Below are 72,089 nucleotides of genomic sequence, written 5' to 3'. Positions count from 1 at the left end.
TGTCTCTGTGTGGCCCATCGTGGTCGTGTGGCTGATCGCGGCCTTGTCTCTGTGTGGCCCTTTGTGGTCGTGTGGCCGATCGCGGCCTTGTCTCTGTGTGGCCCTTCGTGGTCGTGTGGCCGATCGCGGCCTTGTCTCTGTGTGGCCCTTCGTGGTCGTGTGGCCGATCGCGGCCTTGTCTCTGTGTGGCCCATCGTGGTCGTGTGGCCGATCGCGGCCTTGTCTCTGTGTGGCCCATCGTGGTAGTGTGGGCGACCGCGGCCTTGTCTCTGTGTGGCCCTTCGTGGTCGTGTGGCCGATCGCGGCCTTGTCTCTGTGTGGCCCATCGTGGTCGTGTGGGCGATCGCGGCCTTGTCTCTGTGTGGCCCTTCGTGGTCATGTGGCCGATCGCAGCGTTGTCTCTGTGTGGCCCATCGTGGTCGTGTGGCCGATCCCGGCCTTGTCTCTGTGTGGCCCATCGTGGTCATGTGGCTGATCGCGGCCTTGTCTCTATGTTGCTTGTTTTCTTGTTCTTTCTCCATCTCTTATTATGTTTTAAGTAAAATTTGCATATACTGGTGGTGGTGTTGGTGCTACGTTATCATTACTAATCTCAATGGCTCTCGTCTTTTTGTCTAATCTTCAATGACTCTTGTGGCTTCGTCTCTGTTTTTATATGGTGTCTCAAAATGTTGCTGCTTATGATTATTGCATCTGTCGGCCTTTCACGGTCATTCTACTATTCAAGGATTTAGTGTATGAGTGGCTACCATGTCCGCCATCGCCGCTCAAGGCTTCATGTCTACTGGCCTAACGTGGCCGTCGTCGCCGCTCAAGGCTCGTGTCTATGTGGCCTAACGTGGCCGTCGTCGCCGCTCAAGGCTTGTGTCTATGTGGCCGTCATCGCCGCTCAAGGCTTGTGTCTATGTGGTCTAACGTGGCCATTGTCGACGCTCAAGGCTGTCGTGTTTATGTGGCTTATGGCCTTTTTCTTTATGTGATATTCTTTCTAAATCCTTCATGCCTAATTATTATCTCTGTTTCAGGATCTGCAAGACTCATCACTGGTGCGTATATATTCCTCTCACCTCTTTTGGGGGGGTAGGCTCCGTCCAGTTGTGATATCTATTACCATCCTTTGGGGGTCAGCTTCGCCCCTGCCTTCATTCCGGGCAGGATACGCCGAGCCTACAACCATTTGGATGCGTGCTACGGACGGGGCCTACGCCAAAGAACTTTATCTCGTTGTATAACTTTCTGGTTGTTAATAAATTGTGTTTAAATCATAAGTTATTTTGCTCCTGAGTCTTTCTGGTAGAACTGATTTTGGATTAACTCATGGTTGTATTTTAACCCTGTCTTCACATTTTCAGATGCTGACAAAATCCTCTGTCTGAGATCCATGGCTCGGACTAAGAACTGTATAGGCGTTTCTTTGGGTTCTTGAACGGCGCGTGTGAGTGAATGATATAATTCTATTGCATCTTTTTCAATAAAATGGGCTCTGAGAATTTGTTTAAGGACAGGCAATGTTAGGTCTGTTCTACTCTCCAGATAACTTCTCAGACTTACACCTGGGATGATGGCTTGAATGACTGCCTCAACAATTTCTCCCTCATCATAACCTCTCTTGCATGCCCTGTGGATCTGTCTGTCCAGGCAGGTAAAGTTTAGTTTGTCTCTCTGACCAGGTTCACGGATTTGTCCAATGATTTTGAGTTCTTTTTTATACACTGGGTGCATTAGTGTGACATTTTCTCCTAAAACAGATACATTTTGCATTTTTCTGTCTGTTTTGCCACATACTGATTCTGTTCCTGTCATTTTTACAGGTTTTTTGGGGGCAATTCCCATAATTTCCACAGGTGGCGCTCCAGGTCAACTTTTCGCTGCCTCTCGTTGCTTGTTTCACGCTCTACACTGGATGAGCTATCGGTTTCCTCTTCATCATAATTTCTCAAACTGTCAATTTTCTCCTTAGTATCTAATATAGATAGTCCTTCATCTTCAAGTGAAACAATATCATCTCCCTCTAAATACTACAGAATGTGTCTTCTCAGTGTGCGAGGCGTGTGTGTTTCACCCTCCCCCACATTTAGCTTGAGCATCTCACACAAACTTCTCAGTTGCGAAGCAGATAACTTGAGTAATTTACTCTCAATTTCATCCAGCGTAGCTTCCCACACATGCAACATTATAGCCACTCACTGTACAGACTCATGTAACTCACGCGTGCAGTTATTTTTCCGCTGTTCACAGTCCTCTCTCTCCGTGACTCGCGGCTCGTTTTTCCTCTCGTGCTGCACTCGCGGCTCGTTTCACCCCTCGCTGGCCGGTCCGTTGCCGCATTTGCTGCTTTCTTCCTCCCGAAATCCGTCACAACCGGGCAGAAACACCAGTTTTATGTTGCCCCCTTGGACAATAACAACGACAAGCTTTACTTTTCTGTAGATTTATTCGCCCCGGTTGTTTTTTCTTCCTTTTGTTTTCTGTAACAGATTTGGGGCTTTCACACGAACGACAACATGCGTCAACTGCACTTATTCCCTAATCACCCACATGGAAAGAACCTATATGTGGATATATGCGCATATATGAAACCTATATGCAGTGTATATGCACATATATGCTGCATATATGCACATATATGATAATATATATGCTGCATATATGCCGTATATATACTGCATGCATGCGTATATATGCCACATATAGGCAAAATTGAGGTGCATATATGTGCATATACAGGAAATATAGGTCTCTTGTATTGCTTCTTCATATCCACATATAAGCCCTATACATACAAGATATGTCTTCTATAGGCTATAGCTAATGGCAGGATCTGGTCATTTTGTAGCTCATATCTCATTTTTGACTGTCATACATGATGCCTAGCTCATATTTTCTATTATCAAGGCAAAAACTAAGAATTAACAAAAAAAATTATGCAAGAACTTATGTATGTGCGAACACGTGAAATTGGTATCACATGTAATTGCACACATATATGTACAAATATATGTACATATAATATAGGAAAACGGCCAATTTTATATATGTCACATATATTAAAAACCTATATCAAAACCTATATTGAAACATATATGTTTATATAGGTTTTTTCCATGTGGGCATTTTACTCCAATGTCCTTCTTCCCACAGCGCCCCCAACAGTATACAAATTTCCCTTAGGTTTTCTTTATATTATCTTATTATATTACTGCAAATTATCTATAATAAACAAAAACATGAAACAAATTAAATAACTCTCTTGAGGTCATAACATTAGCATTGCCTGTATGCTAGTTTAGCTTTCTTTATTTGACTCCTAAATTCCTTCCTTTTATATCTAACCAGTTCCCTATCACTGTTTAAAAAAAGCAGCTTTTTTTCTCATTTAAACACCTTTTAAGATCTTTAGTAAACCATAACCTATTATTCAAATACATTTGAATTGTTTTAGTCTTAACACAATTGCTTTCACAAAAACATAATGGTGTCAGTGATCTCATGTACATCTTCACATGCATCATAAAACAGTTGCTTTTTAAGTTCTTCTTTGCTCTGATCTGTCCACAGTTGTATCTCTTTAGTCACTGGTTTCTCTTGTTTAAACTTAGCTCGATATTTGGGGAGCAAATGTATAATATTATGATCTGACCTCCCTAAAGGAGGACACCACACAGCCTTATATCCATCTACTATGTTGTATCAAGTTAACATCGCTCTCTGTTTATAAAAGAAACCACTGGCAGGGTGTTAAAAGTAGCACTGAAGCAGTGCTAGAGTTCATTAGATAATTAAATGATGAATTGAGTGATGATTGTTTGATTATTGAAGACAGCTGATGATAACGAGCAGAATCACTGAAGAGAAACCGTCTCAGGTTACGTATGTAACCATGGTTCCCTGAGAACAGGGAACGAGACTCTGCGCTGATTGCGCTTTGGGGAACGTCACGTGACCCAGGTGTCTGAAAGCAACTATCCAACAACTCCAATCCCTATTGGCCAATCCCTATGACGTCATATGGCGCGACCCGGAAGTATAAAGGGAGCGCCTGGAGAGACAGAAGACATCTATCGTCTTGAGGGACTGTTCTGCAGGCAGGCAGCCCGAAGCATGGCTGGAAAGCGCAGAGTCTCGTTCCCTGTTCTCAGGGAACCATGGTTACATACGTAACCTGAGACGTTCCCTTTCGAAAGGGAACTTCAACTCTGCGCTGATTGCGCTTTGGGGAACGATATACCCATGCCGCCATGCTTGAGGAGAGTGCATGCCAAATAATATGGCTGACAAACGTCAAGCAGTTTCGAAGGAAACGCTTAGCAACTCACCCTCGGGTCACACCAGGCTGTCAGTGACAGCATTCCCTATGGCCAACAGCCCAAGCTGAGCCAACAGAGGCCTTCCAGAGATAGAAGGCCTACTAAGGCCGCTAGAGGCATCTGAAACCAACTTTTCCACAGACAAAGTGGTTTCTTTAAGGGAATGAGGCCAGGGAACCGAAGGGAACCCCGTCCACTCACTAGAGGGGAACGAAGTTACCCCTAATGCCACCAGGGAGGCCGACCTGGTCTGTCATAGGACAAACTTAGTCTTGGCCAACCCTGTCTGAGTACAGAATCTCCATAACGCATTCTTTATAGAAGAGAGCAGGTAAGAGTGACTGCAGAAAGGCAGAAGCAACTCAGACCCATGCGTAGAGATGGGCATCCTGGAGAGCAGAACTCAGCTGAGTGCTATGAACCCTCTTATTGAGGGGAGATAATCCACTCATCCTAGGATCTACTCAGTGCTTAATTAACGCACTGAGGAGGCTGTGCACTAGAGAACCCTGATACAGGGGAGCACAAACCAGCCTGGGGCTGAATCTTAAGAGGAGGCCTGATAAGGCCTACTACCATGATCAGCTTAGGGAGCTAAGCACTATTACAACATAACCCCAAAGGGGAAGTACAAAGCTCACCTAACAGGTAGACCATGCAATGGGCACGTACTCATGGAGGCCAAAGAGGAGCCTACAGCATGATAGTAACTATATGTGAAACAGAAGTATATTCAAAAAGTGGCCTGAAGGGGCCACCCTGAACACCTGTCTGGCTGCAGCAGACAGGCAACTTCAACGGCAGCATGGGAGACTGCAAAGCGCCCGTATGATAATCTACCCAACACAATCCAACGAGCAGTGTACTCAGTAAAAGCACCTTTTTACTCTTTCAAGCAAGAGGAGTACAACATTCGCCGACACATAGTCGAGGAAGGCCCGTGCGGGCCTATCACCTCAACAGACACGTGGGCATCAGCTCATGGCAGTGTTCTTAGGCACCGAAGAACGATAAATAACCGACACCAAGGAGGTTGAATATCATCTGGCCACCTGGCCAACCAGAAGTGTATATAAAGGTTCTCAGAGAGAAATACACATCAACATATACCACTATGTTGAAAAAGGGCGGCCCATAGGGCCTAGCAACCTTTAGACATATGGCATAAGTCCAGTGGCCATCTCTAGGAGCATGAATAGATCCACCTTAGACCTCTAGGTGGCTATTAGCTCAACTAGCGTAAGATCAGGCTCAGGGAGACGGATGCAGTTCAAACCAAACCTCAGTAAGGTTTAACCACAGCATACATCCTGAGGGGCTAGCCACTCAAGTACTCGGAAAAGCACCATCAATTCTCACAGCGAGAAGAGTACGCAGCTGAACTCCAAATGCTACACCAGAGGCCGAGAAGAGGCCTACCTTAGTAAACATATGGCATTAGCAAGCGGCTGCCATAACCAGTCCACCCAAAAGCCATGTATTTAGCATTGAAACTTCCTCAGAAGAAATACATAGAACGCTGCCACCCAACGTGAACAGACCTGATTAGGGCCTATCTGTCGAGTTGGGGCGTGGCCTTTTAAGGTGGTCAGGTTTTTTTTTCAAAGCATCCTGCCAACAAATCAACTAAAAAGGAGGCCTAATGGGGCCTACAATCTCAGCGACAAGTGGCGTTCAGCAACTGTTGAAATGAAACACAGACTGTGCCAGCATGTGAACTAGAAAAGAGGCCTGTTGGGGCCTACCATTCTAATGACACATGGCTTCAGCCTGTGAAATGCTGTACACTATGTGAGCAAACTATGATCAGCTAACAGCACTTGTTATAAAAACAATTGCTAACTACAAGGAGGCTAATTAACCATAAGAGCCTACGATCAAAGTTATATGCAATATAGCTGTTAACAAGATCACAAAAAGGGAGCTAATACAAACCAGCTTTTCTCAAAAAGTGGTTCTATACTACCCTGAGTTTGCAATCCAACAGGTGATGCACTCACTAACACCAATAAACCTACTAATGGGGAATATAGGTCACCAGTGTCTCCCATAGCGGCTACATAAAAAAGCCTGCTATTATGGGAACAGGTGCTAACCTGTGGCAGCATAAGAAAGCTCACATACGATGTAGGGCAAAAGTCTAGAACTTCAAAGCAAATGCAGCGCTTTGATGTATATGCTGTTTTCAAAGAGGAAAATAATTCTCTCCATACAGATTCTCAAATCTGTACTGAGCCATAGAGGACGAATGCTAAACCCTAGCAACGTCAACTCAAACTTGACTAGAGAAACAAGTGGCTCAGAGGAAAAAACCCATTTTCCCCTAGCATAAAAGTTCTAGAAAGAGGGGCCTTGCACACACAGCATGACTTATCTACGCAAAGATAAGGGCCTACCACCTGAGATAACAGCATCAGGGAGTCTAAAAAACAGTCTACAACCTAACTGTTTAAACTCAACAATTGCACCTACATAGTAAGGGGATAAAGGGCATACGGCCTGACAACTCCCTCGGGAGGAGACCAGAACTAGGAACTATACAACCTGACAAGGGATAGTATACATAGGGTTATACGCAAATAACACACCTAACCTAGCTCTAGCCTGGCCGCTAAGCTACGGGCCTTCTTACAGGGCCACAAGCCTAGTGAAGCCTGGGCTTCACCTTCAAATCTCATGGAAAGAGAAAAAAAGCGAAGCTCACAAGCAAACAATGTCAGGCGGCCAATTAAGGCCGACCTAAACATGCATAATAACCGAAGTGACGAGTGCCAACTCAAACTACCCTAGAACACAGCAGATGAGAAGCTACTTCTAAACAACAGGGGGCTAAGAGACGGCCATTTTGTGGCCCGAAAAGGGAGACGCTCACAGTAAACAACAGACAAACACAGACAGCGCCCTCAAGCACTGTGTATGCTCGCTCCTCTCCAGACAAAAAAACGCCCAGAAAATGTGAATATAAGTGTCAAACCCGGGGACACGAATAAACACATCCTTTTGAACGTTAGTAAGGCATATAAAAAACCCTACCGGAGTTGGAATAGTCGTAATCAGACAGAACAGGACCGAAAGACGAAAAGATGTCTTCTGTCTCTCCAGGCGCTCCCTTCCGGGTCGCGCCATATGACGTCATAGGCTGTCGCCGGCCAATAGGGATTGGAGTTGTTGTATAGTTGCTTTCAGACACCTTGGTCACACTTCAGATTTAAGACCAAGCAAAGATCACAGTCTATAGATAACAAAGATAAAATATATAGAGATGATAATAGGATGTGAGTTTCATATGAGCTTCAATCATAATGAAGCTCATATGAGCTTCAATCATAATGCTTCTATTTTCCTCTGAATTGTGTTTACTAGTATTGCATATCCTTGAACCTTAACTGAATCTACACTACATCTTCTCCACTGACATTTCCTTCAGAAATTGTAGAAACACATACATCAGCCTAGGGGGAACGGACTTCTACAGAATGATCCCAGAATGCATCTGCGTGAACAAGAGTGGTGTGGTGCTGCAAAATGACTTGAATAGGTAGCAGCCTCAGCACAGGGAGTCACAACTCTGATTATTTATGCCTTTGCCAGAATTATTTCTTTCAAAACAGCATCACTACGACACATTATACCCAATGTGAACCAGATTCAAAGTTATAAAAAAAAAAAAAACATTCCTCCAGTAACATTAATAGAATCATTCAGAGTTAATTGGTCTTTAGAAATGTTCCCAAAATGTTAGCACAAAAACGTTATTTGTGATCCCACAACAGAACAACTTTTCTTTTTTTAGGACTCTCAATTGAGTCATGAAGGTGACTGAAGATATGATCAAAACAAGCAGTAAAATAGGGTGTGATATGATCATGAAAATCAATAAGCCAAGTTAACAATAAACAAAAGAAATCATCTACTAATCATTTACTCTAGTTATTTGTATTGCTACGTCTCAATTTATAAAGCTTGAGTTTAAGGTTTTTATATACAGTTGCAAGAAAAAGTATGTGAACCACTTACAGAATCTATGAAAATGTGAATTAATTTTAACAAAATAAGGGAGATAATACAAAATGCATGTTATTTTTTATTTAGTAATATACTAAATATTTTTTATTTAGCAATGTTCACACTGAGGACAATTGAGGGACTCAAACTCGACTATTAAAAAAGGTTCAAAGATTCACTGATGCTCAAGAAGGAAACACGACGCATTAAGAGTCGGGGTGAAAACTTTTGAATTCAAATTCAAAGGTAAATTGTTCTTAATTTGTCTTCCGGGAAACATGTAAGTATCTTCTGTTGCTTCTGAAGGGCAGTACTAAATGAAAAACAATGATATTTAAACAAAATAAGAAAAATTTGGACATCTGCATCCTGTTCAAAAGTTTTCATCCCCCGACTCTTAATGCATCATGATTCCTTCTGGAGCATCAGTGAATGTTTGAACCTTTTTAAATAGTTGAGTTTGAGTCCCTCAGTTGTCCTCACTGTGAAAAGATGGATCTCAAAATCATTCAGTCACTGTTGTAAAGGGTTCAAATATGCAAAAGATGGTGGAAAACTGAAGAATTTTTGGGACCTGGATGATTTTTCTGAAGAACAGAGCTCAGTTTAACTGTCAAGAACAAACAAGAGACTCTTGAACAACCATCACAAAACACAAAAATAGTCGTAGATCATCAGGTGACCACACATTGAGAATCAATGGTTCACATACTTATGAATGGGGTCATTTTAATAAATTCAGCTACTTTTTTGTCTTGTGAATTATATGTAAACATATTTTATGTAACATATCTTACTCAGGACAGTACTAAATAAAAAATAACATGCATTTTGTATGATAACTCTTATTTTGTTACAATTTTGCACATTTGCACAGATTCTGCTAGTGGTTCACATACTTTTTCTAGCAACTGTATAATGGTGTTGATGGAATTCAGCACTTTAATATTGCCACAAATCCATGCAATCATTATCAGAAAAATAAGTAATTTTGTTTTTTTAGAATCTTGCTTGTTGTGAAATTTCTGAGATTACTGTCAGGTTCTCAAAGATGACCCAGAGGCGAAAGTAATTGATAATTGAGCAGACACGCAGTAACTGGAGAACAAAGGAAATAACCAGCTTCCCTAGTCGCTGATCCTCGACAGTTGTCCCACTGTAGTCGACCGATGGAGAATGGTCCAGGCTGGCAGATAGATGCAGTCATGCCAGTAGAGAGACAGCACGGTGCAGTTTTACAGGACAGTAGAATATAAAGTCGAGTTCTGGACCGGAACTTGGGGCAACGACTGGAACTCAGATTCAGAACCACAGCTGCTAATGCACACATAAATCTCGTCAAGCATAAGAGTAAGGAATTTGCTACACGCAATGAACAACAATTCCGGACACAGGCTAGAACAAAGAACAGGGAGAAGTAGGCAGTGCAATCAGTGCGAAGACACAGAACAGGTGCATGCACGAGAGCGCGAACGGCAGAGGTAACAGGGAACAGCTGAAAACAATGAAAGATGAATGATAGAAGGGAAAAAAACACCCAAAAACAAGAGTAATCAAACCTGGCTCATTAACATTTTTCAAATCCGTTAACCCTTAAATGCATGACTGTTTCGCCAATCATTCTTACATATTCGGGTCTTTATCGACCCGGAGCTATATCTAACATGGAAGGATCTCTACCTGTCGCGATAATATAAAACTCCTCTGATATTAGAGTAACAATTACAGAAGAATAAAATAAATCGTATTTTGTTACCTTTTGGAGCTTGAAAGGGCTCATTCTGAGCAGATGTTTTATGCCATCACCACTGTCCTCGTCAGAGCTCATTTCCCAGTAAATTCAGCAAATAATGGGCTAGTTTTATGTTTCTGGTCACAAATATGAGCCCATTCGCGATCTCAAACGTATTCTCAAAACTATTTCATTTTCAACATCTTCAAAATCAATATTTCTATCACTAACAGCTTTACCAGATCAATCCAGTAACAGTTACAGTCATATTTCATTGCGTTCAGTACTTACTCTGCAGTAAATCACTGAGCCATTTCATGTTGTTATTATTATTTCGTTTTCTGTCTGAATGAGTCGTCACTTCAACATTGTGTATCAGACACTGCCACCTTGTGGAATAAAGGTGAATCGCACTTATTCCATCATCTAAGATTCAATTATTGTTGTGCAGAAAAATATACGTACACTCATACACACCTCGGGTCGTTTGCGACCCTATACAATTTTTACAAAAAATGAATACAAAAATAGGCATTCTTTTATAATTTTATGATTTTTTTCTTGTTATATTCTTTATAATGAATTGATTGAGGAATACCAAGAAGGTTGATGTCTAACTTTAAAAAATGAACGAGGAGGAGAGTAGTGAATGACGTCCCGGGTCACAAAAGACCCGAGGTATGCATTTAAGGGTTAAAGGATTGTTACGCTGCAATAATTAGATCGGCCGGAACCGAGAACATTTCCTATAACACTAGATATACCTGTACATCAGAATAAGAATGGCATCTACGCTAATATCAGTCTCTCTGCTTATCCTGAGGTTTGCCGGGTGTTGGATCCAGGCCGTATCCAGATCAGATGGAGAACCTGTGTCTGGACCTGACTACAACGTAGCCCAGGAGACAATGGGCCTACAGATCCAGTTCTGGCTGCATCTATAATTCAGATTTTTAATCCCTGTATCCGCTTACATATATTTATATATAATCTATTTTTAATCTCAATAATAAAAATGTATAATTCAGGTTTGATCTCCATATCCATTTACATATATTATATATATCTTCCAAGGGGTTTTTTCCCTCCTAGGACTTTTTTCCCAGTGCTAGCACGCTGGGTTTTTCTCCTAGGGGTTTTTTTCCACCCCTGGGAGTCAGCCAACATTGGCTTAATGTAGCACCATCTTGTATATGTTACACATTACCACGCTTGCTTGTACAGCTTATTTTTAACCACTTCTCTTTTTTTTCTGTGCTTCTAATATGTAAAGCTGCTTTGAAGCAATTACCAATTGTAAAAAGCGCTATATAAATAAATTTGACTTGACCTGACTTGACTCATGACAATTACAAACTCCTATTTCCGTATTGGTTATCTACAGTAAACAAATGATAATGCATCTGTGTCTGCTATAAAAACCATGCTCCCATGTTCCTCCTCAAGAGAATTCCTGAGTTTCCCTTTGGTTCACACCTTCAACATGCTGACGCTAAAGCTAAGCGGGATCCTTTGTAAGTAATGATTTAGAATCGACTCAACTGACATGATTTCAGCTGTTCAATTCAGTGTTTCAGTTTGTTTCTGTTTGACTTTGATTTTCAGTGCTGCTGATCCTGTGCCAATTTGGTAAGAAGAATGGCAATTGATTCAACATTTTCAAGTGGGTTAGGGTTACAAATTTTTATTAAGTAATTGTAATATATCATCTTGTATTTTCCCCCTCTGCAGGTATAGTTGCATCCGTGATCTGTGAACATGGATTTGGGACCCTCAGATGCAGTGAGTAATTCAGTAGTTTTAATATTTCTCTGTCTAAACAGGACAGAATGAGAGAGTCATGAGGCAGTGGAAGAGAATTTCAACCGTGTGAACTTAAACTTTACCACATTTCTCAAGAGCACAATTTTCTGTTTTTTTTTTATTTTTATTTTTTTTTTTATATATATACGTGTATCAGATTCGGGATCAATAAGGATTATTGATGCCACCTACGGACGGAGTGATCGCATAACATGTTCTTATGGGCTTCTAGCTTCCATGATCTCAAATACAAACTGCAGAGCACCAGTCACCAATATAGTTGCCTCTATGTAAGATAACGGTAAAATGTTTACATTTCATTTTATGTATTTTACAAGAGCAAGGAAAATCTAATTCTTATGTCTTTGGTACATTAAAGCTATCAAGTACTTATTATTTTCTGTCCATGAATCAGGTGCCATAGAAAAACGAGCTGTGTTCTTTTTGCATCAAACATTCATTTCTCTGATCCTTGTGTTGGAACTTATAAATACCTGGATGTGACTTATACATGTCAGTGAAGTAAGGCATTTGTTTTATTATGTACAATTTTCATCCTGAATTTTGAAGTTTAATTGACCTATTAATCATAAAATTATTTCACTTTATACAGGCTATGTTGACACTAATAAATAATAATCTTTGTTTTTACATTATAAGGTGCATTGCGAAGACTTCTTGTCAACTAAGTGCTTCAAACTCTGATCCATGTCAGCTGTCAATATCTGGAAGTGACTTACAGCTGTAAATAATATTATTTGTCCAGCCGTATTTTATGTTTTGTGTGTTATATATGAAAATGATCGCTATTATAGATGTTAGATGCTGGTATATAATATTGTTTTTGGTCTATCCATTCACTCCTCAGTAAAACAATACATTGAATTATGGGGTTCAGAATAAAATGAAAATTTCATAACAAACCTAATTTTACAACTTCCATATTTATTTTGGAAAGCTTTAATACTCATGTGTCAACAAATGTGAATAATGGGAAACATCCTGGTCCTAAAATGCTTTATTTTTGTAAATGCATGTCATGGCTCTCTTTTGATTTTGAGGTGATTTTCTCTCATAAAAATGTTAGACACTATTATATCTATGTAAATGACTATGTTTATCATATTAATGGAAAACAATAATGTGATCTGGTGAGAAAACAACTCAAATTCCAGTAGAAGAATCTACAAAATGCAAGAGTTTTTCTTTAATATGGTTTTGTAAGCATTTGTATTGTAAAAAAACACTATGTGTAAAGAATGTCGTAAAACTTTTAAATATGATAAAACTATTCTGACTTCAGTTTTATTGACAGCCACACACACACTGTGTTTTGTTTGGTAATGTTAATAATAAGTCTTCAGTGCAGTCACAACATGTCTGTCTTTTATTTCTTAGTTGAACATGTGTTAGGCTTCTTCTTTTTATATTACTTGTATGTACTCCACACATAACACTTAACAGTGCCATCTATTGGCTTTCTTATGAAACAACAATCTGATATCATCACATCCCCCTTTCTTTAAAGAAAATTGCTTGAGTTTCTGCTTCATTTTCACATGCCCTTTTTATTTTGAACAAGATGGCAGTGTAGTGCAAAGTTTCTGATTCATCAGCGTCTCAGCTGGGGCCGTACCACACTCTAATGGAGAGGTTCTGTAATTGAGCAAAGCAAGGTATGGATCAGATATGAACACCTTTCTCAGCATTGCCATTTGACTGAGCATACTCTGGACTATCTAGAAGTGACATGCTTGAAGCCATATTGCACTGAAAACTCTTGCCACTCTTGCCTGCTGAAGCATGGGCCATTGTCACTGATGACAGTCTGTGAAATGCCATGTCTTGCAAAAATTGATTTTGCATGTGTAATTAACTTTGTAGACATGCTAGATAGAAAAGGCAATTCAGGGTAATTTAAGTGGTTGTCGATCACCACTAGATAATTATTGCTTTTCAGATGGAAGAGATCCATTCAAACCTTCTCCCAGGGTGATCTTTCTGAATTTCTAACGTGTCACACTGTCTCACCAGATTTTCAATGTCTTTGTTAATTCCAGGCCAGAAGACTGTGTCTCTCGCTCTCCTCTTACATTTTTCTACATGTCTTGTCTCAACCCACATGGAAAGAACCTATATGTGGATATATGCGCATATATGAAACCTATATGCAGTGTATATGTACATATATGCTGCATATATGCACATATATGATAATATATATGCTGCATATATGTGCATATATACTGCATATATGTGCATATATACTGCATATATGCGCATATATACTGCATATATGCTATATATATGCTGCATATATGTGTATATATACTGCATATATGCGTATATATGCCACATATAGGCAAAATTGAGGTGCATATATGTGCATATACAGGAAATATAGGTCTCCTGTATTGCTTCTTCATATCCACATATAAGCCCTATACATACAAGATATGTCTTCTATATAGCTAATGGCAGGATCTGGTCATTTTGTAGCTCATATCTCATTTTTGACTGTCATACATGATGCCTAGCTCATATTTTCTATTATCAAGGCAAAAACTAAGAATTAACGAAAAAAATTATGCAAGAACTTATGTATGTGCGAATGTAGCAGTTATGTATTTAGACAATTATTTTGTGATTCCACTTGCCATGACCATATTTGGGGTTTCCTGCCGCCATGCTGACTTGGGGTGTTGACGCACTTTGCTGCTTCCCAGTCTGCATGAGACATCACAGCGGTAGGTCGCACAAAGTTTTTGCGGTGATTCAATTAAGGCCATGTTTCATGTAACAGCTGAATTCACATGATATATTTGTATGATTGTAATCCAAAACCCCTCTGTGATGTACATTCAGATGTTTCGTTGATTATTTTTCTTTACTTAAGTTACTTTTAATATCTCTCTTTCTCAGCGTTGTGCGTTGCTGCCGCATGCTGTTTGTATGCTGCACAAGTCCTCATATATTGCCATTTGTGTTATACAGAATAAAGTGAGGACCTGATGGCAAGATTTTTCGCAGTATGTCTTTGATTACGACACAATGCAGAAAACACACCGCTACACGAACACGTGAAATTGGTCCCACATGGAAAAAACCTATATAAACATATATGTTTCAATATAGGTTTGATATAGGTTTTTAATATATGTGACATATATAAAATTGGCCGTTTTCCTATATTATGTGTACATATATGTACATATATGTGTATATATATGTGTACATATATGTGTGCATATATGTGTGCATATATGTACATATATGTACATATAATATAGGAAAACGGCCAATTTTATATATGTCACATATATGTAAAACCTATATCAAAACCTATATTGAAACATATATGTTTATATAGGTTTTTTCCATGTGGGAAGCTTTCTGTTTTGTTTCAGGAATCAGGAGAATTCCATCCACAACACATAGATCACCTCTGATGTCACTGTATTTTGGAGATGAACCCGTCAGCCATCCACTATCCATGTTGTCAATCACAGCTTGCAATTGTCTTTTTTGGTTTCCTCTGCGATTTGCTTTGACTTTGCATCTGACACAGGAAATGCAGTACACACCATGTTCACATGAATCTCAACATCTCCTTCTGTTGTTCTCTCACTGCTTCATATGGGTGCTTGAGAGGGTATCTGCCAGCACTAAGAATTTGCCAGGCATATGCACCAAATCGAAATCGTACCTCTGCAATTTCATCATTAGTCTTTGAATCCTTGGTGTCATTTTATTCAGATTTTTTTTTAAATATTGCAATTAATGAACAACACTGTCTTCCAGATCTCATCATCAGCTTGCAATAAAACTGCATCAAGACCATTCTTGGAGGCATCTGTGGACACTTTGGTTTTCTTAGTTGGATCAAAGAATTGCAATAAAACAAAACTGTTATCCTCTCGCAGAAGTGATTTACTGCAAGCGCAAGCATCAGTTGTGCGCTCGGTTATTAATGGCATTATAATGCCGCCATATAAGTAGCCTATACTTCAGGTAAACCACGATCCAAACTGTAGCGCTCTTGCGTACGACGAGACCAGACTGTCTGTGAGTGTGTGGAGTGTTGGACGAACAGGTTAATTGATTGTAATATTAATCTTAATGTAGCTACATCCAGGTAATCCGATTAACGGATTTACATATTCATAATTAATCATAATTAATAATCATAATGAGTTATGAATAGTTATTAATATTTCCCCTTTGAGTTAATTTCGCTACACTTAAAATTCACACAGTTTCTTTTTGGAGCTATTCGTCATTTGAGGTACAGTGTGTAGCATTACAGTCAGCCTCCGCTGCACTGTTCTGTGCTCTCATACACTGCATTCTAAATTATTATGCAAGTGACATATCAGTAAGATTTCAGTGGAATAAATATTCAGATTTTAGTTTTTCTAAAAAAATGTTTGTTTATTTATTTATCCATGTCTTTTTAGATAACTGGTATCAATCTCAGACAAAATAATTTGCCAGGTCTATGGAAACCCTACTTAGAGGTTGTTCCACATTATTAACCCTCTACCGCATAGTGTTGCCATATGGCAACATACTCTTTGTGTTCATTTCCTTGCCACTGTCTCTTTAACAGAACATTCTAGTTTTTTTTTGTTGGTAAGAGAAGACCTTAGTTTAGCCAATGATGTGCTTTGGTTAAGTCACATCACATGCAATTTTTTTCTGTGATGCGATATCTGACAGACTGCCGTCTCTTGTCGGTAGTTGCTGAAAGCAAACCAAAACGTCAGTAACAAACAAGGACCCGCCCATGTCACATTCACAAAAAAAATGTTAACATCATCTCAGGTAAGTTATGATGACATATTCACCACTCAAAAAAGTTTTATGAAATTAGTTTTTGGTAAATCGAGAAAATGTCTGTGTTGCCATATGGCAATAATGGAATGACATTATTATAATAGGTTAGCTAGCTAGCAAAAGTTAGCTGCAGTCTGTTAAGCTATAACAATAAAAACATTAATGCTAGTGATATAATGTTGATTAGTCGTATGTTAAGGACTGCCTTGACATTTGTATTATGGATTAAATCAACATCAGAGATCTGCCATCACAGCCAGTATACTGTCCCAGACCAACCACTGGCCTACCATTGTGTCTCAAAAAGGCAGGTGCAAGTGGCTGTAAGTGTATTGTTAGGGTGAAGTGCACCAAATGTGATGTGTACATGTGTCTCACCTCTGAAAAAAAAAAATGCTTTTTGAAGTTTCATACAGAAAAAAGGTGAAGTTTCAAGGATTTTGAGGGGTTCATGTTCATAACCTTCCTCTCATTAGATTGCGTAATGTTGAATTTTCATGAACTGCAATGTTTTTGGTTTTATGTCAGTGTTTTATGATACATGATGAACAGTATTAGATTTGTTTTTAACTGTCTACATTTGCAATTTACATAATATTCATGAAAAACGTAATGAAATTCAAAGAATATATTCAGCAAAAGAGAATGGAAAAGCACAAGATGTTGGAAAATAAGTATAAGGTATTGTTTATAATTACTGCTAAAGCTCATAATAGCACCAATTGATTCAATACAAACAACATTTCTGAGGAAAAATATTAACTATATACACTTACACTTATTCTAAGTTATTTCCACTATTGTACGTTGTTGCCATATGGCAACATATCATAAAGTACCTTAAAATAATATTTTTTTCCAAAATGTTTTTTTACAGCACTTTAAGTTAAGCCATTCTAAGAAAAGAAAAAGAGTCAAATATTTTTTTTTATAAATTTATCATAATGCGTGCGGTAGAGGGTTAAGCAAGTCACAGTTCTCATGCAATATGAGGAGGAAGAAAGATCTTTATGAAGATGAAAAGCATGAAATGGTGCAATGTTGTGCAAAAGGCACGAAAACAACTAATATTGTGTGAAACTGAATGGAGATTATCAAATTATCAAATAAGAAATTACAAATAAGATTTGTGAGTGATCTAGAGCACAGCAGAACTCGGTCAGATAAAGGCTTATTAATGAAAGTTCCTGTCCAAAAAAATTAATTATATAAAAAGGGCAGCTATAAAAAAAGCCAGTGTTGAGCAGCAAACAGGTATTTGAAGCTGCTGGTATCTCTGGAGTCTCAAGAAGCTCTTCATGCAGGCTGGCAGTTGTGCTTAAAGATGCATTTCAGCCACTCCAAACCAAACCTCACAAAGAGAAACATTTACAGTGGGTTTAGAAATACATGAAGACTCATTTTTAAATAGTTTTATTCACTAATGCCATACTACAATGGATGGTCTAAATGGATGGATTTCTGGATGGTTGGTGAATGGCCACCACGTTCCAACAAGACTGCGACGTCAGCAAGGAGCTGGCGGGTGATGATTTGGGCTGGAATATTGGGAAGTGACATGGAAGGTCCCTTTAGGGTCTCTGAGGGTATTAAAATGACTTTTGCAAGACATGTGGAGTTCATAACTGGCCATTTTCAGCTATGGTTTAAAAAGAAGGATAGTACCTTCTGAAATACTATGCACTATGCACTATCCCATGCTGAAAAAAAAAAAAAAAAAACACTACAGCAATAAAACTGTTTGAAAATGTATTTCTACACCCACTGTAAATTGGTTAGTGGTGGCTAAAATGCATCTCCAGAGACACCAGCACCTTCAAATACCTGTTTGCTGCTCAACACTGGCTTTTTTTTATAGCTGCCCTTTTTATACAATTAATTTTTTTGACAGGAACTTTCATTAATAAGCCTTTATCTGACCGATATAATAGTTGTTTTCATGCCTTTTGGACAACATTGCACCATTTCATCTTTCATCATTTTCGATCTTACTGTATGTCTTATGGCACCTCTGTCGACAGTGTATGTACTGAAAATGCTTCCTTCTCTGATCATAAGCCCACTGTATTTATGATCCCTGTTGTGAGCTCTGCCATTGTGAGTAAGCCTGTAGGCTTTTATTCTCGCTTTATAAATTCACATACTGCCTCTCAGTTTAGCAAGAAATTTTTAGCTAATGCTGTTGAAATATCTATCTTGAATGCCGAGTCTTCTTTGGGGCCTGATGATTTGATTTCTTTTTTTTTTACGCAGCTTGTTCTGACATTTTAGATTCTATTGCCCCTTTTAAATTGAAACAGCCAAAGTGCAAATATTATTGGCTGGATGATAACGCTAAAGGTGTCATTTGAGTTTTTCAAAGAATGTCTGGTTAATTTTCAGAATGCTGCAAAGTCAGCTGGATCAAAATATTTTTTTAATTTAATTAATACACACTGTCATAGACCTAGGATTTTATTCTCCACAATAAATTCTGTAATTAGTCCAAGACGCCGATTCCATGCAGAACCTTCGGCTGAACTTTGTGAGAAATTTGTAATGTTTTTTTACTGATAAAATGTTAGTTCATCTTTTACTTTACAATTCTCAGATTTGTCTTTGAATTCGCCCACTAGTCCGTTTTTCTTTCATCATTTTCGGCATGTCTCTTTAATGGAACTCTCTTATCTAGTTAACAGGATGAAGACAACTTCCAACTCACTCGATGTTATTCCCACAGAGATTATAAAAGCAACTTTTCCTATAATTGACCCCAGTGTCCGAGTGTTAATTAATTAATCTCTGCACACTGGGGTGGTCCCAAATAATTTTAAGCATTCAGTTGTTCAGCCCTTGCTTAAAAAACAAGGTTTGGATGAGGGTTGTTTTAATAATTATTGGCCTGTCTCTAAGCTATCATTTTTATCTAAACTTTTAGAAAAAGTTGTGCAGCCTCAATTAATCCTGTTTTTTAAATGCAGCCAAGTTATTAGAACCTTTTCAATCTGGTTTCACTGCCCATCATAGCACAGAGTCTCCCTTGCTAAAAGTGTTCAATGACATTTTAGTCGCAGTTGATGCCGGCAAAAATGGCGTATTGATCCTACTTGATCTTACGACTGCCTTTGATACTGTAGACCATAATTTCCTGTTTTGGCTTCTAGAGCATTTATTCGGTATCAAGGGTACGCCCTTAAAGTGGTTAAATTCATATCTTAAAGACAGGTCTTTTTCTGTAGAGTTAGGTAAGTTCTCTTCATCTTCTGCTACTATTAGTGGAGTACCTCAAGGCTCTATTTTAGGTCCACTTCTTTTTAACTTGTATATGCGACCACTAGGTGATTCATTAAGAAACATGTTTAATTTCATTTTTATGCTGATGATACACAGCTGTACTTGCCTTTGAAATCTGCCGACTCTATACAACCTTTATTGGAATGTATCCAGGACATTAAGATCTGGCCATCAAATAAGATTCTCCAACTTAATGAGGACAAAACGGAATTGATTGATTTTGGAACCCCAAAAATAAGGAGTAGTATTTTAGTAGGAATAGTTGTATCTGGGTCTTCCTCAGTCATCGCTTGCACGCCTTCAGATGGTACAAAATGCTGCTGCAAGTTTGTTGACCGGGACAAAGAAATATGATCATGTGACCCCAATTTTAGCTTCGCTTCATTGGCTCCTGATCCATTTTAGAATCCAGTTTAAAATTCTGTTGTTTGTTTCTTCTTTTACCTCTGTCATCCTCTAGACTTTTAAGATCTTCAGACAGGGCTCTATTATCTATTCCTCACTCCCATCTAAAAACTAAGGGAGGTGGAGCTTTTTCCATTGCCGCCCCCCATTTATAGAACCAATTGCCTTTGGACATCCGCCTTGCACCTTCGATCCTTTAAATCAAGATTGAAAACATATCTCTACTCCCTAGCTTTTTAATATTTTAATATTATTTTGCTTTTGTTTATTGTCAGTTTTTTTTTTTTTCCTGTGTTTTATTTCTGTTTTAATTTCATTGTATGTTTCCTCACTCTGTTCAGCACTTTGGATAGCTCTGCTATGTTTAAATGCGCTTTATAAATAAAATTTACTTACGTAACGAGTTGAAGAGAGCACACGTCACATCTCTCTTCATGAGTTTGCACTGGCTGCCAATAGCTGCTCGCATCAAATTCAAGGCTCTGATGTTCTCCAGAACAACCACTGGCTCTGCACCACTATACCTAAACTCACTTCTTCAGACTTATGCGCCCTCCAGAAGCTTGAGTTCTGCAAGTGAACGGTGCCTTGTGGTACCATCCCAAAGGGGCACAAAATCCCTCTCATGGACCTGAACTGTTCCATAGTGGAATGAGTTACCCATCTCAACCTGAGCATCTGAGTCTTTAGCCATTTTCAAGAAACTGCTGAAGATGCATTTTTTACGTCAACACTTACTTTTCTATATGTCTATAAATCTTGCCACATGTACTGTGCTAGACCAACTGGGACTAGTACTTGCACTTGCACACTGTTGCCCAATTGATGGTTCAATTGATTCTATTGTTCTCTTTATTTGTAAGTCGCTTTAGATAAAAGTGTCTGCTGAATGATCAAATGTAAATGTTTGTGATGTGTGTCTAAATGTCGCACCATTTCTTAAAAAAAAACAACTATTTTTTAGCATGACATCAAAACATGCAGGAGTGCTCAATAAATAATCAGGAGTGCTCAATACTCAACAATAATATAAAGGACATAACATTTGAGGTCATAAAACACTTCAGGTTTAAGACCAAGCAAAGATCACAAACTATAGATAAAGATGATAAAACTGGAGATGATAACAGAATAATAGGAGTTTCAAAAGAGTTTCAACCATAATGCTTCTATTTTCCTCTGAATTGATTTACTGGTATTTAATATCTGGTATATGAATATATTGAATAAAGTTATAAAAAAGTTCCTCCAGTAACATTAATAGAATGTCATTCAGAGGTCCCAAAATGTTAGCACAAAAACATTATTTGAGATAAGACTGATAACACAACAGGAACAACTTTCCCAGAAATTTTCAGGACTCTCAGTAGGGTCATGAGGGTGACTGAATGTATGATCAAAACAAAGCAGTAAATTAGGGTGCAATATAATCAAGAAAAGAAAATCGTTAGTGCAATCAGCCAAGTTAACAATCGACAAAAGATGATTAGCTTATTTGTCACCATTTCCTCATTTGCTGTAGTTTTTTTTTTTTTTTTTTTTTGCTACATCTGGATTTATAAGCTTGAGTTTAAAGGGATAGTTCACCAAAAAAGGGTGAAAACGTGATCTCATGAGAGTACATTTGTATTTTTACGTAAAGTGTGGTTCTACCACACGTACATTTACTTACGTTTTCATACACAAAACAAACCTATTTATATTGACATATTTATAGCAGTAAAATGTAAAAATACTTACGTATTAACAGCAATAAAACGTAAAATCGTTTGCGTATCCAAGTGTCAATGAATTCCCATGTATTAATATTAAAATCGTGGCATTAATGTTTTAAATCTGTTGTATTCAATTGCGATATGTTTTAATCAAATTTATTGAATGCATTTTAACATTACTCATCTAATGTTACTTAATATGAAAGAACATTTCTGTTCGTGACTGGTGCTGCAGACTTTTTCGGAGGATTACACAATGTTAAACAATACACTTTGAAATCTTAAAATGAATAACATTTCTGTAATTGTTTAACCATTTCGTAATAATTAGTTTGTTTGCTGTGCGACACAGAAGACGTTTTCTCCAATGCAATGACTGACAATACAACCATATGATACACCAAAGCAAAACATAAATTCATAAATCACATCCATTTTATTTGTTCACTGTACTCCAAATCTTCAGAATCCATAAGTTTGTAAGGAACAGATCCAAATTCAGCCCTTTATCCATCAATTTTCATCTTCATTCTCAGCACGACCGTCAGTCAAAGCTTGTGCTCATTAATAATAATTCCTTACATTTATATAGCGCTTTTCTGGTTACTCAAAGCGCTTCACATACAGAAGGGGGAATCTCCTCAACCTCCACCAATGTGATTCAAATTTGAAAGTTGCGCCCTCGAGAAGCGATAAGACATAGGGTGCGTCCCAATTCGCATACGTATGCACTATTCTATGATGTATTTAAGTACAAATAGTGCGAGTAGTGCGTTCACATTGAAAATTACAAAAAGAAAAAGTGCACTTTAAATACCCGAATGATGCACTAAATGAATGGAAAAAACAAAGTGTGGAATGTTGGACACTTCGTGCAATCAACTTTCGCAGCTTTAATTACATGGCAGAGGGGGAGGGGGTATCTGACTCCATTGTTAAATGACAAAATAACCTTATACAATTCACATACATGGAAGAGTACATAGTGTATAAGTGCATAGTGAATAATTTGGGACGCAACTATAGTTTACTGCACTGATAACGAACGCTCATTGGTTCTCACCTGCTTCGTCACAGATTGCAACATGCCGTGTTTTTAGTGGATTGACATTTCAAATGAGTGTACGTCTTCATGGAGAGAAGCCGGATTCATATTTTCATGTATTAATAAATTAAATTCTGCTCTGTACCCTATAAAAAACTATTACCGCCAGAGAGGACTGCGACTGCAACTCATCATCATTTGAACTACTTTTGGTACCACTTTTGACATTTTCGCAGTGAATACATTTTTGTGATTATGCTTGTTTGTATGTTATTCTTTTATTTATAACAGTATAGTTGTAAAAAATGGTTATGTGTAGGTTTAGGGGTGGGTGTAGGATTAGTGGCTCAAAATATTGTTTCAATGTTATATTTTTACTAAATTTGTCATTTTCCTACACATTTATTTCAATTATATTTTATTCTTTTAACATTCTGTATAAAATGGGTAGGTTTAGGGTCGGAATGGGGTTTAGGAATCTTACGTCAATACTGTACGTCTCAGCACCTTTCTAAATGTACAAAAATGTGCTTTTTGTGTTTTTGAAAGTTACGTATTAACAATGAGATCAGGCTGGATTTACTCACCCTCAAGCCATCCTATGTGTATATGACTATCTTCTTTCAGACTAACACAATCAGAGATATATTCAAAAATATCTTTAGGCCTCCAAGGTTTATAATGGTTGTGAATTGAAGCCCAAATTCTGAAGACAAAAACAAAACAAAACAAAAAAAAAATGCATCCATCTATAAAAAATTAATCCATATGACTCCAGGGGGTTAATAAAGGCCTTCTGAAGTGAACTGATGCATTTGTGTAAGACAAGTATCCTTATTTAAAATTTTATAAACTAAAATAACGAGCTTCCGGCAGGACAGCCACACGTGTGTCCAAAAAGTGTTAACTTCCGTGACATAGTACACAATGACATAACATTCTACATTACGCCATGATGTACCCGGACTCAAAATGATAAAAAAAAAATGTTCCTCCAGTAACATTAATAAAATGTCATTCAGAGTTACTTGGTCTTTAGTAATGTTCCCAAAATGTTAACACAAAAACATTATTTGTGGTCCCACAACAGGAAAAACTTTTCAGGAAATTTTTAGGACTCAATTGAGTCATGAACGTGACTGAACATATGATCAAAACAAAGCAGTAAAATAAGGTGCAATATGATCATGAAAATCGTTAGTGCAATCAGTAGTTATCAATCGACAAAATAAATCATTTATTTGTCACCATTTCCTCATTTACTGTAGTTATTTGTATTGCTGCATCTGAATTTATAAAGCTGGTTTTGAAATTTCTGAGATTATAAACTCCCATTTCCGCATTGGTTATCTACAGTAAACAAATGATAAAGAGTCTGTGTCTGCTATAAAAACCATGCTCCCATGTTCCTCCTCAAGAGAATTCCTGAGTTTCCCTTTGGTTCACACCTTCAACATGCTGACGCTAAAGCTAAGCGGGATCCTTTGTAAGTAATGATTTAGAATCGACTCAACTGACATGATTTCAGCTGTTCAATTCAGTGTTTCAGTTTGTTTCTGTGTGACTTTGATTTTCAGTGCTGCTGATCCTGTGCCAACATGGTAAGAACGGCAATCGATTAAACATTTTCAAGTACAGAACTACATTATTTATTTCAAGTAATTGTAATATATAATCTTGTATGTTTCCCCTCTGCAGGCATAGATGCACTTGCGATCTGTGAAGGAGAAAATGGGAGCATCAGCTGTCGTGAGTAATTCAGTAGTTTTTAAGTTATATTTTTGTGCCTAAACAGGACAGAATTAGAGAGTCATGAAGCAGTGGAAGAGAATTTCTTAAACTTTACCACAATTCTCAAGACCACAATTTTCTTTGTCTTTATATCAGGTTGGGGATCAATAAGGGTTATTAGAGCCACCTACGGACGGACCGATCGCACAACATGTGCTCATGGGAAACCAACTTCTCAGATCACAAATACGAACTGCAGAGCACCAGTCACCCAAACAATTTCCTCACAGTAAGTTTGACAGATAAAATGTTTACATTTCATTTTATGTATTTTACAAGAGCAAGGAAAATGTCATTCTTATGTCTTCGGTACATTAAAGCTAATCTTAAGTACTTATTATTTTCTGTCCATGAATCAGGTGCAATAAAAAAAAGAGTTGTGTTGTTTCTGCATCAAACTCACTTTACTCTGATCCTTGTGTTGGAACTTATAAATACCTGGACGTGACTCATATATGTTTGCCATGAAGTAAGCCTTTTTTTTTTTTTTTTATGTACAATTTTCATCCTACATTTTGAAGTTTAATTTAATTATTAATCTTGAAATTCTTTAGCTTTATACAAGCTATGTTGATGATAATAAATAACAATCTTTTTTCCCTTTTGTTTTTACTTTATAAGGTGTGTTGTGAAGACTTCTTGTCAACTAAGTGCTTCAAACTCTGATCCATGTCAGCTGTCAATATCTGGAAGTGACTTACAGCTGTAAATAATATTTGTGCAGCCGTATGTTTTGTGTGTTATAAATGAAAGTGATCGTTATTATATATACACAATACATTTAAATATGGGGTTCAGAATAAAATTTTTACAAACCTAATTTTACAACTTCTATATATTTTTTGAAAGCTTTAATGATCATGTGTCAACAAATGTGAATATTGGGAAGCAAAATGTCTCAAAGTAAAATGTTTTATTTTTGTAAATGCATGTCATGGCTTTTTGATTTTGAGGGGATTTTCTCTCATAAAAATGTTAGACACTATTATATCTATGTAAATGTATGAAATAATGTTTAAATGACTATGTTTATCATATTAATGGAAAACAATCATGTGATCTGGCGAGAAAACAACTCAGATTCTAGTAGAAGAATCTACAAAATGTAAGAGTTGTCTTCATATCAGTTTTTATATTTTCTTTAAAGCTGTTTTGTAACAATTTGTATTGTAAAAAACACTATAAATAACGTGTAAAGAATGTCGTAAAACTTTTAAATATACTATAAAACTATTCTGACTATTCTGAGTTTTATTGACAGCCACAAACATACTGTATATACCTTCAAAATCATGTTCAAAAATAACCCAGTTACAGCCACATCAGGAAGTAGCAGTTAAAGTCGTGCATGCGCAATAGAAAGCCAAAACGCTATTATATAACTACTACATACACATGTTCACCTATGGAGAACCAGGAGTGCCACTTAAAAATAAAACAAAGAATCAATTAATTAATTTAATAATTCAAACATAAAAATGTATATAAATGAATCACTTTTTATATGGGCAAATTAATAGACATATTTACGTATCCAAGTGTGAATGAATTCCCATGTATTAATATTAAAATCGTGGCATTAATGTTTTAAATCTGTTGTATTCAATTGCGATATGTTTTAATCAAATTTATTGAATGCATTTTAACATTACTCATCTAATGTTACTTAATATGAAAGAACATTTCTGTTCGTGACTGGTGCTGCAGACTTTTTCGGAGGATTACACAATGTTAAACAATACACTTTGAAATCTTAAAATGAATAACATTTCTGTAATTGTTTAACAATTTTGTAATATTTAGTTTGTTTACTGTGCGACACAGAAGACGTTTTCTCCAATGCAATGACTGACAATACAACCATATGATACACCAAAGCAAAACATAAATTCATAAATCACATCCATTTTATTTGTTCACTGTACTCCAAATCTTCAGAATCCATAAGTTTGTAAGGAACAGATCCAAATTCAGCCCTTTATCCATCAATTTTCATCTTCATTCTCAGCACGACCGTCAGTCAAAGCTTGTGCTCATTAATAATAATTCCTTACATTTATATAGCGCTTTTCTGGTTACTCAAAGCGCTTCACATACAGAAGGGGGAATCTCCTCAACCTCCACCAATGTGATTCAAATTTGAAAGTTGCGCCCTCGAGAAGCGATAAGACATAGGGTGCGTCCCAAATTCGCATACGTATGCACTATTCTATGATGTATTTAAGTACAAATAGTGTGAGTAGTGCGTTCACATTGAAAATTACAAAAAGAAAAAGTGCACTTTAAATACCCGAATGATGCACTAAATGAATGGAAAAAACAAAGTGTGGAATGTTGGACACTTCGTGCAATCAACTTTCGCAGCTTTAATTACATGGCGGAGGGGGAAGGGGTATCTGATGTTAAATGACAAAATAACCTTATACAATTGACATACATGGATGAGTACATAGTGTATAAATGCATAGTGAATAATGTCATTTGGGACGCAACTATAGTTTACGGCACTGATATAGAACGCTCATTGGTTCTCACCTGCTTCGTCACAGATTGTGACATGCCGTGTTTCAGTGGATTGACATTTCAAATGAGTGTACGTCTTCATGGAGAGAAGCCGGATGTATTAATAAATTAAATTCTGCTCTGTACCCTATAAAAAAACTATTACCGCCAGAGAGGACTGCGACTGCAACTCATCATCATTTGAACTACTTTTGGTACCACTTTTGACATTTTCGCAGTGAATAAATTATTGTGATTACGCTTGTTTGTATGTTATTCTTTTTATTTATAACAGTGTAGTTGTAAAAAATGGTTATGTGTAGGTTTAGGGGTGGGTGTAGGTGTCACAGACACGTCAGGTTCCACCTCCCTCCAATACCCACGCACACAATCACCAGAGTACTAATCGTCGCCACCTGCACGTCATCAACTCAGCAATCACCTCCACCTTAAAAAACCCCACACTCACACACAGTCACTGTCCGGTCTCGTTTGTACCACATCTCCATGTGTACTTACCTTAAGGACTCCAATCTGCTACTTACCTGTCTCCAGTCTTCGTGTGCTTCTCCAACTGTGTGTGAGTGTTCCCAGTCTTCAGTCTCCAGTCTCCAGCGTGCTCCTCCATATTCATCCTACAATCAACAAAAGGACAGTATCAATTCTTCTATCAACATACTAAGCTTCTGTCATTGCCATATACTCACCGTTATCTCTGCTGATATCAATAAAACATTGTATTTGCTTTTACATCTGCCTCCGAGCCGTCTCTGAGACCGGACCATACCAACTGGATATCAGCATGAGTTCACAGGATCCATTTCAAGAGCTCGTTGACGCTTTGCGCCGAGCACTCACCCCACAACCACTGTCACCGTCACCCTCACCTGCTGCCGCTTCCACATCCACTTCTTCCACTCCTCCACCGATGATGCACGCCAGTCCCATGGCCAAACCGGCGCCCTACTCTGGATTGGCGGAGGATTGCAGCGGTTTCCTCCTGCAATGTGAGTTGGTCCTGGAGATGCAACCGCATCTCTACCCCACCGACATGGCTAAAATAGCGTTCATAATCTCCCAACTGCAAGGCAAGGCTCTCCAGTGGGCCGACTCTCTCTGGACTCAGAAAGGCTCCGTGGTTAACCCATCCAAGTTAGGGCACACACATTAGGAGCAGTGAGTAGTGAACACGAACACGAACACACACACACACACACACACACACACACACACGAACACACACGAACACACGAACACACACGAACACACGAACACACACGAACACACGAACACACACGAACACACGAACACACACGAACACACGAACACACACACACACACGAACACACACACACACACGAACACACACACACACACACGAACACACACACACACACAACACACACACACACACACACACACGACACACACACACACACACACACACACACACACACACGAACACACACACACACACACGAACACACACACACAGCAAACCGTGAAAAAGACAAGCACTAAGGGAGCGCTGTAATATAGCCACATATTTATAATAAAATAAATTCAAACCATGCCAACTGTTAGTATCTATTTATTTATTTATTTATTTTATAACCTGTAATGATAAATGCATTATACAAATATATATTTTCCTCCCTGCATGTCCATGTTTCCTCTCCATCTCTGTTGGTGCTGACATTGTTTGTGAAAATGTAAAGTGCGTCTATTTACGTCTACTATCATTACTTGCATTTACAACGTTACATGCCTGCATGTTGAATGATATTTTTCTCCAATGAGTGGGAGAAGGAGGCAGGATGTGGGAGGACGAATTACAGCGCTTGTATTATTGCACTGATTGACACTCTTTCTACTCACAGCTAATAGCCAATCAATGTATTGGAGAAAACGGTGACCATAAATGTAAAGAAACAAAGTTGCTTATCATATTTTCCTAACAAGCAACAATATTTTTTTTTAAATAAGCCCAAAAAACCGCAACCCGCGACCCGTGATTTTTTTTTTTTTTTTTTTTTACACGACTTGCCAAAAAAAGAAGCCCAAAGTTGTGTACTATAAGCGGACTTGGCATATACGTTTTCTTTCCCTCATGGAGGAATTACTACATCCTGACTCTCTGAGCAATACAAAGACTGTGCATACCTAAACACATCTGCAACTGTGAGCATAAGTAAAATCATGCAGAAAATTAATAAAAACATTTCTTCCACATCGGCCATTTTGGAAGGTTCATTTACTTAATAGTTTGGTGTTCACTGTTTATTGCTAAAAGACAAAACAAAACAAAACAATGTTGTAAACTATATTGAGAAATGTCCAACAATGTTGCAAAAAACTGTGAAGTAGATATAAAATATATGCAAAATTAAACAGCTAAAATAATGTTTAGTTTGAACTGATTTTGACAGATGAATGTTTCTCAGACCTCCCTTTACTGAACATTTGTTGAAAAATCAGTACCTATTTCATAGTTTGACTGTTTATCTAAATGTGCAGAAGTGTTTTTGAATCTTTCTAAAATGAGTGTTGTTCAGCATCATGAATGAATGAAGAATAAACACCAACCTCTTTGTTCTTCAGTATCTTCAGTGTGTTTCATTCTGCAGGGTTCTGGATCACTCATGTTCTCACTGTCCTCTTTAAAAAACTCTGTCTTTGCAGATTTCAGCTCTTCCTGATGCTCATCTGATGGGAATATTACAGCATTTATTGGAAAACTGATGTGGGAGGAGCTTTACTGATGATGAACTAGTGGAAGGAGCCCATTTCTGACAAAATCAAAAATATATCAGTTGCTAAGTTTTTTTTATTATTATTATTATTATTATTATTATTATTAATAATTGAAGCTGCAAGGGGTTCAAGCATTTAAGGCCTTTAAGCACATAAAAAGGTATTATATTTTATTCAGAAAGCATGTAAACACTTCAATCATAGATGGAAAAGACTATTTACTATTCCTTATTAAATTGCCTCTATTAGCTGTAAATAGTCTTTTCCATCTATGATTGAAGTGTTTACATGCTTGCTGAATAAAATATACCTTTTTATGTGCTTATATTGTCTTCTTATTTTTACTACAAGCCTGTTGTACCATCTAAATGATGGCCAAAACTATACAGATGAGTTATTGAAAAAATAATACTGTAATTTATCACAATATGACCCTAAAACAACAATAATACAGAAACACTACACTAACAAGATAGATAAACTACTCTACAACACCATATATCCAAATTAATCTAAATATAGTTTTAGATATAATCTAAATAAGATAATTCTATCATTAACTTGTTAGTTTTGTACAGAAACTGACGATGATCATAAAAACTTTAGAAAGAGAGAAAAAAAGAGCACCACAAAGCAACATTTAATGTTTCCAGACTCAAACTATATGAACATACAGTTTTAAAATATCTCACCTGGCTCATTACAGGCTCGATGTATTTAGCAGTCTCTGTTCCAGTTTAATAATGTAAAGTAACTAACTAAGTTGACAAAGAGATAGAAAGATAGAAATTTAGAAATCAAAAGATAGAAATGAAATGGCAACACAACAGCAACACTATTCACATCAATTCCCCTCACAGGTCTCAAACTTTGACTTTTGACATTCAGTAAAAGTTCTCACCCCAAACAAAGAAACAACAACGTAAACGAACACACAAAATCGCTCAAACAAACTGTATAAAGTGTGTTTGATGGTTGTGAAATATGAGAAATACCGTGAGCTGCTCTCCTCACCTCAGAAGGCTCGACGCTGACTGAAACTGAACGCAAACGGGGCGCTGCAGTTTGGAGAAATGGGCGTGTCCAAGGTTTGTTTTAGGTTTCTCATTGGTGAAAGGAGCTTCTTGTTGGTCAATCTGAATCTGTGCAAGGAGAAAATAGGTTAGCGATGTCACGTGTCTGAAAAAAAATAACAGTGCAGCTGCAGAGATAACACGAGCTGTCCAAAACACTTAATAATAACATTGTATTGTATAATAACAACTGTTTCAAGAAGCTTGTAAGCACAGGGATTCACTCATTTCAGGTGCTTTGAGGGATGTGTCTGGATGTGCAAATGATTTACTTTGTTTCCTCGATTTATAAACCATGAAAATAATTTATAAATCGAAGGAACTAAATAGGAAATCGTGCGCACGATTTTTTTTTTTCTTGCATGTCATATCCGTAAATGCACTTCAAGTGAGTAACACAATAATTTGGATTAAAATATTAATTCAGATTAAATGTTTAGGCAGCACATCAAATATTACATTTCAATTGAAATCCTGCTTTAGGGTTATTCTACAGAAACGTCCACTTTTGGTATGACAAAATGTCTCAAAATGTAAATGTATTTCTTTTTCTAACATTTAAACTTTGGCAATATGCATGTATTTCCTTTTAGATTTGTCTTTATGATCACTTTTTGTCTGTTGTCCCAAAGATAGCTACTTTTAAATGTAATATTTGTAACCAGATGAAACAACTGTGATCCTACTGTGGTTTACTCCTAGAAACTTAAAAGGAAATCATGCAGACAACTTGGTTGAGTTCACTGGAGGTCAAATTAATGCATATAATTTAGGCCAGACTCAACTTATTTTACCTAACGTGAGAATAATAAATAATAAGGTTAAAGGTGTTAAGATCAAAGTACACAGCACAAAATAATATCTATGGAAGTGAAGGCACTAGTAGTGACGTTTGTGAAAGAAAAACTCTTGTTAATTTTTCATGCTTTTACTCATATGCTCTGGGACATTGTGTAATGTTTGTTTTACGTAAAATTGCTTTGAAGTAGTGGAAGAACAAAATATGGTTTGCAGCTTAAAGAACAAGATATGGTATGGAAATGTGGGCCATGTGTGAAAAGTTGCAGCTTTACAGTGGGTATGGAAAGTATTCAGACCCCCTTAAATTTTTCACTCTTTGTTATATTGTAGCCATTTTCTAAAATCATTTAAGTTCATTTTTCCCTCATTAATGTACACACAGCACCCCATATTGACAGAAAAACACAGAATTGTTGACATTTTTGCAGATTTATTTAAAAAAGAAAAACTGAAATATCACATGGTGCTAAGTATTCAGACCCTTTGCTCAGTATTTAGTAGAAGCACCCTTTTGATCTAATACAGCCATGAGTCTTTTTGGGAAAGATGCAACAAGTTTTTCACACCTGGATTTGGGGATCCTCTCCAGTTCTGTCAGGTTGGATGGTAAACTTTGGTGGACAGCCATTTTTAGGTCTCTCCAGAGATGCTTAATTGGGTTTAAGTCAGGTTGGTTTATTAATTATTCTAACACAAACTAATATCTAACACAAAACCACACACCTACACGCACATTCATACACATTGCAGAAAGAAAGAGTTTTAGGAGAGAGTGAAATGATGAGCATGATTTCTAGCAAAATGTGCACTTCATAAGGCCTGATCTGAACAAACAATGAATCATTAATTGAACATGATCATTACAAAGGCAATTATAAAAATTAAAGATTAATTGAAACATTGTTGGAGCATCAAAAAAGCATCTGTTATCAAGTAAGTGTCAGACCGTATATTACAAATAAATTATAATACCAAACAAATGTTATTTTTAACATTTTAAATCTGTACATTTCAAGTACAGCCATACTCATCTGATGAGAAGTGTCACTCTTATTATATCTGTGATCAAGTGTTTAGTAGTATTTTTTTTTTCTGATTAGAAAATAAGGCCTATGACATCTTACTGATAATGATTCATCATGAGACTGTTGTGTGAGTTAATAAGTCAGATGACACAGTTTTGCTGTTGTATCATTTTCTAATCCAAACACAGCACAGAGCGGCTGAGTGAATGTGGTCTGGACTCTGTGGATGAGGCTCATTGTGTCTGAGACGCTGTAGAAGGACAAAATCCCTGCGCTGTGATCCACATACACTCCTATTCTACTGCTGGACACTACAGGGAGTTCAGTCTCAATGTTATTGTGCCAGAATGAGCAATAGTCTGGAGAGCAGAACAAACACCAGGACTGATCATTACGTCCAGCTGCACTCGGAACACCTTCTTCCTTCCTGCTGATGCTCTTATACGTTACTGCTATATCCACTCCTAATCTCCCATCTCCACTCCACTCCACCTCCCAGTAATAGCGTCCAGTCACACTCTCCACACACAGCGCCTCGGTCCAACAATCAAATCTGTCTGGATGATCAGGATACGGCTGATATGTATCAGCGAAAGCGATTGCTGTGTTTCCGTCAGACAGACGAAGCCAATTATTCACTGAGTTTGGATCCAGAGTCAACAGGTGGAAATCTAATGAAGATAAATGAATAATTGTTTATTTTTTTTACATGCAAACATCAATCTGAATGAATCCCATTCTTAAAGATCTGTTTATACTGTATGAACTCTGACCTTTGCACTCTGATTCATACATTCAGAGTTGATTCATATATTCAACATATTTCAACATATGTGTCGGTCTCCGTGTTCAGAAACTGAACCAGAAACGTTTCAGTCCAGTTGAGCCATCAATGTGATTATAAGTGCTACATGTGTTTTTTTTAAATGCCATCACTAGCAACTAATTGCAAAAAAGATGCAACTAATTAATAATAAAATTCGTTTATGATTATTTTCATTAATGCATTAAAACAGTCAAATTCTCCCACTAGACTGGATTTTAAACTTGTGTGTGTTTTCATGTAACTCACATTGTAGAAACTCCTCTCTGGTCTGATATTCAGGAGCCAGAATGACCTGGACAGTTTTCACTATGGAAAACAAAAGTTCAATTATCATAAAAGTGTGATTGTCTAAATATCGAGAGCGTTTTATGCATTTAATAAAAGGGGCTGAAATTTTTTGTTAATAATGAATACCAAAGTTAAAGTAGCCTACGCGTTGTCCTGATTCAGTATGAGATGGTCATTTTTTCTGTTTACTTTCGGTTTGTTCGATTCATTAAAACAGAAATTAACACAACTTAACATTACGAAAGAGACCCTAAAACTCATAAAAATTTGAACAAACTCTCAATAAAGAGCAAAACGCAGTCATATTAAAGCCCAGTGTACTCTGAACTCACCTGTATCTGCAGGAAATCACCACAAACAGCCGTGCGAGAGTTTATCCAGTTTGTTGTTGTTGTTGTTTGACTCTTTGAATAAGGATAAAAGATCCGTCCATCGATCTGAAGGTATTTGTGGCGTTTCCAGGCGCTTCTGATCGGTGAGAAGAGAGCTAAAGTAAGAGACGTATAATCAAGAGAAGAGGCTGTGAAGTCAGAAACTTTCTGCTTCCCGTAGTCACCTGATCTGAGCTTCCATTTTAACTTGCTGATACCTCATATTTACCACATTAAATGTAATATGAATCACATATGCATATTGATTTTTCATGTAATAAAAAAGGGGTCAGAATAAACAGAACTGGACGTGTTATAATAATAACAAAACGCATTTAATTTGAGCATCAAAAACAATCTACTCATCAAGTACAATTTCGTTTGAACAAACACCTGAGTTAGCAAAAAAGAAATGAGTGTGAAATGTGTGTATTATGATCATGCAGGAGAAGATGGCGCTTTTTTAATATACATTGGCAAAAATGTGTTTGTTGGAATACCCAGGTTTGTTTGTTTGTTTGTTTGTTTGTTTGTTTGTTTTATACTAAATTCAAGGGCTCCCATACTTTCTCAACCATGCACCGTGAATGATTACTTGAAGTATTTAATAAAAATGTGAAAAATAACATTTTCTAGTTTGGTCATATTGTGCTTGACTAAATCAAGATCAAACCACATGTGATGAGCAATGCAGAAATCACGGGGTTAACAAACTTCACAAGAAAACAATTCTTGCCACTGTATTTATTAAAAATATCTCATTGAGAGATTTGTCGACAGTCAAACAAGAGATACATCAAACTCAACATTCATTATACTACGCTAATTATTAAATTCATCTGATAATAAATTTCATTTTGGTAACACTGTAGTATAGGGAACACATAAACTATTATTGATTTTTCCCTCAATAAACTCCTAAATTACTGCTTAATAATAGTAAGGTAGTTGTTAAATTTAGGTTTTGGGTACGATTAAGAATGTAGAATAAGGTCTTGCAGAATAAGACATGAATGTGTTTAATAAGTAAGTACTAATAAACAGACAATATTCTAGTAGTATGCATGCTAATAAGCGACTAGTTAAAAGACCCTAAAAAGTGTTACCTTTATTTTATTATCATACATTCCACTGTGTAGAAGTTTTTTATTTATTAAAATAAGACCCATGAAATCTTACTCATACTGATTCAAAATTTGATATGACAAAATAATCAGTACAATTTAACTTAAAAGTTATAATAGTAGTGAATATGATAAAATAATCAGTAGAATCTCTATATAATTTAATTGGTCAGACGACACAGTTTCACTGTTGAGTGCATATCAAATCCAAACACAGCATATAGCGGCTGAGTGAATGTGGTCTGGACTCTGTGGATGAGGCTCATTGTGTCTGAGACGCTGTAGAAGGACAAAATCCCTGCGCTGTGATCCACATACACTCCTATTCTACAGCTGGACACTACAGGGAGTTTAGTCTCAATGTTATTGTGCCAGAATGAGCAATAGTCTGGAGAGCAGAACAATTTCCAGGACTGATCGTTACACCCGGATACACTCTCATTACTATTTCCTTTCCTCCTGATGCTCTTATATGTCACTGATATACCCACTCCTGATCTCCCATCTCCACTCCACTCCACCTCCCAGTAACAGCGTCCAGTTACACTCTCTCTACACAGCACCTGTCCCCAACAATCAAATCTGTCTGGATGATCAGGATAGCGCTGATTTGTGTCAGCAACAGTGATCACTGTGTTTCCCCCTGACAGACGGAGCCTGTTATTCACTGAGTTTGGGTCCAGAGTCAGTAGAGTAGAATCTGAGGGAGGTAAATGCATAATCAATCTTTTATGAACTTCCATAATCAATATAAAACATTAGTGGGTCTATTATTGTTTTATAATGATAAATTTGGCCTTTTCAAAAAAAAAAAGGTAAAATCATCCATGAAACATAAATCCATTTCAACCAATCAAAAATAATTTATTTTATGGCTGTAAAAAAATCTATGCTAAATATTGGGGCGGAGGTAACATTTTACTTCTTATTAACATAATAATGTGTTACTGTCATTTATTTTGCCTATATGCTTTAAATACAGTTATTTGTTCATGTTAAAATTACATAACTTGTATTATAAGCATGAAATATAGTTAATGTAAAATGTAAAACCCTAAATTTCATTTCATATATATTCTATCAAAATTAAAATGATAAATTGCATTTTAAGTAATTAAAATAATTAAAATAAGTCCAAAATCATGACTGAAGATGTGTTATTGTCTGGTTGACAATGTATTTTGCAAGTCACAAATAACTTTTGTGTAATGAATTCATCAAGTGCACCATTGTACAGATTTTAACTTATTTGAAATGAAACTCTTCCACTAGACTGGATTTTAGGCTTGTGTGTGTTTTCGTAGTTACTCACACTGTAGAAACTCCTCTCTGGTCTGATATTCAGGGGCCAAAATGACCTGGATGGTTTTCACTATGGACAACAAAACACATTTGCTGTTTAATTCTGACATTGAGAGGCAGTTGAACATACAACATTTTTATATTTATAAGGGCTGTCAAAAATTCATTTCTACTATTAATTTAAAAAAAAAAAATGTAATGTAGGAACTGTGGACGAACCAGACAAATGAATAATTCAGATGATTCTTTCAAAACATAATTCTAATTCAGAATTGAAGTTCCGGCTCCAGCCATCTACAGAGAAAACCAATGCTTATTACTTTTTACGATATTCATGTTTCCTGACAGAAAGAGAAGTGACAAACTCAGCTATTTGTGACAGCAAATGGTCACCTAGAAGATAAAGAGTCTTTGTTCACCAGATCAAAAGACAGAGAAACACTGCAGGCCCTTTTGTTTCTCTAAGGGACTGAACTGCACAGAAAAAAAAAAAAAAAAAACACTCAAGACTGTTCTACAACTAAAACTGTATCAAAATTGTTCCAAACAATTTTAAATGGACTTATCAATCATCTTTTAACTGCATACATGTTACATCATGTGTCCACAAGTACTACCTGTAACCAGTTTTGCCTTAGAACACCCACAATTCATGTAAATGTGATAACTCTTGAATGACTGACTGAAAGTATGCCTTATTTGGAATTGATTTAATTCTTTCCCCTTTTCTAAATCCTGACTTAAATGAAATCTGTTTAAAACGTATCATATTTAATTTAATAGAAATTATGTTAAAATGGCACTCTCTGCTAAAGCAGAGACAGGAAGTAACACCTATTCATGATTGGGGGCAGAGAAAAACCCTTTTGAAACAGGACGATATCTCATTGGCCAAAACTCCTCTGAGGTGTGACAAACAACAAAGTTTAAATAGTCATATTGCAAGAGAGACTAGTCAAGAAGACAAACGAAAAGACAAGAACCAAGAACTATGGAGTAACAAGAAGAACAGACAAGCAGCTCATTCAAGCCATCCAACTTTCACTCACTTTTCTTTTCTTTTACTTAATTTTCATTTCTACTGAAAGTCTCATGTTCTAAGTTTTTCCGCTTCAACTTTAACTCCAGCGACAAATAGACTTCCTTAATTTTCTAGCAAGCTCAAACGTGATTGGGTTCTACCCATAGACTACACAACATGGACCTTTAAGACCCTGCGACAAATCATCGAGTTGGAAAACCCTTCTCTGCACGCCGACGAGGGAAATTCACATTTAAAGTCGACTAAAGCAAGTACCCCAGATTAAAACTGAACTGGTGCATTTAAATGAATGATTCATGGTTCGTTCAGGTCTTTGAAGTGCATTGCTAGGAATTATGTTCATCATATCACTCACTCTCTCTCTCTTAAAACTCTTTCTGTCTCATTTCCTTTCTTACTGCAACACATATGAATGAATGTGTGTATGTATGTGTGCGTTTGTGTTAGATTAGTTTGTGTTAGAATAAATAAAGTCTCTTGTAGATTTTAAAGGAAAGTGTCTTGTATTATGTGCTTCTAAAATTTAATGTCTTAAAATGTCGATCTTAAAGTTACCGTGCTCTAATCAGTATTTTCACGATTGTTGGATATTCATATCCGCTACAAGAGCTTATTACGGCTCGAGCAAATGAACGCTGGATGACTCAGTTGCTCAGTCCTAAACTAAACAACTCTTTATAATTCCCTACAAATTATTTCATTTGAGCTAATTTTACTTCCTGTGTTTTTCCTTACAGTATTGGTGGACGAATAATTGATAAAGTATTAAAATATTGATTCTTAATCATTTACGGTTAATCCAGTTCTTAAAAATGTAATCTAGTTACACTTTTGATTAATTAATTGGGTGTTTCCCTACAGTAAAAAACACAGGGAAACCAGGAAACACGGAACAGCTACCGTAGCAGCTACCGTAGACCATCGACAGACAAATGAACTATAAGTAAACATCTGATGCTTTCAATGATGTAAACTTTGTTGAATTTACATACAGTGCTGGAATTGAAGATTGTGGAGACACATTTATATGGCTAAGTGTAAATGGAACAGGTTTAACAAATCAGATAGTTATATCTGATCAGAGACAATGCATTGAGTGACCCAGTGTAAACAGGCCCAAAAAGAAAAAGAAAAAATCAATTACTGTTTTTGAGTGAATAACTTTTGTAGCTTTAATAAGGATTAATCTACAAACCCGATTCCAAAAAAGTTGGGACACTGTACAAATTGTGAATAAAAAAGGAATGCAATAATTTACAAATCTCATAAACTTATATTTTATTCACAATAAAATATAGATAACATATCAAATGTTGAAAGTGAGACATTTTGAAATGTCATGCCAAATATTGGCTCATTTTGAATTTCATGAGAGCTATACATTCCAAAAAAGTTGGGACAGGTAGCACTAAGAGGCCGGAAAAGTTAAATGTACATATAAGGAACAGCTGGAGGACCAATTTGCAACTTATTAGGTCAATTGGCAACATGATTGGGTATAAAAAGAGCCTCTCAGTCTGGCAGTGTCTCTCAGAAGTCAAGATGGGCAGAGGATCACCAATTCCCCCAATTAATATCATCCAAAGATTCAGAGAATCTGGAACAATCTCTGTGCGTAAGGGTCAAGGCCGGAAAACCATACTGGATGCCCGTGATCTTCGGGCCCTTAGACGGCACCGCATCACATACAGGAATGCTACTGTAATGGAAATCACAACATGGGCTCAGGAATACTTCCAAAAAACATTGTCGGTGAACACAATCCACCGTGCCATTCGCCGTTGCCGGCTAAAACTCTATAGGTCAAAAAAGAAGCCATATCTAAACATGATCCAGAAGCGCAGGCGTTTTCTCTGGGCCAAGGCTCATTTAAAATAGACTGTGGCAAAGTGGAAAACTGTTCTGTGGTCAGACAAATCAAACTTGTTCTGTGGTCAGACAAATCAAAAGTTCTTTTTGGAAAACTGGGATGCCATGTCATCCGGACTAAAGAGGACAAGGACACCCCAAGTTGTTATCAGTGCTCAGTTCAGAAGCCTGCATCTCTGATGGTATGGGGTTGCATGAGTGCGTGTGACATGGACAGCTTACACATCTGGAAAGGCACCATCAATGTGAAAGGTATATCCAAGTCTAGAACAACATTCTCCCATCCAGGGTCTCTTTCAAGACCTTGCATTTTCCAACATGACAATGCCAAACCACATACTGCATCAATTACAACATCATGGCTGCGTAGAAGAAGGATCCGGGTACTGAAATGGCCAGCCTGCAGTCCAGATCTTTCACCCACAGAAAACATTTGGCGCATCATAAAGAGGAAGATGCGACAAAGCAGACCTAAGACAGTTGAACAACTAGAAGCCTGTATTAGACAAGAATGGGACAACATTCCTATTCCTAAACTTGAGCAACGTGTCTCCTCAGTCGAACAAACAAATTTGTTCGCTCTAATTGTAATTCGTAAGAATTAAACTTTCCCAATATCAACAAGCAGATTGGAAAAATAATAGCTCTCCTAAGTTAAATTAACCAAATTAAGAGCAAAAGATCAACCCTGAAGGGGTTTAAAAATGTGGTTAGATGAGGTCCGGGAAAAAAGGTCAAAGAATATTCAGTAATGCAGACAAGCAGCAGAAAATAAGTCGGCAAAAGGAAATAAATAATTGTGCTTGTGTTGATGGGAGTTTCCAGAAATGCACTTTCGTTTCCAGCTAAATATTTTAGCTTTTTTTAGATTAAGGCTGGATAAAGTGACACACTTGTCTTGGTCTCCTCTGTGTTTTGAGATCACTGAAAATAGAATGAAATGCTAAAAGTAAAATGTATAAGACCTATTATGACCTAATTCCTTTTTTATCCAAAGGTCATGATAACTCGTTTCTGCAACAAAACATTTTTTTAAAGTCATAGGTTAAAACATTACTTATGTTTTTAATTGCGCTTCATGATAAAGGAAATCACATTTTAGTTAATGCATTGAGTTTAATGAAAGGGTTCAAAAACAGAATAATCCTGCTAGCTGAGATGTTGGAGATGTCTTTAACTGAGGTCAGAGAAAACTATTCACACAATGTTACAACAGCCGTGTCGATCCCTGGTTGTCACAATGCTGTTTACCAGTAAACTTGAGCAACGTGTCTCCTCAGTCCCCAGACGTTTGCAGACTATTATAAAAAGAAGAGGGGATGCCACACAGTGGTAAACATGGCCATGTCCCAACTTTTTTGAATGTGTTGATGCCATGAAATTTAAAATCAACTTATTTTTCCCTTAAAATGAACATTTTCTCAGTTTAAACATTTGATATGTCACATGTTGTATTCTGAATAAAATATTGAAATTTGAAACTTGCACATAATGCATTCTGTTTTTATTCACAATTTGTACAGTGTCCCAACTTTTTTGGAATCGGGTTTGTATATTTAATTTATATAGTGAAGACTGTGCAGGGTTATTTTACATTGAGTTTATTTAGTTTCTGTAGTATTTGATATTTATTAAAATGGGTTTAATGTTGCAATTATTTGTGATTAATTACAGAAACATTTGTGATATTTTCTTTTTTCTTTTTCTTATTTTTTGATTGATTGACAACACTAAAATTTAATAATTGGTGCAGAACTCCTTTCTGATAATAAATTAGTATTTACCTCTTCCAGATATCTTTTCTGTCTCCTCGCTGCAGAACTGCAGCAGTTTGTCTCTGAGTTGAGAGACAGATTTCACTACTTCATCAAAGGACAGATGAGAACTGACAGTGAAACCGTCTGTAGATCCAGAGAGAGAGAAAGACGAAAAACTCTACAGACACAAAAACACAAACTCCCTGTAATTCCAGAAGCTTGTTAAAGTCCTCAGTGTTTGATAAGATCTGTGTTACCTGGAGGAAATGAACATGATCCTGTGTTTGTGAAAGCTGCTTCATCTCAGCGTCTCTCCTCCTCAGATCATTGATCTCCTGCTCCAGTCGCTCCAGTCGTTCTTCAGCTCGACTCACTGCAGCTCGTTCCTGATCTCTGATCAGCTGAATCACCTCAGAGCGACGTCTCTCAATGGAGCGGATGAGCTCAGTGAAGATCCTCTCACTGTCCTCCACTGCGGTCTGTGCAGAGCGCTGTTACACACATCACAATCACACAGTGGCTTCAGTGGGACTAGAAGAGCTCCAGCACTGGAGGAAAGTCCAAACTGAGACTCAAACTTCTTCTCCAAACTCACCTTATGAGACGCCACAGCCTCTCTCAGCTGCTGAAGATCTTTCTCTCTCTGCTGGATTATCTTCTGGATGTTTCTCTGTTTCTCCTCAAAATGTCTCTGCAGAAAAACAAAAATATGATTAATACTACACTATCATCCAAAACTCTGGGGTGGATAAGAATTTTTTTATGTTTTTGAAAGAAGTCTCTTATGTTTTGATAGAAAATAGAAAACTTAGAAAATAGAAAAAATTTACAATTTTAGAGTTAATTATATCAGTTTCTATGATTGAAATGAAAATCACATGACAAATTAGAGAAATGACATGAACTGTCATCTCTCATGAGATCCAGTATGAAGCAGTACCTGTTCCTCTGTCCTCGCTTCTGCAGTTGATACAGTGTCATGATATTTGTGTTCATCCACCAAACACAGTGTACAGATACACCGCTGGTCAGTACGGCAGTAAATTTCCCGCATTTTATCATGTCGAGGACAGATCATGTCCTGCAGTCGTCCAGTGGCGTCCATCAGATTGTGTCTATTACCTCTGAAGAGATTCTCATGCTGTTCAAGGTGATTTTGACAGTAAGAGCTTCGACACTCCAGACACGACTTCACTGCTTTCTGTTTTCTTCCAGTGCAGGAATCACAATGAACATTTCCAGATCCAGTATGAGGATGACGACGACGAGCAGGAACAGGAGGAGGAACAGGAGCAGCTTGGAGTCTCGTCTTCTTCAGTTTCTCCACCATCTCAGCAAACACCACATTCTTACCTAAAACTGGTCTTGGTGTGAAGGTCTGTTTGCATAATGGACATCTGTAGATTCTCTTCTGATCCTCCTGATTCCAGCAGTCAGTGATGCAGCTCATACAGTAACTGTGTCCACAGGGAATCGTCACTGGATCCTTCAGTAGATCCAGACACACTGGACATCTGAACTGATCCTGATCCACAGAAATACTGGCTTTTGACATTTCGCTGTATGAACTCACAGACAGAGATTGATACACACTGCAGTTTGACAGTTGAAGTGGAGTGTTTATATATCCTCCTGATTACATGCTTGAGAAACAGGTTTTTCTGTAGGGAGTGACTTACTGTAAGGCATACAGTGTTTTTTTTTTTTTTTTTAATGATAGCTGATGCAGTATGTGAGCATAATAAAGATGTGTCACTGGTTTTCATAATTAATTGATTGAAAGGTGACTAAATGAATGAAAGTTTGTTAGCTGAAAGGTTTAAATTCCCTAAATTGATCGTGATTAACTCAAACCAAATTTGTTCGCTCTAATTGTAATTCTGTAAGAATTAAACTTTCCCAATATCAACAAGCAGTATTTGGAAAAATAATCAGCTCTCCTACAGTTAAATTAACCAAATTAAGTAGCAAAAGCATCAACCCTGAAGGGGTTTAAAAATGTGGTTAGATGAGGTCCGGGAAAAAAGGTCAAAGAATATTCCAGTAATGCAGACAAGCAGCAGAAAATCAAGTCGGCAAAAGGAAATAAATAATTGTGCTTGTGTTGATGTGGAGTTTCTCAGAAATGCACTTTCGTTTCCAGCTAAATATTTTAGCTTTTTTTAGATTAAGGCTGGATAAAGTCGACACACTTGTCTTGGTCTCCTCTGTGTTTTGAGATCACTGAAAATAGAATGAAATGGTAAAAGTAAATTGTATAAGACCTATTATGACCTAATGTCCTTTTTTATCCATAAGGTACATGATAACAACATTTCTGCAACATTATAAAAACATATTTATTTAAAGTCATAGGTTAAAACATTACTATTATGTTTTTAATTGCGCTTCACTGATAAAGGAAATCATATTGTTAGTGAATGCACTGAGTTTACTGAAAGGGTTCAAAAACAGAATAATCCTGCTAGTTGAGATGTTGGAGATGTCTTTAACTAAGGTCAGAGAAAACTATTCACACAATGTTACAACAGCCGTGTCGATCCCTATGTGGTCACAAGGTTGTTTACCAGTAGCTCCTCACTGCAGTACACGAGATCCTGGGGGCAAGGTTGGATCCAGATCCAGGGGGTGGAGACAAATAGGTTTAGGAATCAATGTTTGGTGTAGACAATCAATACTGTGATGACCAATAAAATCTTAAGAATCGGTTGCAGGGTGGCATTGGCCTGGCTTCTGACGTCACACTTGGATGTGGGCCGGGTCGGATGTCCACCGCAGCGAGATGCTTCTCATATTTAAAGTGAGAGGAGTTGGATCTGGATCCAACCTCGCCTCCTGGATCTCATGTTCTGCAGTGAGGACCATCTCCTGTTTACAGGCGCTTGTGTTCCATTGTGATGCTGTGTTTTTGACCTCTACGCTAGATGGCGCTGTTGGACAGGTCAATAATAAAACATTTTTCTGTTTACTTCTGCTTGTTCAACTAAGCAAAACTGAAACTAACACAACTAAAGCAAACATTCAGAATGATAATCTAAAAAGTCATAAAAATGGCAGTAAAACTTGTATAAACTGTCAATAAACTGCACAATGCAGCCAAAAATCTCAGCTGTGAACTAACAGTTACTCAGTTGGACTCTGAACTCACCTGTCTGCAAATTGATTTCTGTGAGTGTTTAGTTGTTGTTGTTTTTTTGTTTGTTTTGTTGGTTCAATTATATTTAGTTAAATTATGACCAGTGATGATCTATGCATCTTTTTCTGGCGTTTCCAAGCATTGATCGGTGATTAAGAGGCCTGATGGACACTTTCTGCTTCCCGTAAAGTCACCTGATCTAAAGTACACAGTGAAGTTAAACAGAAAGTGTGAAATGTGAAATGTACCATTATATGTGTGTTATTAGTTATACACCCAGTTTAGACATAATCAAGGAGGTGTTTACATGATTTTCTTGTTTCTCTTGTTTTTAGTTTTGATTTTCTTGAATATTTCGCATTCATGGAACTAGTACATACTTATGTAAGACTCTTCAGGCCAAAATGTTAATTAAGATCAGACTAAATTTATCACTAAATACAGAAATCCAACATTTACAATCTTATCAGTTTCATTATCATTCATTCTCAGATTTTACAGCCATTATACTAATTTAATGTGAAACTGTAATAAACTTGTGATTATTACACATTCAGTAGTTTTTTTTTTTTTTTAATTAGAAAATATAATTTACTTGGTTAGACGACAATTTAATGTGAAACTGTTAAACTTGTTTATTACACTGTTGAGTTTCTATTAAATCCAAATGCAGCATAGAGCGGCTGAGTGAATGTGGTCTGGACTCTGTGGATGAGGCTCATTGTGTCTGAGATGCTGTAGAAGGACAAAATCCCTCCACTGTGATCCACATACACTCCTATTCTACTGGAGACATTGACTACAGGAAGGACGGTCTCAATGTTATTGTGTGTGAATGTGCAGAAAGTGGGAGTGCAGTACAATCTCCAGGACTGATTGTTACATCCAGCTAAAATCTCATTACTCTCTCCCTTCCTCCTGATGGTCTTATATGCAACTGCTATAGCTGCTCCTAATCTCCCATCTCCACTCCACTCCACCTCCCAGTAACAGCGTCCAGTCACACTCTCTCTGCACAACGCCTGCCACCAATGATCAAATCTGGCTGGATGATCAGGATAACCCTGATCTGTGTCAGCGACAGTGATCACTGTGTTTCCCTCAGATAAATGGACCTAATTATTTGCTGAGTTTGGGTCCAGAGTCAACAGACGGGAATCTGATGGAGATAAACACATAGTCGATAATGACCTTCCATCATTAATATAACACATTAACCATTATAAAACTGCATGTATTAAACTATATATATATATATATATATATATATATATATATATATATATATATATATACAGTGGGTACGGAAGATATTTGGACCCCCTTAAATTTTTCACTCTTTGTTATATTGCAGCCATTTGCTAAAATCATTTAAGTTCATTTTTTTCCTCATTAATGTACACACAGCACCCCATATTGACAGAAAAACAGAATTGTTGACATTTTTGCAGATTTATTAAAAAAGAAAACCTGAAATATCACATGGTCCTAAGTATTCAGACCCTTTGCTGTGACACTCATATATTTAACTCAGGTGCTGTCCATTTCTTCTGATCATCCTTGAGATGGTTCTACACCTTCATTTGAGTCCAGCTGTGTTTGATTATACTGATTGGACTTGATTAGGAAAGCCACACACCTGTCTATATAAGACCTTACAGCTCACAGTGCATGTCAGAGCAAATGAGAATCATGAGGTCAAAGGAACTGCCTGAAGAGCTCAGAGACAGAATTGTGGCAAGGCACAGATCTGGCCAAGGTTACAAAAAAAATTCTGCTGCACTTAAGGTTCCTAAGAGCACAGTGGCCTCCATAATCCTTAAATGGAAGATGTTTGGGATGACCAGAACCCTTCCTAGAGCTGGCCATCCGGCCAAACTGAGCTATCGGGGGAGAAGAGCCTTGGTGAGAGAGGTAAAGAAGAACCCAAAGATCACTGTGGCTGAGCTCCAGAGATGCAGTCGGGAGATGGGAGAAAGTTGTAGAAAGTCAACCATCACTGCAGCCCTCCACCAGTCGGGGCTTTATGGCAGAGTGGCCCGACGGAAGCCTCTCCTCAGTGCAAGACACATGAAAAAACACCTGAAGGACTCCAAGATGGTGAGAAATAAGATTCTCTGGTCTGATGAGACCAAGATAGAACTTTTTGGCCTTAATTCTAAGCGGTATATGTGGAGAAAACCAGGCACTGCTCATCAACTGTCCAATACAGCCCCAACAGTGAAGCATGGTGGTGGCAGCATCATGCTGTGGGGGTGTTTTTCAGCTGCAGGGACGGGACGACTGGTTGTAATCGAGGGAAAGATGAATGCGGCCAAGTACAGGGATATCCTGGATGAAAACCTTCTCCAGAGTGCTCAGGACCTCAGACTGGGCCAAAGGTTTACCTTCCAACAAGACAATGACCCTAAGCACACAGCTAAAATAACGAAGGAGTGGCTTCACAACAACTCCGTGACTGTTCTTGAATGGCCCAGCCAGAGCCCCAACTTAAACCCAATTGAGCATCTCTGGAGAATGGCTGTCCACCAACGTTTACCATCCAACCTGACAGAACTGGAGAGGATCTGCAAGGAGGAATGGCAGAGGATCCCCAAATCCAGGTGTGAAAAACTTGTTGCATCTTTCCCAAAAAGACTCTGCATTAGATCAAAAGGGTGCTTCTACTAAATACTGAGCAAAGGGTCTGAATACTTAGCACCATGTGATATTTCAATTCAGTTCAGGTCTTATATAGACAGGTGTGTGGCTTTCCTAATCAAGTCCAGTCAGTGTAATCAAACACAGCTGGACTCAAATGAAGGTGTAGAACCATCTCAAGGATGATCAGAAGAAATGGACAGCACCTGAGTTAAATATATGAGCATCACAGCAAAGGGTCTGAATACTTAGGACCATGTGATATTTCAGTTTTTCTTTTTTAATAAATCTGCAAAAATTTCAAAAATTTTGTGTTTTTCTGTCAATATGGGGTTCTGTGTGTACATTAATGAGGAAAAAAATGAACTTAAATGATTTTAGCAAATGGCTGCAATATAACAAAGAGTGAAGAAATTAAGGGGGTCTGAATACTTTCCGTACCCACTGTGTATATATATATCAGGGGCGTTTCCTCCGAGTAGGCAAGGGAGGCAGTGCCTCCTCAAAAAAAATAGGATGAGAAAATAATCCATATCACATATAAAACAACACAAATATTACAAATTATGACATTAAAAAGAGCGCAAGTCACGCGTATTTCTTAAGGAACACTGCCAAACAGCGACACCTGCAGGTAAAGTTACACAGAGGAGTCATGCTTTACAGTCTATGGAGTCGTGCCTCCCTTTCGTCTCATAGAAAACCATTTAAAATCATCAGACCCCCGGCTTGCGGTGGGTTTTGTGGGGGGTAATTGAGAATGAATGGAGGAAAGTCACGTGAGAGGAGGCAATGTCTCCATCGTGCTATGATTGGATGTAATTGGTTGTGTTTGGATATGATTGGCTTGTGCGATAAATCCCGCCTCTTGTTGACGTGCATGCTCTGTGCGTCAGTTTGACTGAACAAATGATGGCGTCAATCGGAAGACTAATTGAAAAGTAAGTAAACAGATCACCCAGTTAGATATCACCGCTTTATGTCATGTCAAAATCAAACTTGAAATGGACTGAAAGCATGATGACTGTGTTTTTTTTTAGTGCAATCAGCTTGGTGAAATTAAAAATACAAGAATTCGCGGAGCATGACTGATGATCCAAAATATCCTAGGTTGACAATTAAAAAGAAAAACCGCAATACACAAATAAAATATATTGTTTAAATTATTATTGCCTTTAGTTATTATTTTGGAATGAATGTAGAAATGCTTAAAACACTAACTTGATGAGATTGACTTGGTTTTGATAAATAGAACATTACATTGTTAATGTAAAATTACAAAATAGAATTGTATTTTGTTTCTTTTTTTCTTTTTTGATGTACTGTAAAGTAATGTTCATTTAACAAGGAAGATGTGTCAACTTTAAGAGTAATGCACATGAATTTACATTGATTCATAAAAAAAAAATGTGCCTCCTCATTTCAGAACAGCACTGCACGCCACTGATATATATATATATATATATATATATATATATATATATATATATATAATGTGACCAGTCACGGAAAGTAGGGACACAAGTCGGTTCTGGGGCATTTTGAGTTATTCACAGATTCTGAAAGTGTAGTCTCCAAGCTTTCCAACGATGTGTAACACATGGAAATCTGATAATATTTGGAGAAGTTGTGGCCATTTGAAGGTAGGCACTCAAAAAACCTCAAGAGGGAGAAAAACCCCTTTAAAGTTTCTGCAGTTCTCAACTGTTCTCACCTGCTGGGAGTGACAATAGGGCTCATTTACATCTCATTTAGATAAGCCATACCCCCTGTAAAGCTCCCCCTGTTAATGTGGGGACACATTTCAAGTGAGAGCAAGGTTACATCGTGTTACCTTGTAAAATACATTGTTACAGTTTTCATGTGTCAAACACAACTATGCAAAAAGCTTTTTTTTTTTTTTTTGCATTTATTTTTGGCCATATGACAGAGGTCTGATATTCTATTTGTCATATTTCTGTTCTGCAAACATATTTCTGTTCTAAAACTGAAGAATATTTGGTACATCCTATACTGTATTCTAAAATGATCTGATATTAACTTTTGCATGGATTTTATTGAAAAGAGCTTAGGCTCACGTAACCAGTCATTTCACAGTGTATATATATATATATATATATATATATATATATATATATATATATATAGTGTGTGTGTGTGTGTGTGTGTGCGTGTTTTTTTTTAGTAACTCACATCGTATAAACTCCTTTCTGGTCTGATATTCAGGAGTGCCAATGACCTGGATGGTTTTCACTACAGGCACCAAAATACATCTGCAGTTTAATTCTCACAAAGTAATTGATCTATTTATATATTTAATGAATAGTGCTGAACTCATCTCTGAGAATAAATTTGTATTTACCTCTTCCAGATATGTTTTCTATAGTCTCTCTGGAGAACTGGTGCAATTTGTCTCTGAGCTGAAACATAGTTTTCACTATAGCATCAAGAGACAGATGAGAATTGAGAGCTAAGCCTGTTAATCCAGAGACAGATGGCAAACTCTACAAATGCAAAGACAAAAACACAAACTCCCTGTAATTGCAGAAGCTGTTTAAAACCTCAATGTTTGAGAAGATCTGTGTTACCTGAAGGAAATGAAAATGATCATCTATCTCTAAAAGCTGCTTCATCTCAGCGTCTCTCTTCCTCAGATCATTGATCTCCTGCTCTATTTGCTCCAAGAGTCCTTCAGCTCAACTCACTGCAGCTCATTTCGTGATCTCTGATCAGCTGAATCACCTCAGAGCGACGTCTCTCAATGGAGCGGATGAGCTCAGTGAAGATCCTCTCACTGTCCTCCACTGTGGTCTGTGCAGAGCGCTGTTACACACATCACAATCACACAGTGGCTTCAGTGGGACTAGAAGAGCTCCAGCACTGGAGGAAAGTCCAAACTGAGACTCAAACTTCTCTTCTTCTCCAAACTCACCTTATGAGATGCCACAGCCTCTCTCAGCTGCTGAAGATCTTTCTCTTTCTGCTGGATTCTCAGCTGGAATTTTCTCTGTTTCTCCTCCAAATGTCTCTGCAGAAAACAAAAGTCAACACTAAAGTTTTTTTTTTTTTTTGTCCATAAGACTTTTGTTTTTGAAAGAAGTGTCTTATGTTTATCAAGGCTGCTTTTGATCAAAAAACAATAAAATCATCTATATTGTGAATTTTTAAAGAAATAGTCAAATGTAAGTCACCGTTATGGTGATCAGTGTTTGTTATAGTTGGGCTCTTAACTCTTGACTTTTTAACATTAGATTTTGTCTGGCTGCTGTAACTGAGTTATAACAGCCAGACAAGCCAAGAAATAATGTGTTGTTGGTTATGTTTTGACAATCATCATGTGACTGATCACTGATCTCATTGAAAGCCTAATCTAAGCCTAGGCAGATTTACATTACTGATTACTGCAGCCCTGTGATTCTACAACTTAAGATCTGGCATTTTCAATATAATCAGAAGGATTTTTTTAAGTTGTTCTGATCAAAAAAAAAAAAAAATGAATCTCAGATCAACCTTAGCTTCGGTGCGCACGCATAAAAAGCAATGCAAAACAATAATAACTATGATTGGGATTGCATACATAACATTATAATTGTATATACTATTGTAATAAAAAGTATGGGTTTAGTTGCCATGTTTCAGCAACCGTTAACTAACCTTCTAGCAAAGCGCTTCAGTTTACGGGTGTTCATTCAGCCTCAGCTTCAGCGCATGCAGCTCAAACAGCAATGATGTTACTGTAATATTAAAAAAGTTTAATTTTTTTTTTCCAAATACATCAAGGCATTATTATTAATAACTAGCACTTTTATTGTGATTTTTTTGGTATCTTATTTGTTAATGCATTAACTAACATGAACTAACAGAGAGCAATAACCTTTGTTAATGTTAGTTAATAAAATATGTGTGTTCATGTTAGTTCACAGTGCGTTAACTAATGTTAACATATACAACTTTCAATTTAAAAATGTCTTGGAAAATGTTGAGATTCACATTAACTACCCTGACAGCAACATAATGTTGGCGCAGATCTGGCCCACATCTGGTCTGCGTGTAATCCACATATACCAGATGTGGGCTGGATCTGGGCCACACTATGTTGCTTATAAGATTTATTAATCTTATAAGATTAGTAAATCCTGTAGAAGTATTGTTCATTTATTGTTGGTTCAAGTTAACTAATGCTAACAAAATTGTTGTAAAGTGTTACTATTTTTTTTTTATAAAGAAAGTTGGCCATAGGAGTGTAAAAGTTAAGGCTTCTGTATTGTATATGTTTGCTTAATGTTGAAGTGTTTGGGACATGGCTTTTAATGGTGAGCGTTTTGTTTTTGTTATTAGGCTCTGAAAGTATATCAAAATTTGGATTTCGTTCTTTTGTTTTCCCGCGACAGCTCAGTGTTTGATCAGTGTTTGACTCGATGCGTGCACACCTTACCAGCACTGAATGTCCAATCAAACAAAAAGGACAGAAGAAACTGTTCTGGTCAGAAATAGCCCAGAAACCAACCGAGCAGTTTAATATGCAATTTGATCAGGCAAAAGTGGCAAGAAATTGGGCAACTCTGGAGGATGCCTTTAAGAAAATTAAAGACAATAACAAATGAACAGGATGAGGTGTCATCAAATTTGAGTTCTACACTGAGATGGAAGAATTGATTGGAAGTAATCATGACGTTGATGTTCCCAGTAATGGGGGATGCAACGAGTGTCCAAATAAAGTCAACGTGTTGGTCAATATGAACTTCTTAGTTTTCTCAAGTCATCTGAGGAAGCTACCCAGCGGTGGCATGATGAAATCATGACACAGATGATTGCATCACAGAAAACTTTACACACACTTTACACCACAAGTGTAACTCTGTGGGCTGCCAGTGAGGAGTACTGCATGTCTGGAACATGACAGAGGGAGAGAAAAAGAAATAAAATGAAATATAAATCACAGTACTTTCAGGTATTTGGCAGTGACATTTTTAGGCTTTTTTATTTACAACAAAGTAACCTGTCTGCACAAAATATGATCATTGTAATATAACAATTATAACGATACAGTTTACAGTGGCTCCATAAATTAATTCAAAACATAAAAAAGCAAAACACACCTAATGTGCATTCTTTGTTCTTCATTTTCTATAAGCAGAGTTAACAAACCTTGCTGTATTTTCGTGTAATTTATTAAAAGAAGGTACACCGCCATCTTGTGCCGACAAAAGTGACTTGAACGCACCTGACATCGTACACACGACTTCCCACCTCATAAATACGAACTTCCCAGGTAGACTTGAACGCACCATTTGTCAAACATTAGCTTTGTTGTTTCTAGATAACAGGGTAGCTTGTTATGGGGTGTTACAGTCAGGGCAATTGTAGCACTGCATTACAGTATTAGGTATTACAATTAAGGTTGAGTTCCTTAACTGCTTTTGCAAGGACCCTGGTGAGCTTACCCTTGGGAGGCCGGAAGGGCCCTCAGTGTCGGGGCGATCCCACTCTGACTCCGCCCAGTTCTTCTCCAAAGCTGAAATGATCATGGAGTCCACTTTCTCATCAGCGCTGAAGAAGATGAAGACTGTAATGATGAGAGGGGCTTGAAAGTTCTCGAGGACTGGGGAATGAGGCATAGAGTTGTCACCTTCATCCTGAGCAATGGGAGTCTGGCGGGTGGGAGGTGCTCGAAAGTAGCCGACACATTGTTGAAGTGACCGCTCTCGAAAGGAAACGTGGAAAGAAGAGCTAAGAGAAAAACAGCACAAAGCGTACATGAGCAGAAAATTTTAGAGAGCACAAAAATAAGTAATAGAGTAATAAAACCAAGGAAAACATAATTATTAAGAACACATTACATATGTTTACGTTTTGTGCAATATATTTTTTAATTTTTTAAATCTTTTTTTTTTTTTTTCATTTTTTTCATTTTGTGCAATATATTTTTAAGTGTTTTTACATTTTCAAATCATGCTTATTATTTTTAGATCTGTAACAGCAGTACATTTGGCGTTAATTTAAGCTCATAATATATGAGCCCAATCTACAGAGAGTAAAATGAGTCTGAATCAGTGTCACTATATCTATCAACTCTAGCTGGATTTCAACACTAAGTTCAGATCAGAGGAAGTTCTCAACCACAGGAGGAGCTGATGATGATTAAAGGAAGAGCTGTAACTATATATAAAGAAGAGAAAGACTGAGAGAAACAGAAAATGGCTGATAAGTGTGATCTGTGTCTGCTGGGACTGATCATTCTCTCTTCACTTCTCACAGGTAAAGAAATCTGTGTTTTCTCTAAAGACATTTAGTGGAATTAGTCTGGAAAGAGTTGATTTGAACATGCTCAGTTTATTATTGCACACATTCACGTTGTGATCTCAGAGTTGTGTATTGATACATACAGATCATACTGTATTATTCCTGATACTGAACATAGAGTCACTCAAACATCTGATGATCAACAATTATCTTAATATTCAGAGATTTCAACAGCTCTCTGATCAAGACAAATACTTTATTCTGGAGAGTGAGATGACTGTGTTCATGAAGAAAAAAAAAAAGACTTGAATGTCTGCTTTATATGCTGGTGTTTTCATTTATATCATAATGATCACTCAAATATACTGTGTTTCAGGTGCCAGTGGAGTGGATAATGATCATGTGTTCATCAGTTCTGGTGAAAATGTCCGTCTGTCCTGTAATAATGCTCTTTCTGACTGCAAATCAACTACATGGATCTATATGAGATTCAGTCATTCAGTGTATGTTGAACTGATTGATCGAGGGATAAAAAAGAAAGACACAGAGAGACATGAGAGATTGAGTCTGGGGTCTGACTGCTCTCTGAACATCAAGAACGTCACAGAAGAAGATTATGGATTATACAGCTGCAGACAATATGTGAATGACAAACAACAAGGAACTGATGCTAATGTTTATCTGTATGTTCTTCATGGTAAGTTTATGATTTTGGTCAATTTAAAAAGGACAAATTCTCCCTTTAACCTCACATGATGTTTGAAGAGTCTGTGATTTGTGTCTTGTGTTCAGTTTCAGTGTCTCCATCATCATCATCTTCATCTTCACAGACTGAGACCAGTCCAGGTCGCTCTGTGACTCTCTCATGTCAGTTGTATTCATATCAATTATCCTGTGATCGTTTGGTCTATTCTGAGGGACTTCAGCTGTCGTGGGTGAATCAGGCTGGTGTTAATCTGACAACAGACTCCAGATATCAGATATTATTCTCATCAGCTCACTGTATCATCACTCTGACTACAACACTCCTGAATGAAGATGACAACAGAGAGTTGAGATGTCAGCTTACTCGCAGAAATCAACTCGAGACCTCAGTCAGATACACTGTCAAGTATTCAGGTGTGAAACAACTGTTACTACTGTAAAATATGACGTTAATGTCCTACAGATGAACATCTGAACATTCATCTTCTGATTCCAGTCAGCAGCTCAAACTCTGAGAAGAAATCAAGCCAAACTACAGCAGCAGCTCCTACACAAGGTTCATGATCACATGATCACTGTCACACATCATTAGTCTCTCACTTCACTTATATGTGTCATGATGTGTTGAAGTGAACTAACAGACGTGATCCACAGATCCAGCTGACACAGCATCAGAAACTGAAGTCAGTGTGACTGCTGGATCATTATTCAGAGGTACGACACGCACGTCCTGATATTGCTGAGTTAGATGCGTTCCTGGGTCAACATATTTTGTTGATCCTGGAACAACATTCTAGTCTGAAAATATAGTCTTAACCCTATCCCTACTCATAAGTTATCCCCAAAATCAGAGGGAAGTGATAGATGAATAACACTGATGTAGAAGCACCAATTCGTTATTTTAAGCCTAAACTTGACATAATCTGTAAACTTGTCCCTCAAATCTGATTGGTTGATTTGAATGTTGTTCCAGAATCAACAAAAATGTTGACCCAGGAACATGTTGAACTCAGCAATATCAGGTTATGCGGTACGACACGTTCATTTCTACTGACAGCTTTACACCATTAAACTATCAGTCAGTCTGTAAATGCTTCATCAATAACTGTTCATAGTTTAATCCCCTTGACTTCAGTCATGTCCAGTTTCTCTTCTTCTTCTTCTTCCACACATGTTTCCTGCAGTGATTGTGATCATTGTTGAGATGGCAGTGTTTGCTGCTCCTACTGTGATTCTTCTTCAGATCATCTGTGCAAGAAGAGCTGGTGAGTTTGAGGTTGATTCACACTCATCTGATCTGGAACAATCTGCATGGTAAAAACATATACGAGAGGTCAGTCAATGCTTTTATTTTGCAGGGAGGAAGGACTCGCAGCACCCAGAGGAAATAGAGATGCCTACAATATTACAATAAAATACTGTTGAGTTTGGAGACAATCTGAAACAAGCTTTAAAACAGCAAAACCTCACAGAGGATATATAAATCAGAAAACAGAGAAAAACTCCCTGAAGAAATAGTGACACCATCAAGTTTAGATTCAAATATCTTTTACAAATAAAAGGTCAGATTTATGTTCATTTATATGGTTTGATGGATATTTTCCTACAGTGTTGAATGTCATTTTCTTGTGCTTCATATATAAACTGCTTTAAATATAATATTAAATACAGTAATGGACAGACTGTTTGTAAAATCCTCTCTCTGTTCTGTGTGATGAAGATGATTTGCTGATTCTCATATCTTGTTTTTTCATTCCTGTTTTTAGCATCTTTGTTCATTTTGAATGATTTCTACTAATTTTCTTAATTAAACCTCTGTAATTGTTTAATATGTCTCCTTTCCTGAGATGTTTGTCACAAATATGGTGATTCATGAGCTTGTAATGTGAGGATGAATAGCAGCAAAGATAAACTAATAATGAAATGACTCATTCATGTTCATAATAATTCACATAACTGTATTCTGGTTAGTTCAGAAATCCCCTTTGATAAACTAATGACTTTAACACATTTCATCTTCTCTCACAGTCGGGTCACAAGAGCACAGTTATTGGTTCAGACTTGTTCACTGAAAGATAGAGTTGAATGTCATGCAGCAGCACTTAAAGAAAAAAGAGGAACTGACATCAGAATGAAACTCATTCAGAGATGATCACTGAAACTAACTGAGTTCTGAGTAACATGTTTCTAAAGCTCAACAGTGAGATCACAGCTCTGAAAACACCACAACTGCTACAGTTAACCTTGATCCTAACTTCCTACAGATTTCCTGTTTGACTTAAATTTCAGGGGGACTTTAACCACACTGAATCAACATCACTTTTGCACATGCAATTACACTCTAAAAAATGACCCAGCAATTGGGTTGTTTTAACCCAGTGGTTGGGTTAAATGTTTGCCCAACCTGCTGGGTAGTTTTATTTAACCCAACTACTGATTAAAAATGACTATATGTCTGGCTTAAAATGAATCCAAAATAGGTGAAAATTAAAAATCAGACACATAATTACTAGAGGCAACAATAATAATCAAAAGGTGTACATTTATTAATAAGCAATTTAATAAATGTTTATTGTTTATTATTCATTATCTTATAAATGCTCATTTATTAAACATATTAATAAATGTTAATTAATTTCCAGCATATTTTGGGTTCATTTTAAGCAAGCAATACAGTAATTTGTATACAACAGTTGAGTTAAATAAAACTACCCAGCACATTGGGCAAACATTTAACCCAACCACTGGGTTAAAACTAGGGATGAGCGAGTACAGCATTATCTGTATCTGTATCTGTTAACCATATGAATTATCTGTATCTGTATCTGTGCTCGGAGTGGCTGGGGCCTAACCCGGAAGTAGGCGGGGCTTGTCTTGAAATGGGCGGGGCTTTAACCGGTATGTTATTTTAAGCATGCAATTGATATGGGTTGATCAGAAATTGTTATATTTATTGCTGATTAGAAAAATATTTACAGGACAGCATCAGGATTGAGCTTCAGATCAATAGTTTTGATCACGATAGCAAACGAACTATATTACAGAACAAGTTTTGCAACAATGAAAACAAAACAATGCAGTGCAATTATGAAGTAAAATGTAATGAACAACATAACTTTCTTTTTTAACTTTTAATTTTTTATGATCAGTGTGATTTTTTTTTTTTTGGTTCTTTTTTTTTTTTTTTTATTTCCACACCAGGTGTGTGTGAGTGTGTGTGTGTGTAGCTTAATAATTAATTTGTAATATTTATAACACTAGCTTACTACCTTTATGTTTTTATGAAATACAGCAAAAACGTGTCAGACACTCAGTGTCTGGTTACTGGTTAGAGACAGCTGAAGGTTTAAAAAAGAAAAAAAATCTCCAACAGGCAGAGACGCAATGCAAGTCGCATTCTACCAAGCAAGCACCACGTCTGAACGAACCCACGTTTACCAGAACAGCCCTTCGACGGATGTCGATGACGTAGCATCCTCGAAATTCTGGCTTGCGAGGATCCTTCCTTGACATTGAGAAACGCCTAGGGAGTCACACGCTCCCTATTCCTTATTCCTGACATTACACAGAATTGGCGACAAGGAGAGACACACAAACATCTGATGCCTCAGGACACAGACAATAAACAAAGAGCTCTGAATGATTTTTTTAGAGAGCACACAGTAGAATGACATGCAGCTTTTGAAGACATTAAAGACAAAGAATCTGATGACGATCGTCCAGGTGTCGTTTTATACACGTAGTCATGTGATCATCTGAGGGTACAGACACAAAGAGATTTATTTTTTATTTATTTGTCGAAAAAAAAGTTGGAAAAATCAATATATGGTCATGTAAATTCAACTTTGAGAGAAGTTTTGATTTTCTTGAATATGCCTAGCATTCATGGAACTATTACATATTTATGTAAGACTCTTCAGGCCAAAATGATCATTGCGAGCAATGATACACCTGACCAGAATGAATGCATCTGTAGACACGTTAAAATGCTTTTAACCCTGAAAACGGCAAAAAGCAACCAAATGGTCAAAGACACCCATCTTGCCTATGTTCACATAGGAAAATAATTGAACAACTGCATGGGTGGTCACAGAAACCATTTTAGTGTGAACATGTGCTAGATGGATGTCCGCTTATTCACACGACTCAGCACAGCAGTAGCTGAATTTTTGAAAGTTACTGCTTAAAATGTAGTCTTTTGTTTCGGTTGTTTGTTGGTGATTATCCACTTCATCCAGTTTGGTCTCCGCGTTCTTGTTTGTTTTACTGACTGAGAAACTGCTTCAGATGATTCATGAGAGAGTCGTCCAAACAAATGTGAATCGACCGTTTCCAAATCTTGTACAGCCAATTCCCAGAAAAGATATTAAAAGAGATTAAAAAAAGATTAAATCACAAATGATTGGTATTGCTGGTTCAGTTGAAAGAAATACGGGACACAAATAATAATGGCTGAAATATTTGCAGGGAAAGTGTTTCCAAGGTCAGTCAGAGGTACATCACTCATAGTTCGCAGAGCCATACAGCTGCAGGCACCAAAAGGGAACTGAGCAGAATGTTGTCTCTGAACTGAACCTGCCCATGTCAGTAAGAATGTGAGCAGTCATGAAAATCACATAAAGCAGGAAAATCCACAGAAAATATATATGAAGATGAGGAGCCTGATCTCCCTGTTTTCATGTAAATAATACCACATTAGATGTAATATTAATCACATATGCATATTTTATTTTTGACAGTGTGAATTGTGTATATTATGGAAATGCAGAAGACAATGATTTTGATATACAGAGGCATGAATATGTTTGTAACCCTTTGAAAATACCCTTACTTTCTCCATCATGCACTGTGAATGATTAGGCTACTCACTGTATTAATACAAATGTGAAAAGTACACATATTTGTGCATAAAGTTTTTTTCGTGTTTGTCTGCAACTGTAAGTTGAATTAAGACCAGACCGAATTTATCAATAAATACAGAAATCCAACATTTACAATCTTATCAGTTTCATTATCATTCATTCTCAGATTTTACAGCCATTATACTAATTTAATGTGAAACTGTAATAAACTTGTGATTATTACACATTCAGTAGTTTGTTTTTTTTAATTAGAAAATATAATTTACTTGGTTAGATGACACAGTTTCACTGTTGAGTTTCTATTAAATCCAAACGCAGCATAGAGCGGCTGAGTGAATGTGGTCTGGACTCTGTGGATGAGGCTCATTGTGTCTGAGACGCTGTAGAAGGACAAAATCCCTGTGCTGTGATCCACATACACTCCTATTCTACTGGAGACATTGACTACAGGAAGGACGGTCTCAATGTTATTGTGTGTGAATGAGCAGAAAGTGGGAGTGCAGTACAATCTCCAGGACTGATTGTTACATCCAGCTAAAATCTCATTACTCTCTCCCTTCCTCCTGATGGTCTTATATGCAACTGCTATAGCTGCTCCTAATCTCCCATCTCCACTCCACTCCACCTCCCAGTAACAGCGTCCAGTCACACTCTCTCTACACAACGCCTGCCACCAATGATCAAATCTGGCTGGATGATCAGGATAACCCTGATCTGTGTCAGCGACAGTGATCACTGTGTTTCCCTCAGACAGATGGAGCCAATTATTTGCTGAGTTTGGGTCCAGAGTAAACAGACGGGAATCTGATGGAGATAAACACATAGTCGATAATGACCTTTCATCATTAATATAACACATTAACCACTATAAAACTGCATGTATTAAACTATATATATATATATATAATATATATATATATATATATATATATATATATATATATATATACTGTGGGTACAGAAAGTATTCAGACCCCCTTAAATGTTTCACTCTTTGTTATATTGCAGCCATTTGCTAAAATCATTTAAGTTCATTTTTTTCCTCATTAATGTACACACAGCAACCCCATATTGACAGAAAAACACAGAATTGTTGACATTTTTGCAGATTTATTAAAAAAGAAAAACTGAAATATCACATGGTCCTAAGTATTCAGACCCTTTGCTGTGACACTCATATATTTAACTCAGGTGCTGTCCATTTCTTCTGATCATCCTTGAGATGGTTCTACACCTTCATTTGAGTCCAGCTGTGTTTGATTATACTGATTGGACTTGATTAGGAAAGCCACACACCTGTCTATATAAGACCTTACAGCTCACAGTGCATGTCAGAGCAAATGAGAATCATGAGGTCAAAGGAACTGCCTGAAGAGCTCAGAGACAGAATTGTGGCAAGGCACAGATCTGGCCAAGGTTACAAAAAAATTTCGGCTGCACTTAAGGTTCCTAAGAGCACATTGGCCTCCATAATCCTTAAATGAAAGACGTTTGGGACGACCAGAACCCTTCCTAGAGCTGGCCGTCCAGCCAAACTGAGCTATCTGGGGAGAAGAGCCTTGGTGAGAGAGGTAAAGAAGAACCCAAAGATCACTGTGGCTGAGCTCCAGAGATGCAGTCGGGAGATGGGAGAAAGTTGTAGAAAGTCAACCATCACTGCAGCCCTCTACCATTCGGGGCTTTATGGCAGAGTGGCCCGACGGAAGCCTCTCCTCAGTGCAAGACACATGAAAGCCCGCATGGAGTTTGCTAAGATGGTGAGAAATAAGATTCTCTGGTCTGATGAGACCAAGATAGAACTTTTTGGCCTTAATTCTAAGCGGTATGTGTGGAGAAAACCAGGCACTGCTCATCCACCTTGTCTAATACAGTCCCAACAGTGAAGCATGGTGGTGGCAGCATCATGCTGTGGGAGTGTTTTTCAGCTGCAGGGACAGGACGACTGGTTGCAATCGAGGGAAAGATGAATGGATCCAAGTACGAAATGGGATATCCTGGACGAAAACCTTCTCCAGAGTGCTCAGGACCTCAGACTGGGCCGAAGGTTTACCTTCCAACAAGACAATGACCCTAAGCACACAGCTAAAATAACAAAGGAGTGGCTTCACAACAACTCTGTGACTGTTCTTGAATGGCCCAGCCAGAGCCCTGACTTAAACCCAATTGAGCATCTCTGGAGAGACCTAAAAATGGCTGTCCACCAACGTTTGCCATCCAACCTGGAGAGGATCTGCAAGGAGGAATGGCAGAGGATCCCCAAATCCAGGTGTGAAAAACTTGTTGCATCTTTCCCAAAAAGACTCAAGGCTGTATTAGATCAAAAGGGTGCTTCTACTAAATACTGAGCAAAGGGTCTGAATACTTAGGACCATGTGATATTTCAGTTTTTCTTTTTTAATAAATCTGCAAAAATGTCAACAATTCTGTGTTTTTCTGTCAATATGGGGTGCTGTGTGTACATTAATGAGGAAAAAAATGAACTTAAATGATTTTAGCAAATGGCTGCAATATAACAAAGAGTGAAAAAATTAAGGGGGTCTGAATACTTTCCGTACCCAATGTATATATACTATATATATAGTGTGTGTGTGTGTGTGTGTGTGTGTGTGTGTGTGTGTGTTTTTAGTAACTCACATCGTATAAACTCCTTTCTGGTCTGATATTCAGGAGTGCCAATGACCTGGATGGTTTTCACTACAGAAACCAAAATGCATCTGCAGTTTAATTCTCACAAAGTAATTGATCTATTTATATATTTAATGAATAGTGCTGAACTCATTTCTGAGAATAAATTTGTATTTACCTCTTCCAGATATGTTTTCTATAGTCTCTCTGGAGAACTGGTGCAATTTGTCTCTGAGCTGAAACATAGTTTTCACTATAGCATCAAGAGACAGATGAGAATTGAGAGCTAAGCCTGTTAATCCAGAGACAGATGGCAAACTCTACAAATGCAAAGACAAAAACACAAACTCTCTGTAATTGCAGAAGCTGGTTAAAACCTCAATGTTTGAGAAGATCTGTGTTACCTGAAGGAAATGAAAATGATCATCTATCTCTAAAAGCTGCTTCATCTCAGCGTCTCTCTTCCTCAGATCATTGATCTCCTGCTCTATTTGCTCCAAGAGTCCTTCAGCTCGACTCACTGCAGCTCGTTCCTGATCTCTGATCAGCTGAATCACCTCAGAGCGACGTCTCTCAATGGAGCGGATGAGCTCAGTGAAGATCCTCTCACTGTCCTCCACTGCGGTCTGTGCAGAGCGCTGTTACACACATCACAATCACACAGTGGCTTCAGTGGGACTAGAAGAGCTCCAGCACTGGAGGAAAGTCCAAACTGAGACTCAAACTTCTCTTCTTCTCCAAACTCACCTTATGAGACGCCACAGCCTCTCTCAGCTGCTGAAGATCTTTCTCTTTCTGCTGGATTCTCTGCTGGAATTTTCTCTGTTTCTCCTCCAAATGTCTCTGCAGAAAACAAAAGTCAACACTAAAGTTTTTTTTTTTTTTTTTTGTCCATAAGACTTTTAAATGTTTTTGAAAAAAGTGTCTTATGCTTATCAAGGCTGCTTTTGGTCAAAAAACAATAAAATCATCTATATTGTGAATTTTTAAAGAAAGAGTCAAATGTTAGTCACCATTATGGTGATCAGTGTTTGTTGTAGTTGGGCTCTTGACTCTTGACTTTTTAACATTAGATTGTGTCTGGTTGCTGTAACTGAGTTATAACAGCCATACAAGACAAGAAATAATGTGTTGTTGGTTATGTTTTGACAATCATCATGTGATGAATCACTGATCTCATTGAAAGCCTAATCTCTGCGGCAGATTTACATTACTGATTACTGCAGCCCTGTGATTCTACAACTTAAGATCTGGCATTTTCAATATAATCATAATGATTTTTTAAAGTTGTTCTGATATAAAAAAAAAAACAAAACAAAAAAAAAACAAACAAAACACTTTGAACAACTCCATTTAGAAACACACAGATTTCAAGAATCAGCATACACTGTCAGAAAAAAAGGTACGGTGCTGTCACTGGGGCTGTACCCTAAGGTACAAAAGTGAAAAGGTACATCTCTGTACCTTACTTACCCCTAAATGGTGCATATTAATACCTTAAAGGTACATATTAGTACTTTAAAAGTGCATATTTGTACCTTAAAGGTACATATTAGTACCTTTTTGTCTTTGTACCTTAGGTATACAGCCCCAGTGACAGCACCGTACCTTTTCATACACCTACAGTGTATGAATCTCACACACTCAAACAGCAATGCAAAACAATAATAACTATGATTGGGATTGCATACATAACATTATAATTGTATGTACTATTGTAATAAAACGTTGTAAATTCTTTGGGTTTAGTTGCCATGATTCAGCAACCGTTAACTAACCTTCTAGCAAAGCGCTTCAGTTTACGGGTGTTCGTTCAGCCTCAGCTTCAGCGCATGCAGCTCAAACAGCAATGATGTTAATTTGAAAAAGTAGCTTAATATTAAAGATGTTTACTATTACTGTAATATTAAAAAAGTTTTTTTTTTTCAAATACATTGAGGCATTATTATTAATAACTGGCATTTTTATTGTGATTTTTTTGGTATCTTATTTGTTAATGCATTAACTAGCATGAACTAACAGAGAGCAATAACCTTTGTTAATGTTAGTTTAATAAAATATGTGTGTTCATGTTAGTTCACAGTGCGTTAACTAATGTTAACATATACAACTTTCGATCTTAAAAATGTCTTGGAAAATGTTGAGATTCACATTAACTACCCTGACAGCAACATAATGTTGGCGCAGATCTGGCCCACGTGTAATCCACATATACCAGATGTGGGCTGGATCTGGGCCACACTATGTTGCTTATAAGATTTATTAATCTTATAAGATTAGTAAATCCTGTAGAAGTATTGTTCATTTATTGTTGGTTCAAGTTAACTAATGCTAACAAAATTGTTGTAAAGTGTTACTATTTTTTATAAAGAAAGTTGGATAAGGAGTGTAAAATTAATTTAAATTGTAAAATTAATTCCATAGGAGTGTAAAATTAATTTTAAAAGTTAAGGCTTCTGTATTGTATATGTTTGCTTTATGTTGAAGTGTTTGGGACATGGCTTTTAATGGTAAGCCTTTTGTTTTTGTTATCAGGCTCTGAAAGTATATCAAAATTTGGATTTAGATTTATCAGCCAATGTATCTTTCAAATATAAAGAATTATCGGTGCATTCCTAAAAAATACAAAATAAATGAGAGAAGCTGCATTATACTGTTATAGCAGTACCTGTTTTTCTTTCCGTTCTGCTGCAGTTGATACAGTGTCATGATCTTTGTGTTCCTCCATCAAACACAGCACACAGATACACCGCTGGTCAGTATGGCAGTAAATTTCCAGCATTTTATCATGTTGAGGACAGATCATGTCCTGCAGTCGTCCAGTGGCGTCCATCAGATTGTGTCTTTTACTGAAGAGATTCTCATGCTGTTCAAGGTGATTTTGACAGTAAGAGCTTCGACACTCCAGACACGACTTCACTGCTTTCTGTTTTCTTCCAGTGCAGGAGTCACACCGAACATCTCCAGATCTAGTGGAAATGTTCAGTGCAGGAGAAGTAGCTTGGAGTCTTCGTCTTCTTCAGTTTCTCCACCATTTCAGCAATCACCACATTCCTACCTAAAACAGGTTTTGGTGTGAAGGTCTGTTTGCATAATGGACATCTGTAGATTCTCTTCTGATCCTCCTGATTCCAGATGTCTGTAATGCATCTCATACAGTAATTGTGTCCACAGGGAATCGTCACTGGATCTTTCAGGAGATCCAGACATGCTGGACAAGTGAACTGATCCTGATCCACTGAAATACTGGCTCCTGCCATTTCACTATATGAACACACAGAGCACACAATTGATTTGTTTATAAGTGCTCTATTTAGTGTTCCAAACATTTTCTAACATGAGACTCTAAAACGCCATAAAAATTGTGCCAAATATTGAAAAATTTGAATCTTAAAGAAACCTTGGAACCGTCATGGCCTAATGGTTAGAGAGTTTGAATGGTATGATATGTGTCTCCCCGGGCACCACAGCCAGGGTTTTGGAGTAACGGAATACATGTAACGGCGTTACGTAATCAGAATTGAATCACTGCTGCTAGTGGAAACGATGCTGCCCAGGGGGAAAAACGTTTTAAATTCATGGAAATTTTGCTGCTATTTTGTTTTCAAAGAAGAAAATGCAAACAACATGATTGTACAGTGCAAACTCTGCCTTCAAGCTACGAAAACACTTTATCAAAGGACTAAAAAATAGTCTGTAACTGTACTGTAGCCACTAGATGTCTGAATAGGCCTTTACATATACAGTATATATTCAGGGCTGTGTATTCCCAAGATGTGGAAATTAAACATGATTGCTTAGTTTTAATAGGTTTTAATAGGATTTAAATTAAAGCAGAACAAACATAAATAGAAATGTTTGATCAGAACTTGTTCAGTTTGGTTATGATCTGATGTGACTTTTATATTTTTAAGCTCTAAACAACAACAGCGATAATGTTACAATAGCTGGTTGTGAGCATAAACGCGCACGACGAGGAGAACAGAAGTATAACTCTCTTTAATAAATCCACAACGAAGGTAATCCACAGACAGGTAAAATGTGGAGACAACCACACTACACATGAACGATACTGGACAACACTGCACTGAAAACACAGGGCTTATATACACAGACAAACGAGGTGGGTGATTGAACACAGCTGGTGGTGATAATGAGGGTGATCAGTAGTCATGGAAACAAACTAGTGGCAACTCAAGTCCAGAAACAGAGTGTACATGTAACAGATAGTAATACTGCAATATATACTTTATTAGATAGATAATTTATATTAGATAGATAATTTATATATATATATATATATATATATATATATATATATATATATATATATATTGTTGAGACCCATTCAAAAAGTATGGAATGTGTTACATTTAATAACTTGCAGAAATTGAGAAGGAATAATTAAAATTAAATTTAAAAATGCAATTTATTTAGAGTAAACTTGGCCTTCACATGTCACTTTCACTTTCAATACAGAGCAAAATAATCATAAAATGACAGCTGGGAAAACACAGGTGACTCACAAATGTCACAATCAGACTTCGAACTCACCTGTAGAACGCAGTAATCTCGGAATATGGATCAGATGTGTCATTCTTTATGACACATATCATAAAGAATATTATAATGGCAGTTAAAATTAATCTTTGCTCATCATTACTGACCTTAGTTCATTTTACACTTCCGTGATGCTACTTCCATTAAATAAAAGACTTTACGAATGAAGCGTGCAAGTTTGAACAGTTTTCAAATCCGATTTAGGCGATTATATGGCATTTTATATGGCGGTATACTTCATCATCAGAAAATCTGAGGAGAATTTGGTTTGTTTCCTCCATAAATTATAGTAACATCTGTATACTAAATGAAAATGGGCTTCATGAAAGATACTTGAGCTTCTGTCGACTTCATCTTATGTGTGGATGATTTGGTTTTATATGAAAATAGGGCATATGGCTATCGACTCCGATGTGCATCTCCAATTAAAAATAAATAATTATTTATTATCAGCTCTTATAATAAATAATGTAAGATGTAGCCACAAGTTATCTTTAAATAAAAACAAGAAAACGCAATTTTGTTTGCATATGCAAAGTGTCTGTTAACTACACGTTCTTCCTGTGTTAATGCAATGATAATAACATGTAGATTATCAGACATATGTCCTATTTCGATATCTCTATTTTTCTGTTTTCTCTATTTTCTATTTACATCTTCTACCACTGTATTTACCCTGATAGCACACGAACATCTCAGAGACGTCTATTTGATATCTACATTTACATCTGTCAGATGTCATATAGACTTTTAGAAGATGTCTGTAAGATGTTTGTGGTTCAGAATGTATGTAAAACTGCTCTTTCTAAGATGTTTATCAGATGTTGTTACACAGCAGATGCTTTCCAGATTTCCAGATCTTTAGCAGACATTTTACAGATGTACCTGTGCTATCTAGGTATAGTGTATCGATACAGTATCTAGATAGCACAGGTACATCTGTAAAACGTCTGCTAAAGATCTGGAAATCTGGGAAACATCTGCTGTGTAACAACATGTGATCACAACAACTACCTGATACAAAAGCTTGTGCTTTCTGATTTTCTTTAAAAAAATGTTTACAGCAGCTCTAAAAGTTGTAATTAGTGACAAAAAAAAAAACTTGCATTAAAACGTAATTCTGTCAAAGGAAACATTTAGTGTATTTACATTCTATATTTTAATAGCCATTTTTTCTGTTTACTTTTGGTTGGTAGAGTCAGAAAATCGTAAATAAGACATTCAGAATAAGACTAAAAAAAACGAATAAACCCTTAATAAAGAGTCATATTAACATCACAGCATGTCAGACTCTGAACTCACCTGTATCTAGAGAACATCACCACAGTCAGTGCCTACTCTTTAGTTGAATAAAGGACAAAAGATCTGTCGATCAATCTGAAAGTATCTGCAGCTTTTCCAATCGTTGCTGATCTTTAAATATAGAGGCGTGGAGTCTTACAATTTCTGCTTCCCGTAAAGTCATTTGATCTACAGTAAATCAAAGTTACAAAGTTCATTGAAACTAAGTTCATTAATTCAAACATGTGCTTTACTTTTAAATTATATTTTATATTTAGTATTAATGTACTATTACATATCTTGTATTTTTTCAGATTGTGCATTATTTTATCTTCTATGTTCTTGGCAATACAAAACTAAGCTAAATGTTTCTGAATAAGTAAGAATGTAAGCAGTTATGTAATCACATAAAGGAAAAACAAAACAAAAACAAAACATTATGGAGCAAGAAATATGTGAAAAATGTATGAACATGAGGAGGGTGAATGCTGTACATATAAATGAAATAACATTAGATACGAATCACATTTGCATACATATGATTTTGCACGAAATAAAAGTGTGTTTAGAGAGTCAGCAGAACCGAAAGTGCATTTAATGGTTGTTACTGGAACAAACTTTTTTATTATGATGCAGGAGAAGATAACACTTTGGATACACAGTGACACAAATACATTTGCGAGATGTGTGAGATGTAGTTTAGTCAGATAGTGTTTGTCTATAATTGTAAAGTTACATTTTGATCAAACCACATTTAATGAGTAATCAATGCAGAAATCTAGATATTTTCCAATAGTTCACAAATTTATTCCTGCCACTGTATTTATTAAAAATATTTATTCTGTGATTTGAAAGCTACTTCTGACAGTCAAAGTGTTACATCAAATTTCAACACAATCTCAAACATTTTCAACATTCATTATCAGCTCTTTCCTATTCTCAATGATCAGTAGAGCCTGGAAATGCCGCAAATACCTTCAGATCGATTGACGGATCATGTCAATTATTCAACAAAAGAGTAAAAATAAATAAATAAATTTAAAAATAAACACTTGCAGAAACCAAAGGTGCAGAAACAGTTCTTCTTGATTTTCTGCTGATAGTTCAGAGGGCTTTTAAGAGACATACAGTATCGGCGGTGAAGAGGATGTGAAGTCAGACATTTTCACTTTTTTTTATTTATTTTTTTTAACCATAATGTGCATTATCATTTAATCCTCTGTTATATTTTCTTGGCAATACAAAACATGGTAGAATTTTCGTCTCTTAGCAGAATCAGTAAGAAAGTGAACACTCACACAATACACAGAGCAAGAAAATATACAGAAAATATATAAAGATCAGGGTCCTTTTGAAAAACAAAATTTAAAATGTAAAGGGTCAAGAGCCCAACTAAAGCAAACACTGACCTCTATCACGGTGACTTTAATGTTACATTAAAACATCAACATCTAATCTTCTTTTAATTGTCAATAAGAGGTTTTGTAGATGTATGACAGAAATAAAGTTAAACTGATTAATAATAAGTGGAATAAGTGGAAGTCATATTAACATCAGGTGTCTTCAATAATGGTCATGTGATGTTTGGAGTCGAGACAACGGGGTTGTAGATCCAAATGCAAGCTTTATTAAAAGAGCATATCTAGGGGGGTCCGGGGGCATGCCCCCCCGGAGGAAAATTTTGTACATTTTAAATTTAAATGCATAAATCTGGTGTATTCTGAGAGCAAAATTACGTGACTAGATCAATAAAGAAATTTGTTCTCTTGTAAACAATTTTGTGCTCTAAAAGTAATTTATTTATTGGTGATGGTAGAGCACATTAGTCATGTACACAACATATAGTAGGCTAAATGATAGTTCATAAGTGGTCAAACATGTAGTGTACACATTTAAACCATTAAAATATGTAGCAAAAGAGGTTACCTTTGTTGAATTAATTTATTAGTGGGAGCCTGTATCTTTGATTTGTTAACCAATCCAGAATGCACTAAACACAACATCTCATTATAGAGAAAAATAACAAATGAATAAAAATATATTCATAAGCTGACCAATAAATAAATAAGTAAACTAGGCGAGTATAATTCAGCAGCAAAAAAATATTCTAGCCTAAAAACTTTGCACAGTAATTTTATAAATCCAAATGTTAATAAAAAGTTTAAAATTACTATTTGTATTATGAAATTAGATTTATATGTAAATAATTATATGTATTTATATTAATGTAACATTAAAAGACGCTTATTTTAAATGTATTGTGCAGCTTTTTAATGGGGCAACACGCTATAGACACGACAGAACAAAATAGGCTATTAATAATCTTTCAGTGTGCAAAACCATGATAATATGAAACGCTTCAAAACAGCAGCAAAAAACCGCTAATGCACATCCCGGGTGCAGAATGATGCGCTTGAAGCAATATCGAGTCAGAGCGCGCAGTTGTGCTGCGCATTGAAAAGTTCACGGTACAAAGAGAATCCCTGTGTACATCTGACTGTATCTAACAGTTTATTAATCATATGTTTCTTCTCACTTTTTTAAATTCCAGTTATTGTGCATGTGACGCCAATTCATAGTCCTTGTGTTGTGCGATCTAACAGACATCCTGTAGCCAGTATGATGACATCGTTCAGAAACAACAATAAACTCCAGCAAGATAAAGTCATTTTATGCAAATCCACAGCTCTTTATCTACATATCAAGTATTATAATGGGAATATATCATATTGGAGAGTTTTACCGTGCTGACTGTCGTTACCGAACGCGACGCGCTGTTTAAATGCTGAATGGTTGACAGCTGTAGCGGAGGGAAGACGAGTTTCTGACCGTGAACTTATCGATGTATATTTCTTCTGTCCCTCACATGAAGCTATGGAATGGCTTCAGATGACTTTGAATATAGTGCACGAAAACTTAATTGGTGCTAGTCTACTTATTTTGCTCTATGTCTCCCACTTTTGCCATATAAAAGAGCGCAATTTACGGTGCGCGTGTGTGTGTGTGTGTGTGTGTGTGTGTAACCATAGCGACAAAACGACCAACTTTCGGAACCTGCACTTAAGCCTATAATTATTCGTTTTTAAAAATTTAATTATGCATTTAAAAGTTGCAGAATTGATTAATTTGGAGACTCTGAAATCGGCAGAGATAAGCAGGCAATGCAAAACAAAATCTGACATTGGGAAATGGTGAGGGGGACAAAACTTAGTCCCCCCACGTACTGTATAATGGCTCCTACGCCCCTGCATATAGTGAACCACATGTGACTCAGTTAAAACTCACATACCTGAAGAAAATCACCACAATATCGCGATTTGATTTCTACGATTGTTTAGTTGGTCTCTTTTTAATCTTTAGGCTAGTTGAATGAGGGACAAATCCGTCGATCGATCCGAATGTATTTGCGGTGTTTCCAAGCGCTGTTGATCGGAGATTTAGAGGCGTGAACCCGGACACTTTCTGTTTCCGTAATATGTCCAACAGTATAAAAGCACAACCACATCTTTTGCTTTAATGTGGCAATAGGATATATCAGTTCACATTTACAAACATTCTTTTTGCCATTAATTGTTGTAATCTAGTGAGATTTTTCTATGCACGAGGGATCTGACAACAGCCGGTATGTTCCACATGGAGATCTGATCTCACCATCATCGAGTCCATCTGAGATTACATGAAAATACAGGGAAAATAGAAAAACTGAGACAGACCAAATCCAGAACAACTGTGGAAGACACTTTGCGGACGACACTTGAAGAAACCTTCCTGCAAAGCTACAGTAGGCTACTGTGAAAAGTTTTAGGCACTTGTGTAAAAAAATGCTGTAAAGTGAGGATGCTTTCAAAATGTCATAAATAGATTTTATTTTTCAATTAACTTCTATTAAAACTCTCTGGGCCTCTTCATTTAGGGGCACTTGACTTCTTCACAGTTAAAAGTGACCAATGCCTTAAAATGTAAATTTTTCCCCCACAGGAAAACCAATGTTATACTGTATATTTTTGTTCAATAATAGTTTTTTGATTATTATTTAGAATTTTGAGGGTATTTCATGATACTATGCAATATTTATACAATTTTAAAAATCTTTAAAACCTTTTGAAAATAATAGACAATTTCAACTATATATTTTTAATTATTTTTCAATTAAAGCAGTATCCCATGTTATAATATAGACAAGGCATTTAAAATCAAATTTTCTGAAGGCAGATTAGTGCCATCTGGTGGGAGTAAAAAAAAAAAGAAAAAAAAATTGTAGACATTCTCTAAGACTTCTTTTTGTCAAGGTTTATTTTTTTATTTTATTTTATTATTTTTTTTGAAAGGTTGATTTCAGGTTTCAGTCTTTGCATTAATTTTACTACAGTTAAACCTGGGGCACGTTTCAG

At 37.0% G+C, this 72,089-nt stretch overlaps 4 protein-coding genes and 2 pseudogenes across 8 annotated transcripts; 3 read left to right on the top strand and 3 right to left on the bottom strand.

The window, feature by feature from the left end:
• Positions 1-11,399: 11,399 nt before the first annotated feature.
• LOC125248391 (L-rhamnose-binding lectin CSL2-like) lies at positions 11,400-13,397 on the top strand. 2 transcript variants are annotated; one of them, XM_048160239.1, is made up of 6 exons: positions 11,400-11,558; positions 11,650-11,673; positions 11,776-11,826; positions 12,005-12,137; positions 12,263-12,360; positions 12,508-13,397. In XM_048160239.1, the coding sequence occupies exons 1-6, from the start codon at positions 11,468-11,470 to the stop codon at positions 12,534-12,536; spliced, it is 426 nt and encodes a 141-aa protein (XP_048016196.1). In that variant the 5' UTR covers positions 11,400-11,467; the 3' UTR covers positions 12,537-13,397. The 2 variants fall into 2 exon arrangements, with proteins under 2 accessions (XP_048016196.1, XP_048016206.1); XM_048160249.1 differs by having other exon boundaries at positions 11,408-11,558; positions 12,263-12,369.
• An 11,104-nt stretch (positions 13,398-24,501) lies between these two features.
• LOC125248401 (L-rhamnose-binding lectin CSL3-like) lies at positions 24,502-26,145 on the top strand. The gene is made up of 6 exons (XM_048160260.1): positions 24,502-24,607; positions 24,699-24,722; positions 24,820-24,870; positions 25,009-25,141; positions 25,272-25,381; positions 25,534-26,145. The coding sequence occupies exons 1-5, from the start codon at positions 24,517-24,519 to the stop codon at positions 25,378-25,380; spliced, it is 408 nt and encodes a 135-aa protein (XP_048016217.1). The 5' UTR covers positions 24,502-24,516; the 3' UTR covers position 25,381; positions 25,534-26,145.
• A 6,476-nt stretch (positions 26,146-32,621) lies between these two features.
• Positions 32,622-43,256, bottom strand: LOC125246697 (tripartite motif-containing protein 16-like protein). 3 transcript variants are annotated; one of them, XR_007179950.1, is made up of 8 exons: positions 42,587-43,256; positions 42,242-42,337; positions 41,904-42,137; positions 41,674-41,824; positions 36,989-37,048; positions 34,514-36,376; positions 34,140-34,199; positions 33,660-33,738 (listed from the first exon to the last, which is right to left on the bottom strand). XR_007179950.1 is itself a non-coding variant. In XM_048157665.1 (6 exons), exons 1-6 carry the CDS (start codon positions 43,199-43,201, stop codon positions 33,200-33,202), a joined length of 1,695 nt encoding a protein of 564 aa, XP_048013622.1. In that variant the 5' UTR covers positions 43,202-43,255; the 3' UTR covers positions 32,622-33,199. The 3 variants fall into 3 exon arrangements, 2 of the variants coding, with proteins under 2 accessions (XP_048013622.1, XP_048013614.1); XM_048157665.1 differs by lacking the exons at positions 34,140-34,199; positions 34,514-36,376 and having other exon boundaries at positions 32,622-33,738; positions 42,587-43,255; XM_048157657.1 differs by lacking the exons at positions 34,514-36,376; positions 36,989-37,048 and having other exon boundaries at positions 32,622-33,738; positions 42,587-43,255.
• A 2,164-nt stretch (positions 43,257-45,420) lies between these two features.
• On the bottom strand, positions 45,421-50,433 carry LOC125277001 (annotated as a pseudogene).
• Positions 50,434-53,519: 3,086 nt separating this feature from the next.
• LOC125247400 lies at positions 53,520-56,199 on the top strand. 2 transcript variants are annotated; one of them, XM_048158678.1, is made up of 8 exons: positions 53,520-53,680; positions 54,042-54,362; positions 54,458-54,784; positions 54,867-54,926; positions 55,025-55,084; positions 55,344-55,400; positions 55,555-55,635; positions 55,729-56,199. In XM_048158678.1, the coding sequence occupies exons 1-8, from the start codon at positions 53,620-53,622 to the stop codon at positions 55,782-55,784; spliced, it is 1,023 nt and encodes a 340-aa protein (XP_048014635.1). In that variant the 5' UTR covers positions 53,520-53,619; the 3' UTR covers positions 55,785-56,199. The 2 variants fall into 2 exon arrangements, with proteins under 2 accessions (XP_048014635.1, XP_048014644.1); XM_048158687.1 differs by lacking the exon at positions 55,344-55,400.
• A 2,921-nt stretch (positions 56,200-59,120) lies between these two features.
• Positions 59,121-65,117, bottom strand: LOC125248694 (annotated as a pseudogene).
• Between the last annotated feature and the right edge of the window lie 6,972 nt (positions 65,118-72,089).

The sequence above is a fragment of the Megalobrama amblycephala genome, linkage group LG1, assembly GCF_018812025.1.
Source record: "Megalobrama amblycephala isolate DHTTF-2021 linkage group LG1, ASM1881202v1, whole genome shotgun sequence".
In the NCBI taxonomy this organism is placed as follows: domain Eukaryota; kingdom Metazoa; phylum Chordata; class Actinopteri; order Cypriniformes; family Xenocyprididae; genus Megalobrama; species Megalobrama amblycephala.
Note: the sequence above shows the minus strand (reverse complement) of the source record. Positions and strands in the feature narration are given on the sequence as shown.

Excerpts from the sequence above, each read along its gene's own strand:
- LOC125248401 (XM_048160260.1), top strand. The coding sequence starts at position 24,517 with ATGCTCCCATGTTCCTCCTCAAGAGAATTCCTGAGTTTCCCTTTGGTT. Across the intron at positions 24,723-24,819 it reads GCTGATCCTGTGCCAACATG|GCATAGATGCACTTGCGATC; the intron begins GTAAGAACGGCA and ends TCCCCTCTGCAG. Across the intron at positions 24,871-25,008 it reads AAATGGGAGCATCAGCTGTC|GTTGGGGATCAATAAGGGTT; the intron begins GTGAGTAATTCA and ends TCTTTATATCAG.
- LOC125246697 (XM_048157665.1), bottom strand. The coding sequence starts at position 43,201 with ATGTCAAAAGCCAGTATTTCTGTGGATCAGGATCAGTTCAGATGTCCA. Across the intron at positions 42,138-42,241 it reads AGGCTGTGGCGTCTCATAAG|CGCTCTGCACAGACCGCAGT; the intron begins GTGAGTTTGGAG and ends TGTGTGTAACAG. Across the intron at positions 33,739-36,988 it reads CAGAGAGGAGTTTCTACAGT|ATTTCCACCTGTTGACTCTG; the intron begins GTGAGTAACTAC and ends TATCTTCATTAG.
- LOC125247400 (XM_048158678.1), top strand. The coding sequence starts at position 53,620 with ATGGCTGATAAGTGTGATCTGTGTCTGCTGGGACTGATCATTCTCTCT. Across the intron at positions 54,363-54,457 it reads TTATCTGTATGTTCTTCATG|TTTCAGTGTCTCCATCATCA; the intron begins GTAAGTTTATGA and ends TCTTGTGTTCAG. Across the intron at positions 54,927-55,024 it reads AGCAGCAGCTCCTACACAAG|ATCCAGCTGACACAGCATCA; the intron begins GTTCATGATCAC and ends CGTGATCCACAG.
- LOC125248391 (XM_048160239.1), top strand. The coding sequence starts at position 11,468 with ATGCTCCCATGTTCCTCCTCAAGAGAATTCCTGAGTTTCCCTTTGGTT. Across the intron at positions 11,559-11,649 it reads AAAGCTAAGCGGGATCCTTT|TGCTGCTGATCCTGTGCCAA; the intron begins GTAAGTAATGAT and ends TTTGATTTTCAG. Across the intron at positions 12,361-12,507 it reads CCTGGATGTGACTTATACAT|GTGCATTGCGAAGACTTCTT; the intron begins GTCAGTGAAGTA and ends TTACATTATAAG.